Source organism: Hyperoodon ampullatus (genome assembly GCF_949752795.1).
Source record: "Hyperoodon ampullatus genome assembly, chromosome: 17".
Taxonomy (NCBI): domain Eukaryota; kingdom Metazoa; phylum Chordata; class Mammalia; order Artiodactyla; family Ziphiidae; genus Hyperoodon; species Hyperoodon ampullatus.
Window position 1 is genome coordinate 37,138,065 of NC_136930.1, and position 72,089 is coordinate 37,210,153.

Consider the following 72,089-nt stretch of genomic DNA (forward strand, 5'->3'; position numbering starts at 1 on the left):
ATTTCATAGGAGGGCCTGGCCTGCTCATGGAAGTCAGGAAGAGAAGTGACAGATGAGCTGGAAGGAAAGGAAGAATTAACAAGGTAAAGGGAAATTGCTGGGAAGGGGAAGGGAGGAGAGGTGGTGCAGGCAGAGAAGTACACAGGCTCAGTGGCAATCAGAGAACTGAAAGAAGACCAGTGTGGGCAGAGTGCACAGGACAATGAAAGGCTGCAGGAAGAAGTCAGACCCTGCTGGGGGTTACGGTTCATGTTAAAGACTTTGAGCTTTCCAGTGGAAAACCAATGAACTATTTTCAACAGAGAGGTGACATACTACACTTGCATTTCAAAAGATTACTCCAGCTGAGGCCTGGAGAATGGATTAGACTGTGGCAAGAGTATGCACATGAAGACAGGTCAACAGGTTATTTTGACTTCCAGTTTAAGGTGACAGTTTGAACTGTAGTTATTTTCACTCCTTTCAGAAATCCAAATAAAATATCAGAAAGGGAACTTTCAAAGGATTTCTGACAAGAATGAAGATGATAGGGTAGGAGACAACAGCAATAAAACTTTGCAAGCAGGAATGAGATGGATAGGTGATCGTTTCCCTTGTGAATCCAAGAGGATTCTGAATTGACAGTGAAAAAAGCTAAGAAGCAACCTTATATGCACCAAATAAGTCCTCAAAGGCTTAAGAGGCCTCCATATCTTCTGCTGGGGAAGGAAGTGAAAACAGAGTTGATTGAACATCAATTTATAAAGCACTGAAGACATGCACTTAAGGCTCTTTCCTTCCAGTACAAGAAACCTGTCTCTCCCCCACTATAGCAGAAGATTGAAGGTTTATTCTCTGGAGAGAGCACGACTTAGGGACAATGGGTACAGATGAGATCAGAGGCTCCATATAGAAAAGAAGGGCATCATGTGAATGATGAAATTGAATGATGAAACTCACACTCTCTTTCCCCACTAAAACTGGTAACCAAGCTTAAATCCTTCAGGGAGAAGATTATTTCTGGGGAATTCGATCAGCACAACAGGGGAGCAACTACTAAGTAAGTGTGGGGGAAGACTAAAGACATTTTCAGATATCCAAGGTCTCTAAAATGTCCATCTTATGAACTCTCTCAGGAAGCTGCTGAAGTATGTGCTCTGCCCAAAGAAAGAAGTAAACCAGGAAATAAGAGGATATACAATCCACTAAGCCTGAGATCTCTCTTTCCCTCTTCCAGCTTAATAGAGTGCATATTCTCTTCAATCTTGGTTTACTCCCTTAAGGAGAGATCATATAATATAGTGGTTAAGAACACGGATGCCTGAGGCAACAAAAACAAAAATAAACCAGTGGGACTACATCAAACTAAAAAGTCTTCTGCACAGCAAAGGAAACCATCAATAAAATAAAATGGCAACCTACCAAATGGGAGAAAATATTTGCAAATCATATATCTAATAAGAGTAACTATCTGAAATATATAAATCACTCATACAATTCAGTAGCAAACCCCCCCAAAAATCCAATTTTAAAAAGGGCATAAGATCTGAATAGACATTTATCCAAAGAAAACATACAGATGGCCAACAGGCATGTGAAATGGAGCTCAACATCACTAACCACTCAGGAGATCCAAATCAAAACCACAATGGGAAAACACCTCACACCTGTTAGAATGGTTATTATCAAAAAGACAAGAAATAAGTATTGGCCAGCATATAGAGAAAAGAGAACACTTGTAAACTCTTGGTGGAAATGTAAATTGGTGAGCCATTATAGAAAACAGTATGAAGGTTCCTAAAAAATTAAAAATAGAACTATCATATGATCTACCAATTCCACTTCTGGGTTTTGTTTCGTTTTGTTTTGTTTTGTTTTGTTTTGCAGTACGCGGGCTTCTCACTGTTGTGGCCTCTCCCGTTGCGGAGCACAGGCTCCGGAAGCGCAGGCCCGGCAGCCATGGCTCACGGGCCCAGCCGCTCCGCGGCATGTGGGATCTTCCCGGACCGGGGCACGAACCCGTGTCCCCTGCATCGGCAGGCGGTCTCTCAACCACTGCGCCACCAGGGAAGCCCCCACTTCTGGGTTTTATCGGAAGAAAATGAAAATACTAACTCAAAAAGATATATGCACCCCCATGTTCACTGTAGCATTATTTATAATAGCCAAGATATGAAAACAACCTAAGCAACCATCAATGGATTAATGGATAAAGAAGTTGCGAGATACATACATATATATATATGTATATATATATATATACACATATATATACACACACACACACATACACACACACACACAATGGAATATTATTCAGCCACAAAAAAGAATGACATCTTGCCATGTGCAATAACATGGATGGAACTTGAGGCCGTTATAGTAAGTGATAAGTCAGACAGAGAAAGACAAATACCATATGATCATATGATCTCACTTATGTGTGGAATCTTTAAAAAAAAAAAAGCCAAACTCATAGATACAGAGACCAGATTGGTGGTTGCCAGAGGCAGGGGGTGAGCAAAATGGGTGGAGGGTGTTCAAAGGTACAAACTTCCAGTTATAAAATAAATAAGTCATGGGGCTGTAATGTACAGCATTGTGAATATAGTTAATAATACTGTATTGTATATTTGAAAGTTGCTAAGAGAGCAGATCTTAAAAGTTCTCATCACAAGGAAAAGAAGTTTTAACTATGTGTGGTGACAGATGTTAACCAGACTTATTGTGGTGATCATTTTGCAATATATACAAATATTGAATCATTACGTTGTACACCTGAAACTAATGTTACATGTCAGTTGTGCCTCAATAAAAATAAATAAATAAAATAAAATATTTTCCTAAAAAAATAAGAAAAGAAAAAGAACACAGATGCCTGGATCCTAATACAAGTTCTTATTGGCTCTCTCTTTTCCTAAATTTCCTCATCTATAAATGGGGGATAACAGTATCTACTTCAAAGGGCTACTGTGCGGATTAAAACCACTTGGAGGAGAACCTGGCCCATAGTAAATGTGTTAAATATATTGAAAGGAGATTCATAGTTCTGAGGAAGGATTGAGGATTTTTTTAATGATAGCACATGATAACTAAAGAAGCAAAGAAGACACTTACTCAAATAAGAGAAAGATAAAAATTGTGGTACGGTACATGACTCAAATGTGAGCAGCATTTAAGTAGTCATAGTAATGTAAAAGTGATTACTACTCTAACTGAAAATTTAGGGAACAGTTTTCATAACATACACCTTCTGTGTCATAGGTATTAGCGACAGAGTGAATGCTGGTCTTTTGGGGAAGGTCACATGACAAATACTAGGCCTAATGGTGGCTAATAGTTAAAGTTATCTAACTTCCTTAGATGCATTTTCCCACACGTACTGAGAACATTATACGTGTGTGTGTATTTTCCTTACTAGTAATAAATCATCGCTTTTATTATGAAGTTTGTGGTTTTTTTGGGAAAGCCAAAAGTCATTTCAAGATACCACTGATGAATAAGGTGGCTTCAAAATAAGCCAGATTTTATTGGGGGGGGGGGGGAGAACAAAATACAACAACAAAACAAATAGAATACAACAAAAGCAGAAGTGAAATTTAAATATTAAGAAATAACTTTTTCCTTTTATGACCCAGAAACTGGCTTTGAAGGTAATTCCAAAATGTTTCAGGGCTAACAGCTTCCAAGAGTGCCCATTTTGAAAGCCAACAATCATGTATGTGTATATTTGATTTTAAAAAAATAACTTCCTTTTTTATTCACAACTGGACTAAAGATCTCATTTTATAAACATGATGTGTATGCTTAAAACACAGAACATGGAAACACAAAGAAAGGTCTGTCAGGAAAGATCTGCTTTTAGTGCTTGAGCCAATCTTCCAACATTGCATATTTCAAATCAGTGTTTTTCCTACTTTTTTGACCAATGTATTTTGACAAATACATTGTTGGAATGTCTCCTTTAACACGAAAATGACCTAGTCTGTGTAAATTTTGATGTAAATATCATTTAACAGTTTAAGGAAGCAATACTTAATTTGTGTGATAATAATAAGATATTTTCTTTGCTGTGGTTATCTATTTCGCGACCTCCTAAACTGATTTCACGTCCCGCTAATGGGTCGAATAGCAGAGTTTGAAGCAAACGTTTTAAATAGCCGGTCCTACCTGCCAGGCTCCAGGGTTACCTTGCCTCTAACTCATCTTTTCCCAGACCAGCCAGCTTCCCGCGGCTTTGGTAACCTAGCAACCAGGCAGCGCAGGCAGACACTTCCGGGCCGCAGTTGTCCAATCAGCTCTGCAGAGTTGTCGCGGAGGCTGATGGGGCGCCGGAGACTGCGCGGCCGCTAGTGTGTGCATCATGGTGACGGGCGAACGCGGGGTTGTGCTGGCAATGGCGGCTTGGTCCACCTTAAACGCTGCGGGTGTGACTCTGTTCCTCTTGTTGGTCCTTCTTCCCGTCTCACAGGCTCAGACCTTCTTCTTCCCTTTCCGGCAGCCGGAGACGTGCGGCCACAACCAGTACTTCGATATCTCCGCGCTCTCCTGTGTCGCGTGTGGAGCCAATCAGAGGCAGGATGCTCGAGGTGAGACGGTCCGGGATGGGCCCTAGCCAAAGTAACACCTCCGCCTTGATGCTGTCCCCAGACCCCTCGTCACTAAAATATCTTTTCGTCTGCGGAAGAATGTTTCAGAAAGGTTAACTGCCAAAGCCTGAGAGGAGGGTTTCCTTGGAGGATTGAAGCTTGCACACAACGAGTGAGGTTGGGGAAACCCCGAGTCCGCTACCTCATAGGCTGTCGTAATTAATTTCTCGGCTCCAGTCCCCAACTCCTCATCCGGGGGGGTCTTTAGGGAGGCACCTGGAAAGCTGACTACTGAAGGAAGAAAAATAGAGAAGTAATCTGAGGTGCAGAGAAGCAGGTGACAGAACAGGTCAGGGAGAGAATGCAAATTAGCGCTTGTAAACTTTGATCGTTTTTGATCTTTTCAAATCCCAGAATTTAGAGCTGGAAGGGACCTTAACCGTAATCAGGTCCAGTCTTCTCGTTTTACAGATACGGAAATGGAAGCCCAGATGAGGTCGTAATGTCTTCTTTGTCTTCTAAATTGGGGACAGGAAGAACTCCTGTCTCTTTGCCCTCAATCTTGACCTATGTGTTTCCACTATGCAGTCTGTCCGTAATATTATAGATTTCCCTAGGATTTAGCCCTTTCATTGTTGAATATTACTGATTGCCCTTAAAGTCTCTTTAGATTAAACTTAACTTTTTTTTTCTTGAGACGTTCATCATTTGGTCCTAGTTGTCCTCACTGAAACTGCTCAGAATAAGACTTTTCCCATATTATAAAGTTTAGAATGTTTTTAATCTCGGTTTGGGCACCCAGGTATTAACTTTCTGTCATCTTGAAATTTGATGTATCTTTATTTAAGTCACTGTGTAGGACAGGTCAGGATTCTCAGGTGAGGAAATATGAATGAGAAAGCATTTCCCAGACTCTAAAGTGTAAGGTTCATAGTTATGAACCCTGATATCATAACCATTCTACTACATGGATTCCTATGGGTGCTGTATCCACTTAAAGCCTTCTTAGAGAATGCTGTCCTTACCTATCCAGCAAATTGAGTAGTGATTATCTCATAAAGTTTACTGTCTTTCCAAACAGAGGAAAACAGTGATTTATTTGAATCGAGATAACTTTCCTAATAAGGTTTTGTTTTGACAAAGTAAATTTGAATTCATTGAATATATGTGTATGGTTGGATGAAATAGAAATGTAAAATCCCCCATAGCAGTTAATCAGTAGTTTGGTTATTAGTTTAATAGTTATAACTTAATAGTTTATTTATGCTTGCACTTCAAATGGTAGCAAACACAATACCTACTGTGTGCCAGACGGATTCTAAGACCTTTACAGATAATAACTAACTTATATTAACCCCGTGAGGTAGGTACTGTTTGTTGTTCCCATTTTACCAAATTGGAAGCCAAAGCACAGAGCAGTTCAGTACCTTGTTCAGGGTCACATAACTAAGTAGCAGAATCAATATTAGAACCTAGGCAGTACTGGCTCCACTGTGTTGCTTTTTTTTTAATATTTATTCATTTGGTTGCGCTGGGTCTTAGTTGTGGCAGGAGGGCTCCTTAGTTGCGGCTTGTGGGCCCCTTAGTTGTGGCATGCAAACTCTTAGTTGTGGCATGCATGTGGGATCTAGTTTCCTGACCAGGGATCAAACCCCAGCCCCCTGTATTGGGAGCGCAGAGTCTTAACCACTGCTCCACCGGGAAGTCCCTCTGCTGTCTTGCTCTTAACTACTACTTCTCAAAATCTTAAGAGTTATTAAAATTTTCCTATCTTAGAGTTTTATTTATCAAGGTCAAAATTGGCTCTTTTCTTTTTAGGAACTGTATGTGTGTGTCTACCAGGATTTCAGATGATCTCTAATAATGGAGGACCTGATATTATTTGTAAAAAGTGCCCAGAAAACATGGTATGGAGTATTTATTTTAAAAAATAATCTTACTGTAAAAAATAGTAAATTAAATACCTTTGTTTTTTAAACTACAATTTAATGCTGTACTCTAATATTTTACCACAGATTTTAAAATTATTAAACCAACTTTGTTTTTACTAGAGTAAATTTTGGGAGATCAGTGAAATTTTGCAAACTTGGAAAAAAACAAAGATATTGCTTTACTTTTTGAAATCTGAAAAAACACAAAGCTGTGAAAATTTGAGTGTCTTTATTTTTATTTCATAGAGAAACTGAGTTATAAAAGCAAATATCAATAGATGAGTGAATGATACATATTTAGAGCAGTTTTACATGTGTGTATCATTTGGTACAGAGTGAGTTCAGTGTCTTCGAATTAGCGTCAACAGTTTTATATAATGATTCATGTTCATAATGATATCTGAGTGGTAAGTTCATGAAATGCCAGTTTCATCAGTAAATAGGTTAATATCTGTTGCTGTTTTGTTAATCATTTCATTATGTCATAATTTTTGGAAAATTAGTAAACTAATAGTTACTATATATGATGATTCTTAATTAACAGAAATATATCTTTGAATCATTTTGGGTAATTAGGAGTCAGTGTGCCAGTTCTGCCTTTATAGTAATGTTTCTTATCATTATTGTATTAAAAAAATTGAGTCTGGGAATTTAATATTTAATATATAAACCAGTCCTTGTTTATGACTAGTACTTACAGGTTTGATGATCATTTTGAAACTTTATGTTTTTGGAAACATTGACCCTAGCTGAATTACAGTGATAAAAAGCTGCTAATATGAAATGGTGCCAAAGCAGATTTATTTTTCAGTGACATTACTAAGCTATCATAATTTTAAAATAGTCCTACATGTATAAATGTACCAACAAATATAGGAGCATTTCTTGATATATCCAGTCTTTTCAACCAAAACCTAAAATAATCTGTGGCACTGTTTTGTTGTTACCATTGTTTACTATTAATTTTGGTTACATCCATATTTGTAATAAAATTACTGTATTTTTACCCCAGGTTTTTTCCTAACCCATATTATATTATAAGCCCAATTTTTGATGATGTCATATTTTATCAAAAACCTTTACTAGTACAAACTATTAGTGGATATAAGGAAAGATCTCATAATTTAAACAACTTTAAGTATATTTATTTACCATAAAATTCATCCATTTTAAATCATAACTTAATTGTTAAAAGCTATTATATTTGAATTTTTAAAAATTAGAATAACTATTTTAGAATAGGTAAGACTAAACTATTAATTGGCTATCTGTTGATTAAATAGTGTTGAATTTCGTTGCATTTTTCCTTTGTAAATGGAAAAACTGAATGACAATATTAATTATGAGAGTAAGGACTCATTTAAATTGAAAATCATAAGGAAGAAAGAATTGCCTGGAGTTAATAGTAGTCAGTACTTACAGTAATAATAATATAGTAGTCAGTACTTGTAGTAATAACGTATAACTTGATTTTTGAATATAAGCACAAATTGTCTATCCAGGAAATCTTTTTTTTTTTTTTTTTGCGGTACGCGGGCCTCTCACTGTTGTGGCCTCTCCCGTTGCGGAGCACAGGCTCTGGATGCGCAGGCTCAGTGGCCATGGCTCACGGGCCCAGCCGCTCCGCGGCATATGGGATCCTCCCAGACCGGGGCACGAACCCGTATCCCCTGCATCAGCAGGCGGACTCTCAACCACTGCGCCACCAGGGAGGCCCTAGGAAATCTTTATGTGGCTCATATTTATATAATTTATTTGCATATCTCCTGCAAATTGTACACTGTTGTGGCTTTTTGAACTTACATGATAAATTAAGAAGGAGAACGTTAATTAAGAAAGGGAAAATAATTTTTTTTTTTTACTTTAGAAAGGTGTTACTGGAGATGGCTGGAACTGTATTTCTTGCCCTGGTGGTTTAACTGCAGAAGGAAAATGCCACTGTCCCACTGGCCATATTTTAGGTAAGAAGTAGATTCTAGAATGTGTCCTTATAGACTTTTTTTTTCCTGTTTTTAATGTACATTGTATACATTGTAACCACAGGAAATATAAGTGGTATTTTTTATGTAAATATTTCATACCAAAAACATTGTTCTCCAGCATATTTTTTTCAGTTAATGGTATGATCTGTTAGATCTACCACATTCTTTTTAATCCACTCCATGGTATTTCATAGCATTTTGCTATTTAAAATATTTAGATTATTTCTAACAAATAATGTTTTGATGAATATTCTTATGCACATGTTCAAGTGTTTCTGTGGGTTAGGTATCTGAAAATGAAATTGTAGTATTATAAGGTATGTGAATTTACAATTTTAATAGATACCACCAAAAGCCCTCTAAGTTGTGAAACTTATCAGAAGTCTATGAAAATACTTGTTTCCCCAAATCCAGTGTAACAGGAACATGCAGGTAAGAGGTAAGAAATTCTCTGAGGAAAACATATTAATTTATGATGATGATGATGATTTGGAAATTGGTTTCTGTATTTTTTATGTGGGAATGGGGAAGGCTTCACTTCTCGATACTTTATTATGGATGGTGCTTGACATGTCTTTATGCAAACAAGTTGTTTTGAGAATTACTAGAATAATAATTACAACTGGGTTTTACTAAGTGTATAGAAGCTTCTATATTGACTATGAGTTAACATCTTATTGTTTCTAAATTGTTTAGTGGAAAGAGATGTTAATGGAACGTTGTTGTCTCAAGCAACTTGTAAGCTCTGTGAGGAAAGTGAAAACTCTTTTACAATAGCAAATGCTTTAGGAAACAGGTAAGCGGTGTGCTGGGTGCTGACTTCATTAATATCTTATATTTATGTAGAATCTGTGCCTTTCCTATCAGATTCCTTGCTCCTCACAATAACCCAAGGAAGGATAGAAATAAACAGGTAAAGAAGCTGAGGCGCAGAAAATGAGACAGAATAGGGTTTAATTCTTGTTTCAGTGTCTTGTTGGTTGTTTGACCTCACTCGATAAGTCTGTCTCCTTGTCTTCAGAATGGGGACATACCACCCACTTCATAGGCTGTTACCACAGCTCAGAAACATATTTTACATATCTAAAGTTCTTAGCTAAGTACTACAGAGTAAGTGCTCAGTAAAAGGTAGCTATTTTTGTTTGTCATGTAATTTGTACATAATCTATAATATAATGCATAGTATATAATAGTAACTTTTATTTGCAATCTACTTATTATATACTAGGTACTATCTTTATATATTATATTACATAAAAGTATGTTAATAGGGGCTTCCCTGGTGGCGCAGTGGTTGAGAGTCAGCCTGCTGATGCAGGGGACACGGGTTCGTGCCCCGGTCCGGGAGGATCCCACATGCCGCGGAGCGGCTGGGCCCGTGAGCCATGGCCGCTGAGCCTGGGCGTCCGGAGCCTGCGCTCCGCAATGGGAGAGGCCACGGCAGTGAAAGGCCCGCGTACCGCAAAAAAAAAAAAAAAAAAAAAAAAGTATGTTAATAAATGTGATGATAATTATCATAACCCAGGTATCCTGGTTTATAGCTTTATTCTTTTATTTTTCTTTTCTTTTTATTCTTTTATAGCCTTATTCTTACTTCCTTTTCCCCATTTATGCATGCATACCTGCACACCACACACACACCCCTCCCTTTCTTTAACTCAAACACATCATCCCTATTTTTTTAGATGCCTACATGCTGACCTCCCTCTAAATACCATTTTCTCTTCAGTTCCCAAATTTGAGATAGAAAATACTTGAGCAGTTTCTCCTGGGGATACTTAGTGTTGGATCATCTTTTCTCTCAGGCTGACCTAGCTTGTAGCATCCTAATACAGACTACTGGGTTGATCCCCTGTTCCTCCCCTCTTAAACCTCCCTAAGCCTAGTTTGAGTTCTGTGCTGTGCCCCAGCTCCTCCTCCTACCTGTTCTGTTTTGTAAGTAATGAGTACCTATAGAAACCTATCAGTGTCCCCACTAGTCCACTGCCCTCCCTCCCTCCCTCTATATCATTCATTAATGAAAAATATAAAGTATTTTCCTAAAATAAATAAAGACGATGAAAAGACTTTAAGAGTGTTTGTTGTAGGTTTGATGAGGGTATAGATACTCGTTTCTTTTCAGCGTATGTTACCTTTTTGCTTTGTGGCAGAAAAATAAGCAAAGTATATTAGATAATAACTACTTATAAAAATGGATTTGGTTTCATTTATATGAGTTTGTTGGGCTCTTTTGTTATTTGAGTGACTTAACCATCTTTGCTATTCAATACTATTTATTTTATATTACCTGCGGTTTCAAAAGAATATTCGCCTATTATTGGTTAATTTTATTTATTTATACCTTGCCTTGTAATACAAAGAGTAGTATATCAGCATTAATACTTTTAATATGTTTACTTTATTACAAGTAATTGCTTAGTTGAATGAATCTATTCTAATCTAATCAGTTAGGAAGACAAGTTTTCAATTAAATTAGGGCTAGTGTAATTTATTAACATTTAACAAATTATTTTTGTTATATTGACAGGTGTGTCCAATGTGAACCAACATTCATTAATACCAGCAGGTCCTGTGTGTGTTCAGAACCTAACATTTTAGTAAGTCTAATCAAATTGATAATGTATATACTTTTAAATTAAATTACTTATATTCTTCCATAAACGTTTTTTTTTTCTTATTTATTAATGAAGACAGGGGGATTATGTTTCAGCAGCACAGGGAATTTCCCTCCACGTATGATTTCAGCTGCACGTTATGGAGATCTTGTGAGTATGCTTCAGTTTTTTTTTGTTCTATTGTTAAGGATATTTCTGCATTTCTTCCTTTGGTAATTAATTTGGGGCTAAAATGAGAAACATTTATGTGTAAATCACTTTAAAACAGAAATTATCAGTCAATAAGAAACATTAGACCACAACTCAGCATTATAATTTATAAGTACAGTTGCTGTCTTCTCTACCTTAGCTCATTTCTTTTTCAGTGGATCTCAGAATGTTTAAGCTGGAAAGGTCTTTTATAGATCCTATAAAGAATGCAGTATAATATAGTTAAGAGTACCAGAGACTCTAGATTTGAACCCTGGATTTACCAGTCATTAGTTTTATACCTTTGGACTTTCTAAACGTCAGTTTTATTGTCTGTAGGTTGGGTATAATAATACCTACCTCACAGAGCCTGTACATGGTAGTCACTGGAGATTTGAGGATTATTTGTATCCAGCCAAGTTCCTTGTTTATAGATGATGTGATGGCATATAGTTAGAGCTTTTGCAACAGAATCTGGAGATGACAAGATCTGGGATGTAAAATGGGAAGTGGATGAATTGGAACTGAGGAGGTCATCAGTCCAAGAGAATAGGAGTTAGATGACTAACTAATAGGAGTCAGTTAATGAGTAGAGCTTGTGTGGATAGGCTAGGATCTGGTTGCTACAATCATCACTGAATAAATGGGAGTGACTAGGGGGGCTGTAAGGATAGCTGTGATGAGGGTGGAATCTGGAATCCTCAGGAATAAAGCAAAAATTCCTCTCCTCCAGTATAGTCTTGTGAGATTACAGGCAAGTACCAAATATTTGCAGAAAAACAAACACTAAAATAGACATATACATAGGGAGCTTAAGATCATCCAAAAATTGGCTCGTTTGTAATCAGATTCATGTTTTCTCGGGCATTATTCTCCAGTCTCGGATTATAGTGACATATACCATTATCAAATTTGCAGGCCTTTAATTTTCATTTTTTCCTTTTCAAAATAAGTAAAAATAATTTTGCCAAAAATTCCAACAATGTCTCTTTTTCATATTTGGTCTCAGATTACCAGTCATTTAGAGGTCATGTCCCCTTCAGTCTCCTCCAGTCTGGAACAGGTCCTCAGTCTTTCCCTGCGTTTCATGAACTCGACAGTTTTGTCATTTTACTATTTTTTTTTTTTTTTTTGGCCGTGCCACACAGCTTGTGGGATCTTGTTCCCTGACCAGGGATTGAACCCTGGGCCACAGTAGTGAAAACCCAGAATCCTAACCTCTGGGCCACCAGGGAAGTCCCCTAGCTCGACAGTTTTGAAGACTACAGGCCTTACAATACAGAGGGTGACCCTCAACCTGGGTCCATCCAGTCTTTTTTCATAATTAGGGCATGCCTGGCAGGAAACCACAAAAAAGATGTTGTGCTCTTCTCAATCCGTTGCGTCACATCAGGAGACACATGATGTCCATCTGTCCCACCACTGGTGATATCAACCTAATGGTCACCCCCTGCTGTAAACTCACCACATCTGCTATTAAGTTACCATTTTCCCTTTGTATTTGGTAGGTTTGTTGTTTTTTGTTTTGTTTTTTGTTTTTTTTGTTTTTTTTGTTTTGCGGTATGTGGGCCTCTCACTGTTGTGGGCTCTTTAGCAGACATAGCTAGAAAATATATACACACATTATGTATATACATACACACATCTATAACTATTTCTGTATTTATCCTATAGTTTTATATAATTTTATAAGAGAGACATCCAATCCTCTTCAAGTAATATACCAATCAATAAAAACTTTCCAAATATATGAATCAGTGTCTTCCCATTCCCTTTTTCCAAAAACAGCTTACATCTTGGTTTGTTTTCCCAACTTTAATTTTGAAAAATTTTTAAGTTGCAGAAAAGTTGAAAAAAATAATAACTGTGCATATATCTTTTAGTAGTTTAACCAATTATTAATGTTTTGCCACATTTGCTTTCTCTCTCTCTGTGTATGTGAATGTATGCATATGCACACATACAAATCCGTATTTTTTTCTGAGCCACTTGAAAATAAGTTGTAGCTATATAACATTTCACTCCTAAATACTTTATTATGTAGCTCCTAAGAACAAGGGCATTTTTCTGGTATCACACCTAATAAGATTAAAATTAATATAATAGAATTACCTGATATACTGTTCATATCCAAATTTCCCCACTTGTTTCAATAAAGTCTTTTCTTCCTCCCCACTTTTTTTGGCAAGGGGGACCCAGGATCAGTGAAAAACCCTGCATTGACTTAATCTTTTTAGTCTCCTTTAATTTAGAACAGAGAGACCCTTGTTCTGTTTTGCTTTTTGGGTTTTTTGTTTTTGTTTTGGCTTTTTTTTTTTTTTTTTTGCTTTTATGGCATTGACCCTTGGAGAGTCAAGGCCAGCTTTCTTGTAGAGCATTCCACACTCTGGATTTTTCTCATGATTAGACTCAGTGAAATGTGTTTTTGCAAAAATATGATATAGGTGTTGTGTATAGCCCATTGCATCAACAAGGAGCACATAATGTCAGGATGTCCAGTTAGTGGTGGTGCTAAATTGGCTGCCTGGCCATGGTGCTGTCTGCCACCTCTCTCCATTGGAAAGGTACTGTGAGTAATAAGTTAGTCTGAGATTTTACTTTCAGACTATGTACATATCTGTTTTAGCAGCTATTGATGAACCTTACCTAAATCAATTATTAAATTGGTTATTTCAAAATGATTTCACAATTCTGTTGTTCCCTTTATATTTTTAGTTAGCAGTCTTCTATAAAGAGTGCTTTCTTTTCTCTCTGTGCTTTTTTTTTTTTTTTTTTTGCTTTACTGCAAACTCCAGGTATCATGAGTGTGTTATAATCTGTCACTGTTATTCTTCTTTTCAAAGCTCAAATTGTCTCAAATTTGGACTTCCCTTTGGTATAGCCCCTGTGTTATTTTGACATGTCTCTTTCAGTCTTTAGACACTACCTTGGTTTCTCTATACTGTGTTCCAGGCTCAACCAATGTAATTATAATTTTAAATAGTCACGTAATACTCTAGTTTATGCATTGAAATTCATGTAATTGTATGTCTATTGACTATTTAGGTTTTCTGTTATTAATAATATTGCTGTCAACCATTTTATGCACAAAGATGTGTTTTTCCTTTTGGAGAGATTATTGCCTTAAAACAAATTTCCTAAGTGTTTCTAAAAATTCCGTGGATATTGTTTTACAAAGGATCATACAACTTTATCACTGGCATTGTCTGTGGCTTCATTTTATATGCATTTGCCAGTACTGTTGTTATTGCTTTCCATTTTTACTCAGTTTTTTTGTGTGTGTTAGTCAACCTTCTATGCATAGGTTTTTTTCTTACAAAATGAGAATTTTTGCTTATTGAAGAGATGAAAATAATGAATAATGAAGTGACTCATCATTTTATTTTAGATTTCTTTGACAGTTGTGGTGTCACGATTCATATAATTTGGTTTTAGCTCCGTTGTCCATGTTCAGAGAATTTATTCTGAATGGTGCTTCTCGGTGTCTCATTTTTTAGCAAGATATGCAGATGAGCTTTACGGTAGTGGTGCTTAACTAGAGGCTTGTATCTGCAGCTTTCAGAGCACATGTATGCCTTGGTCTCATCCTAGACATTCTGTTTCATTTGGTTTAGAATAAAGCCAAGCATTTTCTGTTGTTAGGAAATTCCACAGTTGATTCTGATACCCATCATTGTTTGAGCATCACCACTTTGGAGATTTTACATATTAGTTACTCTGTATATCCCCAGTCTCCAGTTGCTTAGAAATCATTCACAAATATTTCTTTTTTATTACTTGCCAATTTAATACAGTGTAATAATCCTAAATCAGCAAATATTAACCAATACTAAGTCAGAATCTAGTTTTTCTTTTTTTGCACTTTGATTTTTGTTTTTTGTTTTAGTGAAATGGGCATAATAGTGTTTTTTTGGTTTTTTTTTTTTTTTTATTATAGACATACTTTGTTTTCTTATATCCTTTGCCTAAGTAATGTGATTTTGTAATTCAGTCCTATTTGTAATTACTGACATTGCTTAGAATTAATTCTTATATTCCCATTAGAATCTATTTTTCTGATAATATTGAGAAAGTAATGTTAGTTATTTCTGACTCAGCAATATGCATATTAATGTCTTCTAAACAGTGTAGGGTTAAGGAATTTCTATTTGAACTTAAAACTAAAATTCATCTTTGTGTTTACAGGGCATGTCTTTCACTTCAGAATGGTTTGCAGAGTATTTGCAATCATCAGCAGCTGCTTGTTGGGTATGTTAGAATTTCTAGAAAATAATTTTATTTCATTTCAAAGAATTGTGATACCATTTTTTTCCCCAGTTAATAAAACTTTTCTCTCTAAGTAGATATATCTCCTTGGTCATTTTCTATAAGAAAAATAAACCCTTTCTAAGTGGACTGAAAGAGAATACTAAAGAAAATGTTATTCATTTCACATTTCATTATTCGTAAATTGAATGTGTCCAAACTTATTCAGCAGAAATTGAATGTTAGGGGAAACTGATTCATACTATCATTTAGTAAATGTTTATTGATGACCTACTGTATGCCAGGCCCTGTTCTCAAATCTTTAAGTTATCTATTTCAGGAAAAGGCAGAGAAAAATCCCTCGTGGAATTATATTGTAAGTGAATGTTAGGTGGTGCTAAGTGCTATGAAGACAAGTAAATCAGGATAAAGAGCATAGAGAGTGGAAGGTGGTGCTGTTTTAGGGAGGGTGGTCAGGACAGGCATCTCTGGGAGCGTGATATTTGAGTAAAGATCTGAAGGAAGTAGAAGAGAGCCTTGTAAATATCTAGGGGAAGAGTATTCTAAGCAGAGACTACAGCAAGTGCAGAAGTCCCAAAGCAGGAGTTCTCTGGTGTTCATGCTAAAGAAACAGGAAGGAGACCTGAGAGGCTAGAGCAGAGTGAGCAGGGAAAGTGGAGAGATGAGTTCACAGATGAAGGGAGTGACTATGGTGAGGACTTGGAGTTTACTGGAAGGGATGTAGAGGATTATGTGCAAAGGAAGACAATGGTTGACCTCAGGTTTTGAAAAGGTCACTCTAATATGGAGAGCAGATTTTGTTGGGGCAAAGACAGAAGCGAGGGGACCATTTAGGAGAGTATTAGAGTAATCCAAGTGAGAGAAAGTGGACTCGTGGACCAGGGTGGTGCCATGGAAGTATGAGAAATGTTCAGCTTCTGGATATACTTTGAAGATTGAGCCAGTAGGATTTAATGATGAGCTGGATACGAGAAGGGAGAGAAAGAATATTACTGCAGTGATTTTTATTTGAATAACTAAAAATGGAGTGGTCTTTTCCTGAAAGGGAAAACTGAAAAAGAAGTTTGAGGGCAAACTCAACAAATGATCTTATTTTGCTGTTCATAAACAAATTACTTAAAATGGATTAGATTTATATGCATAAGCTCTAATATAGGAACAAATTATTATTCTTTCAAAAATAATTATTCTGCATAATAGTTTTTTTAAACGTCATGCTGTTAGTTCTTCTTCTAATTGCTTGTCTTTATATTTCCACCTAAAATTTACAGTTAAAATGTACAAATTATTTATCTGCCATATAGAAAGTTCTTTTCTACTTAAATTAGAGGAAAGGTATTAAAAGCAAAAGAATATCCAAAAAAAGAATTTGCAGAATAGGTAAAGTTAAAACCGAGCATAATTTTTATGTCAACTTTTGCTTAGGATGTTAAAGTCCATACATTTCTTTGTCATTGCTCTCTTGTAGGTGTATGCCAATCTAACATCCTGCCAAGCTCTTGGAAATATGTGTGTGATGAATATGAATTCTTATGACTCTACCACTTTTGATGCATGTCGACTGTTTCAGTTTATCTTTGAAAATACTGCTGGACTGGGCACCGTTCATTCTGTTTCATTTTGGTAAGGCTATTCTAATTGACGAACCATCATTTTGACGAAATTCAGTGCAATTACTGTCACAAATACATATTAAGAATTGTTCCCCATTATTAAAACAGTTGTGATTGTTTATAGGAGACAGAATCTTCCATGGCTGTTCTATGGAGACCAGCTAGGATTAGCACCTCAAGTACTCAGTACTACACCTCTTCCTACAAATTTCAGTTTTAAAGGGGAAAACCAGGTACAAGTCACTATATTATTGAAGGCTAACTACATTTTGATTTACAATTTTAAAAGGTAACAAGAATATTACTAGTCATAATTCTTGATAGGCTTTTAAAAATTTAATTACTAAACTAAATCTAAATATTAGCTGCTGAGGAACTAAAAATATAAAGTTTAGCTGCCTTATTTGAGTATATGATACCTCTGGATTATGTCATTATGGCAGCAAGTAGTACTTGTGGGGTTGGGAAGGACAGGTTTCATCACCATATGTAAAGCCATCTCTGTCCTGTATCTCCACATGTTTAAAAAGGGCTTCCAAAGATTGACTGGGATTCTTATGCCTTTCCTTAGCACTTCACAGCTCCAAATTCTTACCTCAACTTTTTGACTTTCTAGAATGAAAGAACAGATTTTTCCCTCCCCTACTCACCCCCCATATACACACACACACATTTAACAGGTTTCAAAAGAAGTTATCTGTCACCAGCACTGTCTCTCAATTCTGAAATAATAGTTTTTGTGCGAAAACCCAGTCCATTTATTTTGGTGTGTTTAATCATAGAGATACTTAGATTAATGTTGCTTCAAAGTAAAGATAGTTGAATTCAATATTTGATCTCTGGAAAAAGAAAAGATCAATCAACAATGAAAAAAATTTTATAGACTATTTTACTGAATATATACTCTGGAAGTCTAAACTCTGAAAGTTTGTATAGACTGTTATATGTAATATATATAGTTTCAGAGTATGTGACATTATTTTATTCTTGTTTTTCTTTAATCAGAATACAAAACTGAAGTTTGTTGCTGCTTCTTATGATGTAAGAGGAAATTTTCTCAAGTGGCAAACTTTAGAAGGAGGTGTTTTACAGGTGAGTATGATTCTAGCTAGAGAATTCCTAACGTGTCTTATTTTTGACTGAGGCAAAGATGAGAAAAAAACTAGATTATTGCTTGGATAGAGCATCAGTTGCTTTGTAGAGTTGATTTTTTTCATGTGTTTTAAATTGGAATTTCTTAAAACTACTTTAAGTTCTGACTTATAACAAAGATGCTCCCTTAACTTTTCATTCCCTTGATACATTGAATGAGTACTATATAAAGTATATGTACATGTTGAGTGTTGAGAACCCTTGACTATAAGCAAAGAAAACATTTGTGAGAGATATTTATCAGTTGTATTCTTTTGCTGTAGCTTTGTCCAGACACAGAGACAAGATTAAATGCTGCTTATTCCTTTGGAACAACCTATCAGCAGAATGTAAGTTGAAACTATTTTAGGCAGTCTGTATTTTAGCTTCATTTTTTCACATCAGCAATAATTGGAATATCTTTGAATTTTTGAAATTGGAAATTTTTTGTAGTAATGAATAATTTCACCGATTGATATAGTTTTTATTAATCTAATCAGCATGAAAAGAGTACGTTGTCATAAATAGAGTCTTAAACATCATAATCAGTTGTTTATTTACTTCTAGGCATATAGGTCATAAAAATAATCTCCACTTTTGAGCATTTTAGAATAAAGCAAAAGTATTACTTCATTTTTAATGAACCGTAAAGTGTTATCACTCCCTCCTCCCTCTACCCTCCAGAAACAAATAAAAATGCTTTCCTTTTCTCTCCTTCCATGCTTTCCTCCCTCCCTCCCTCCCTGACCTTCCTTCCTTTGGTAATGCATTTTAAAACTACAGTATGGTACAAAGGAATATTATGAGCCATTAAACGTTTGAAAGAAATTCACTAGTCTACAAAAATACTTCTTGATAAAATGCATATACATACACCATAGAACAAAACTGTGCTTCCAGTTTTGTTAAAACCACAATGAAAAATACTATCAGGGAAAACAGATTAGAAGAAGATAAACATTTTTAACAGTGGTTATCTCTAAATGGTGGGATTACAGGTGATTTTCTCTTTTTTATATTTTCCAAATTTTCTATCATGAACGTGAATTTACTTTTATTATCAGAAACGACTTCTATGTTATTTTTTTTAAATGCTATTGTGTGTCTACCTTGGGCCAGGAGAATCAACACTTGTTAAATGCCCGCTGCTCTATGCTCAGCATTTTATCATTTTTATCTCATCTGATCCATGAAATATCTATGTGAAATACATATTATTTGTGTTTGTTTTATAAATGAGGAAATGGTGCTCAGTAAGATTAGGTAATTTGCTCAAGGTGTTGCATCAAGTAAATGTTCTGCTAGGCTTGAAAATCATGATTTTTCCATTGAACCTGGTTGCCTCTCAAGGAGTTCATAGCCTAGTAGAGAAAACAGCTATATAGACAGACAAAGAATTGCAAAGAATGTGATGTGTTGTTCTATAGATATGAACAAGGTACCATGTTGGTCCAAAGGAGGGTTCATTAGCAGTTCCTAGGGAAATATGGAAAGGCTTTACAGAGTGAGTGATACTTGAGCTTGTAGAATGAATATGAGTTTGCCAGGAGAGCACAGTGGGGAAGGGAATGTCAAGCAGAAACACCATTTGCAATGTCAGAGAGATGTAGAATAGCATAGCATATTTAGAGACTGTAAGTAGATTAGTGTGACTGGACCATAGACAGAGAGGGAGCAGTGGGAGATAAACCTGGCTCTGTTAAGGGGAGCCAAATCATAAACAGCAGTGTACATCAGGAAAAAGAATTGGAACCTCATCCCATAGGATAGGGGTTTTTAAACCTTTTCATTGTACACTTACTGTTGAGAATGAATGGGTTGTAGGACAAGATCCAGGTGGTTCTTTACTGTTAGTTAATTTTGGCCCTTATAAAAGAATCATACATAGTATTCATGTTTTGAAAGACACATGGAAATGTGTATAAACAAGATAACTGAAAGATATTTCATTTTACAATTAAAAAAACTTTTAAAGATAATAAATATGCTTTCTAATTTTCAATTTGGATACTTTCATTTTTCATTTTCTTTTCCAGTGTGAGATTCCTATCTCTAAGATCTTAACTGACTTCCCCATGCCTACATTTTATGATGTGTACCTTGAATATACTGATGAAAATCAACACCAGTATATTTGGGCTGTGCCTGTGTTAAACTTAAATCTTCAGCACAATAAAATATTTGTGAACCAAGGTAAGGCATCCATACATACCACTCTTTCTCTGAGCTGAAATCAATAAACCAGTCAACCAACATGATAATTTAATAAATCACAGATTATAAGAATGGTCATAGATTCTCTCTGAGTATAAGCTTTTATATAGCATGCCTAAAAGTAAAACAGTAAGGTTGCTGGTATATTTAGAAATTTTTACTAAAGATATCAGGCTTATTATTAAGAAATTATGTTATTGCTAAAAGTGTATCCTGAGAAAAATTAGTAGAACTGTAAAATCAGGGCTAATTTTAATAGAAAAATTAGTAGAACTGAAAAAGTTGTCCTTGAGAGCCATCTTGAAGAACTGAAGATATTTTTTAAATGCCATCTCTTTTTTTATTATTATTATAAAAGACAGTAGCTCTGGCAAGTGGCTTCTGACTCGGCGCATTTTCTTAGTGGATGCACTAAGTGGAAGAGAAAATGACTTAGGAAGTCAGCCAAGATTAATTCGAGTTGCTACCCAAATATCACTGAGGTAAACAAACGTCTAATGCACTAAATGAGGCTTGGAGTATATGGGAAAATGTGGTAGTGAAAGTATTGACCTGTAATTATCAGGTGAAAACAATAAGAACACCTGAACTGGAATAATACATACTGTGTTTTTAGATGTCCCGATAGATTGGGATGCACTAATAGAGGGGAGAATTACGTCAGAAGAGATTAAGGACTTTTGCCAAAATTCATATTGTAGGCCCACTCTAGACCTGCTGAATTAGAATGGGTTGAGAGAGGGAAAGTGAAGATCAGTGGGCTGAAGCAGACATGTTAGAGCCTGCCAGGTGATTGCAATAGGCAGGCCTCCTGCGGCTCCATCTCCTTTAACAGCTACTGTTCTAGGTTGGCCCTCATTAATTATCAATACCTCACTCTTCCTAGGATACTTTAAAAAAATATAAATTTATTTATTTATTTTTGGCTGTGTTGGGTCTTCCTTGCTGTGCACGGGCTTTCTCTAGTTGCAGCGAGTGGGGGCTACTCTTCGTTGTGGTGCGTGGGCTTCTCATGGCGGTGGCTTCTGTTGTTGTGGAGCACGGGCTCTAGGTGTGCGGGCTTCAGTAGCTGTGGCACATGGGCTCAGTAGTTGTGGCTCGCAGACTCTAGAGCACAGGCTCAGTAGTTGTGGCACACGAGCTTAGTTGCTCCGTGGCATGTGGGATCTTCCCGCACCAGGGATCGAACCCGTGTCCCCTGCATTGGCAGGCGGATTCTTAACCACCGTTCCACCAGGGAAGTCCCTTCCTAGGATACTTTAATGATGACCCTGCCTTAGGGTAGTGCCTTGCAGCCCTCATGTGTCTTCTCCAGTGTGAGATTCTATCTCTAAGACCTTAACCAGCCTTCCCACTCCAATATTTTATGATATGCACCTTGAATACACTGATGAAAATCAACACCATCTTCTTTCTGGCACTTCAACATACATTATTTTTTTCACTTTGATTTTTATGATAGTCTTATGAGGTAGGCAGTACAGAAGTTTTGTCATATACCTTGCTGAAATCCAACTGTGCTGTTTTCAGCAGTCCCTCAATCTAATGTAGTATCCCTAGTGAAAACGAAATTGAAACTAGTCACGCCTGATTTGCTCTTGGAGAAACTGTGCTGGCCACTTGGTGCTTGGCATTTTCCTTTCTGAGTTTACAAACTGTACATTACTAATGCATTGAATTCAGCAAAATGTACCCCATTATGTGCCCTAAACAGTATTAGATATGACACAGTATTTTGTTAAGAATTCGTCTTCTTTGAAAATTAGGATATTATCTGCCTTCCTCTAGGCTTCATGTAACACTTCTCTTTTGAGTAGTCCTCAAAAGTGGTGCACAGTACTTCACTGATTTCATTTGTAAACTTCATAGGACCTAGATCAACAAGAGTTTCTAATTTGTCTCAGAGGTTATATTTCAATATAAAGTTTTGACCACTTCAAATAGCCTATGTTGTTACCATTAGTTTATGTTTGACCTCTAGTTTTTAGTAACTGGTAGTTCTGAGATCACCAAGACTATCCATATCCAATTCAGAAGAAACAATAAGTTAAATTTATGTTTAAGGACCTAGATGTATTTATAACTAAAAATGAATTTTCTTTTAAACAGTATCCACCTTGTACCCAACACAAAAAATGGAAATATCTACCCTCCCTTAATTACCATTGCCTACAGTGACATTGATATCAAAGATCCCAACAGCCAGTCTGTGAAGGTGAGTTCCTTCCTAATCATTGCCTCTCTATGTGTTAGTATAATGCTGATAGAGTTTGTGTTATGGTCAAAAGACAATTAGTCCTTTTTAAAGTTTTAAATAAACATAGCACTTTATATAGTCAAGACTTAATTATTTTTTACTAATAGTGGTAAGAGATGAGTTCTTATGGATCCTGGGTATTAAAAAGCAAGAATTATGTTTGTCAGTAGACAGCATCACCAGCAGCTGGGCCTCCCTGTTCAGTATCCTGGGGTATGCTGAGCCATGCAGCATCTGCTCCCATCCTCTGGCCACCTTGCTTCTGTTAAGAGTTTGCCTCCTTGACTAACTAAACCAGGAACTCAAACCTTAAGTGGGCATGTGTGTTCCTCTTCTCACCAGTCTCGCCCACTTGATAGAGACACAATTCAACAGGCAGAAAGAGAATCAGATGATCAGCTTTATAACTAGTAGCGCTAAAGTGAGCTAGAGAATGCAGTTTGGACCTGCAGCCAATTAGTCTTCTGCTGTTTCCCAACTCAGTTAAGTTTAACCACAGAACTAAAATTCTCCCCTGCCTGGCAGGGCCTGTATATGGAAGCGATACCATGTACACACTGAAAGCAGGCTACACCAAAGAGAATGAGCCTGGGAAAGGCCGAGCCGCATGACACAGTTCCTCCTCTCTACCTCGCCAGGCAGATGAAGCGTCCCTGCTTTGATGAGGGGTAAATGAGAGAGGATAGAGATCAAAAGCAGGCTGATCCTTCTGTTCTTCTTCCTCATTCCCTGTCCTCTCCAGAAACAGGAGAATTGGAAGGTGGGCATTCCTTACCTCCAAGACTCACTAATAGCTTTTTTTTTTTTTTTTTTTTTTTTGGCGGTACGTGGGCCTCTTACTGTTGTGGCCTCTCCCGTTGCGGGGCACAGGCTCCGGACGCGCAGGCTCAGTGGCCATGGCTCACGGGCCCAGCCGCTCCGCGGCATGTGGGATCTTCCCAGACCGGGGCACGAACCCGTGTCCCCTGCATTGGCAGGCGGACTCTCAACCACTGCGCCACCAGGGAAGCCCACTAATAGCTTTTAATTTCTATTATTTTACTTTTCTGAATTTCAATATTCTAGTTCTTCAGCCAGTGCTTTTGGCCTCTGTGTTGCGCTTGTACGTGTGCTCAGCTACTATTGGATTCAGGCTTTCATTAAGTGAAAAGTAGGCACATAAATAACTTTTCTCTGAAAGATTTCACATCCTCATTTGTATTACCTGATTTCATGTTAAAATTAGCTTCAATTGCCTATATTTGTGTACAGTATAGTGACAGGAGAAGAAAATCCAGAAACATGCTTAGTAACAACAAAAGACTGCCTGGTTTACGTCTTCCTGGAATGGTCATTCTTGGGTAGTCAAGAATATATTTATCTTAATATAAAACACTTCTGGGTGTTTTCTTTAAGTATTTTTCTTGTCCAAAATATTAAAAAAGTTGAGAGAATCATAAAACCATACTGAGGAAGTCCACCTCAAATTCATTCTAATTGTAGAATGTACAGTTCTTTCATCATTTCTTAATTTCTCATGACAGTTATTGTAAAAGTTCTATGTTCATTTTAAGTATCCAGCTACATCTCTGCTCTCTCATCAAAGGCAAATAACCTATCTTCGTATTTTACTGAGCAGATCAAAACCATCCAATATGAATTCCTTCAGATTTCCTCTTTAATACTTAAGTATCTCTGTTTCATTATCTTTCCTGACTCCTGTTCTTGTTCCTATTTCTAAGAAAAAAGGACCCTTCCCCCTTAAGCGAATTTTCAACCTGTACTTGTTTAGGGTACTTCCTCCAGCATCCTGTTTCACCCACAACCCTTTATTCAGCCAGCTTCTCTCCTGGTCCCTTTCCTTTGCTTATAATACCCTTCAGGTTGCCCCATCTTAAAAACAAACTAACACAACCAAACAGTAAAATCATCCATCAACTCTGCCAGCTGTTCAGCTTGCTATCGTGTGTCTTTCCTTGATTTCCCAGCCATTTACTCTTTCATCATTTGCAGTTTTGCTCTTGCCATTTGCTTCTTTGAAAACCTGTTTCATGAAGTCAGCAATGAATTCCACATACACTGGCTTTATTTCTTTAACTTGACACTTATACAGTTGACCCTTGAACAACATGGGTGTGAACTGCATGGGTCTACTTATACATGGGTGTTTTTTTTTTTTCTTCACTCAATATGTACCACAGCACTACACGAAGTCGGTTGAATCCATGGATGCAGAGGGCCAACTCTAAAGTTCTATCTGGATTTTTGACTGCACGGGGGTTGGCGTCCCTAACCCCTGCATTGTTCAAGGGCCAGTTGTACAACATTTGACACTACTGGTGACCTCCTCCTTCTTGAAACTCCCTGTTCATGACCTTTGTAAGACTTGGGTATCTTCCCTCTCCTACTTCTCACACTCCTGCTTCTCTTAACCCTTTACTGGTTCTTCTTTCTACTGTCTCAATATAATGGTATCCCTAAGATTCTTGTTCAGCCCTTTGATTAATCTGCCATCTTAGGCTGTGATTGTTTAGCCAGTTGCTGAATTCTTGATATATAAGATCAGTCACACTCCTCAGTTACAGAAACCTATCAGAAAATGAAATATGGTTAATGGAACCTAACCTAGCTCCTAATGAAGCCCTCTTTCTTTAACATGTGTTCAAAGGGGATGTTTAAAGTAGCATGAATAATTCCCAAAAGCGTATCCATTTATGTATTGATACAAATAAGGGTCAACTCTAGTAACATTGATAGTTCAAAAGTATGGCATTTATGGTAAAATTCAGCTACAAATGTATTTTTATAGTAAAAGTAGGTTTGTGTTATATAACTTCAGTATGGCTAATTTGCTTTCTTTTAAATATCAGGTTTCTTTCTCGGTCACATATGAAATGGATCAAGGAGAAGCACATGTCCAGACAGATGTGAGTTTATTTAACCTGTTAAAAATACTTACAGTATATTTTTTAATTAAAAAAAAAGTTTTTACATGTACAGGAAAGTTGTCAAAATAAACAGATTTGCAATATATCCCTCACCCAGCCTCCCCTAATGTTAACATCTTACATGATGGTAGTACAGTGATCTTAATCAGAGAATTAATATTGATGTAGTCCTGTTAACTAATTTAAATACTCTGGATTTTACAGATTTTTTTCACTATCCTTCTTCTGTTTCAGGACCCAGTCCAGGGTCACTTTTTTTTTTTTTTTTTTTTAATTTTTTTGCGGTACGCAGGACTCTCACTGTTGTGGCCTCTCCCGTTGCGGAGCACAGGCTCTGGATGCGCAGGCTCAGCGGCCATGGCTCACGGGCCCAGCCGCTCCGCGGCATGTGGGATCTTCCCGGACCGGGGCACGAACCCGTGTCCCCTGCATCGGCAGGTGGACACGCAAGCACTGCGCCACCAGGGAAGCCCCAGGGTCACATCTTACTTCTAGCCATCATGTGTATTTTTAGATCTGTGACAGGTGCTCTGTCATTCTTTGTCTTTCATGACTGACACTGGCATTTTGGACCTCAGTTGGGTTTATCTGATATTTTCCCATGATTAAATGTAGTTTTAGCACAAATGCCACAGAAATGATGTTGTACCCTTCTCAGCACATCATATCAGAAGATACTTGATGTCAGTGTATCTTATTAACAGTGATGTCACCTTCGATCATATGGCTAAGATGGTGTCCACAGAGTTCTCCACTGTATTTTTCCACTTATAGTTAATAGGTATCTTATATCTTGTGAGGAGATACTTGAGATTATGCAAATATCCTGCTCCTCATTATTCTATTGCCCTCTAATTTTAGCACCCATTGTTAATTCTTGCCAGTAAGAAGTGTTACTGTGACATTTGTCTGATGGTGATTGTGTATTTCCATCATTTCTTCTATATTTGTGATTTCAAGTTCTACTGTAAGGGAGGAACTGTCCCTTTGTCCACATTTATTTATTTATTTATTTATTTATTTATTTTGCTTTATAACAAATTTAATCAGCCATACATATACATATGTTCCCACAACCCCTCCCTCTTGCGTCTCCCTCCCACCCTCCCCATCCCACCCCTCCAGGCGGTCACAAAGCACCGAGCTGACCTCCCTGCGCCACGCGGCTGCTTCCCACCAGCTATCTACCTTACGTTTGGTAGTGTCACATTGATTTATTTATTCAATTATTTATTTAAATCAGTATGGACTCATGGATATTTATTTATTCTAGCAATAATAATTCATTAGTATCTATTTTCTTGCTCAAATTGTCCCAGATTTGACCATTGGGAGTTCCTTAAATTTGCCTCCTATGTCCTTTTAGCCACCTTCCACCACCATTTTTTGAGTACTTCCTTACTTTCTTACTTTCAGTATCTTTGAACATGGATGAAATTACATTATGAAATTACATAAATTCTAAAATTTTTTTTTCCTTTAGATTGCTTTGGGTGTGTTGGGTGGACTAGCTGTTTTATTGTCTCTTTTGAAGACAGCAGGTTGGAAGAGACGCATTGGGAGTCCCATGATCGATTTACAGGTATGATCACAGGAATTTTTTAAGTATATTTTTATCTTTTGGCTATTTTATATCCTCCTAATAGACACAGCTAGAGAATGAGTAAAAAGTTGCCTTGAGTTTCTCTGGTGTATATGACTATGAGAGGTGTATGCTCATTTCCCTCCCACGTTGCCGTGGGCCAGTCTGCACCCAACAGCAGAGCTGTTCTTGTTTCCTCACGTCCTCACCAATACTTGCTGTTATTCAAGTCTTTCCATTTTTTGCCAATTTGGTGAGGTAAGTAGTATGTTATTCTTGATTTAATTTTCATTTCTCTGATTACTCTTCATATGCTTTATTAATCATTTGGGTTTCCCCTTCTGTGAACTTCCTGTTTATATGCCTTGCCCATTTTTCTAATTAAGTTTTCAGTTTTTCTTGTTTATTTAAACAAGTTTTTATGTTTTATTTATTTAGAGTTTTATGTATTTTCTAAATATAAATCCACTTTTGGTTTGTGATGTTGAAATTTATTCTCCAAGAGTGATTCATGTGTTATTTTATCTATGTGTTACTTTGTTTAACAGAAACTCTTGATTTTAATATTGTCACATCTGAATAGGTTTTCATATGATGGCATGTGCTTTTAGGATCTTGTTTAGGAAAGCCTCCCCTATCTCAAGATCAAAAAGGTATTCACCCATATTTTATTCTATTAACTTTATAGTTTCTCTTCTCAATTAATCTTTTTTATGTTTGTTTTTATTTTTATCTATCATTTTTTGAATATTTACTATGTGCCAGGCACTTTTCTAAGCATTACATGTATAGTTCATTTAGTCCTCACAATAGCTCTATGAAGTTAGGTATTATTATCATTCCCATTTTATACATGCTGAAATTGTGGCAGAAGTTAAGTTTAAGTTTCCTATTCATTTAATTTTTATAGCAACAAAGTAATAGCTGGTATTTCCATTTAGCTGATTAAGAACATGAGAAAGGCACGTAGTAAACTTGTTTGTGCTGGGATGTCTTCCTGACTCCAGAGCCAATGTGCCAAGGAATCGGAGGAGGGGGGCTTGATTTACTGTCTGGGATAGTCAAGAAAGGCTTCCAAGAGAAGTGAATTTTAAGCTGGGTTATCTGCGCATTCCACAAATAGTCACTGACAGCCTACTATCTGAGTGCCAGGTGCTCTACTAGGCACTGGGGGGGGGTTGTGATAATGAGCAAAGAGGACATTGTCTCTGCCCTCAGAGTTCACGAGTTTGCCAGAGAGAAGAAGGGAAGAATATTTGTAGAATCAATGCCCATTTCATTCCCCAAAACATTTGAGATGAAAGTGTGGAGTAGTTAATTATTGAGTAAGTGGTTGGAACTGGCAGATGAGGCTAAAAATTTAATTTTTGTCTAGGTTGTGGAGGACCTTGTGAGTCAGAAATTTATATTTTAATAAGGAGTCACTGTACATTTTTAAGAAGGAGAGTAACACAATCCAATTTACATTTTAGAAAGCCAACTCTGATGGTAGTATAGAGGATACATTGGAGAGAAGGATTCCAGACTCGAAGAAAATTAGGAAGCGGTTCTAAATTTCTTAGATGGTGAAAGATGAGAAGGGTTAAATAAAACAGAGGCTATTGGGAATGGATCAAAAGGTTAGGACCCAAAAGGTGTCTAGAAAGTGGCTGCAGTTGGTCTTTCTAACTGATCCACGTATACATGAAACAAGGCTTCAAGCTTGAGAAACTGGGTAAATAACATGTTATTAAAAGTAATAGTATAAATAGATTGTGTCTATAATGGCTGTAATTCTCTTTTTAAATTGCAGACAGTTATGAAATTCTTGGTTTACTATGCTGGTGATCTGGCCAATGTTTTCTTTATCATCACTGTGGGAACAGGTCTTTACTGGCTTATTTTCTTCAAAGTAAGTGATTTTCTGAATTTAACCTAAGTGCCAGTACCTGAATAACTTGTAAGCTTTCTTCATAAAGGAACTGTCTTCAGTGGAGGATATTTCTGATCAAGAGTATTGGGGCAAGTGCTAAACTCACCATTCCCTGAGTGTGCTGTGTTTATTGAGTGCATCACCACCTTCCTCTTTTACGCTTTCTTTGGGTTATAACTTGTGTTTAGTAAAAACTTTGTATGGTCATATTTAGCAGTGTAATTTTTATCATAGGCACAGAAGTCTGTCTCTGTTTTGCTACCAATGCCGGCTCAGGAAGAAGGTTTTGTTACTTATGTGGGATGTGCTTTTGCTCTGAAGGTAAGTTTCAAAGCACGGGTTACTGAATTTAAAAGACCTGCTAATAAGCATTATAAGTCTTTAAAATTAAACTGCTTTCAAAATCTTTGGTGTAAAACTTAGTTTAATTTTGGAAGAAAGCATGAATTAATTCTGTTTTACTAGGAAGTCTACTTTTATTTATAATAGATATCTTATTCTGAAGATCTGCCTTAAATATTTTTTAATTATTTAATTTAACCTGTTAATTGAGAGTAAAAGGTACCATGCTGGATAAAGTGCTGAGCTCTTAGCATTTGTTCTCTGCCTCCATATTGCTTTCCTCCTCCTCCCATGGCAACCCCCCTCCCTACTTCATTGTTCTGTCGATGGATGTGAAGCTCTTTACATGCTTCTGTGGTAGATCTCATCCAATTGTGTTGTGATTATTAAGTGTCTGATGTTCCCACTGATCTGTGAGCTCCACGAAGAGAGGAATCATCCCATACTTAGATTTTTTTCCCTTGTTTGATCAATAATGTACCTGCTAGGAAGAAGCCTTAGTTTAAACATATTCTGTAAATGAAAATACCAGAAATAGGGGAAAAAAACAACAGTGAGAGCATGCTAAAACTTTAATTAGGACAAGCAAATTATAGTTGGAAATACCTTTACTTATAAAGAAGTTAGATGATCTAGAAAACAAAGTATGCTTTTGGAAACCTTGGGAAAGAGAAACAATTAATGCAAGATCCCTGTATGAGGAGGAGGTAGTGTGTCTCCTTTCATATCCCTATTGCAAAGAAAGACAGAAAAAGGGAAGTCGAATTAATATGTATATAAAAATTCTGTGAATTTGGTGATTCCGTTATTTCGTGAGCTTCTGTTGATCCCCTAATGGTATTACGACTTTGTAACTTGAGAAAATTATATATTCATGTGATTACAGTATGTTTGTTTCTTTTTTTTTTTGAAGTATAAGTTGGTTTCAACATTGTGCCAGTCTCTGCTGTGCAGCAAAGTGACTCAGTTATATACATAGAGACAGTCTTTTTTTATATTCTTTTCCATTATGGTTTATCACAGGATATTGAGTATAGTTCCCTGTGCTATACATTAGGATCTTGTTTATCCACTCTGTATATAATAGTTTGCATCTACTAACCCCAGACTGCCAGTCCATCCCTCTCTGCCCCCCTCCCCTTGGCAACCACAAGTCTGTTCTCTATGTCTGTGAGTCTGTTTCTGTTTTCGTAGATAAGTTCATTTGGGTCATAGTTTAGATTCCACATGTAAGTGATATCATATGGTATTTGTCTTTCTCTTTCTGATTTACTTCACTTAGTATGATAATCTCTAGTTGCATCCATGTTGCTGCAAATGGCATTATTTCGTTCTTTTTTATGGCTGAGTAGTATTCCATTGTATATATGTACCACATCTTCTTTATCCATTCATCTGTCGATGGACATTCGTAAAGAATCACTGTTGGTTTCATAAGCAGGCTTAATGCAGATACTTTAAGGTGCTTTGTTTGTCATTCTCAGGCTCTGCAATTTTTGCATAAGCTCATCTCCCAGATTACCATAGACATATTCTTTATTGATTGGGAGCGACCTAAAGGAAAGGTTCTTAAAGCTGTTGAAGGTAATGAAAGTAACCATTTGTACCAAGATTCTTTTGCCACCATTGTAGACCAAATAAGGTGAAACGTTTTTACTCATTGTATCTCCCCAACCAGGTGAGGGTGGTGTTCGGAGTGCTACCGTTCCCGTAAGCATATGGAGAACATATTTTGTGGCAAATGAATGGAATGAAATTCAGACTGTGAGAAAAATTAACCCACTCTTTCAAGTACTTACTGTCCTCTTCCTTTTGGAGGTATAAACTGTTTGATGTAATTGTATACAATTTATGGGTACCTCATAAATGTTAATATAATTCCAGCTAAGTTTTCATGTCAGTGGAAGAGTTTTCTAAAGGTTAAAATATTGTAATCAAGCCATTAAAAAATACACATAACCTGAAATTTACCATCTTAATCATTTTAAGTATACAGTCCAGTACTGTTAAGTACATTCCCATTGTTGTGCAGTAGTCTCTAGAATTCTGTTCATCTTGCAAAACTAAAACTCTGTACCCATTAAACAACAGCTCCGTCTTCTCCCCTCTCCCCAGTGCCTGGAAACCACCATTCTACTTTCTGTCTCTTTGAATTTGTCTACTGTAGGTAAGGAGTGATTTTTAAACCACTGGTTTGTAGCAGAACCCCATAGGAAGCTTTTTCAGAATACCTGCGCCTTACCTCACCCCTTGAGATTATGTTCAATTCCGTAGCTCTGAGGCGAGCTCAGGTATCTGTATTTTAAGAACCCCCCCCCCCCCATTATTCATATTCTCCCTCTTGTATTAGAACCACTATCAGAAGGTTGAAATTTTCTAACAAATTATCATTGAACACCTACTGTGGACTGTGTTCTGTCTTAAGAGCTGGGGCTGTAGCTTAACAAGACACACTGAATGGGTACATGCTTATGATCCCTTTACAGTTATTTCATGGGTCTGGGTAGAATTATTAAAGAAGTATTCAGTACTGAATATGAGACTGAAATATGGAAACTGTATGAGTAGCATGTTTTCTCTAGAATTAGCTTCTTAAGTAAGGTTACATATGAATTATTAACTTGTATGTCTGTCTGCCTTCCTTTTCCTTCTTTCCCACTTTTCTCCTTCCTTTCCTTTTTAAACCTAGAGGAATGTGTGTGTCCCTAGGATATATGAACACTGTCTCAAAAATTCATTTATAGTAGTGTTTTTTAAAGCTTTAAAAGGTGTTATGTGAGAAAACAGTATTATAATGAAGTAAGTTTGGAAAACACTGGATTCAATAAAGTCATGTAGATTCCTTTACCATAAAACTTTCCAGAGCTTTTATTCTATGAGGGTGGAAGGCATGGAGGTGAGTATAATATACTAACTAAACTTATTTGATCATGGTTTCCTTTTATCAAAGATGGTATCTTCCTCAAAAGACATTTTGGAAAATACTGTTTTAAAGTATAAAAGGTATTTTACATAGTTCCTGGCATATGTTAAAACTCATGAAATACTGGTTGTTCATTGGTAGTTTACTGAAGAAAGCTTTATTCTCTTGACAGAAATTTTTGAGCTTTTTCTGTGTATATGATAATAAGGTTATATTTGGCCTTTAGTCATATTGAAGAGATTACCAAATGAACTAGCTAAATATTTTGTATTAAATACTTTGTAATTAAAATACTGGATAATTATTTTTATCTAGATTTTCTACCATTTGTACAAACTTGAATACTTTAGTTTTTCAAGGTAAGGAATAGAGAAGAGGGTCTCATTTTCAGACTAGAGGAGTTTTCTTTATGTTTGTTTAAATTATTTTTTCTTATTATTTCAGGTTGTGGGATTCAAGAACTTAGCATTAATGGACTCATCTTCTAGTCTTTCCAGAAGCCCACCTAGCTACATAGCTCCTTATAGCCGCATTTTGAGATATGCGGTGTCTACCGCTCTTTGGCTAGTCATTGGAATTATACAGGTAACAGGAGATTGTTCTTTTAAGCAACATTGCCTCTCTACATTTTTAACTCTGTTTACATGCTAATCCTCAAATATTGACCACAATATGATTTCTATAGTATAAAGAAGGTGACAAGACCAACAATAATAATAACTAATAGCTAATTTTTACATAGTATGATAATCTAGGCACTGTGTTAATTAACTGCATTACACAAATTAACTTAATCTTTATAGTAGCCCTCAGAGATAGATTATTTTAGTATCCTCATTTTATAGCTGAGGATGCTGAGGCACAGAAAGGTTAAATATTTACCTAAAGTCATGCAATTAGAAATTGGCAGAACTGGAATTTGAACCCAGGCAATCTGACTTCAGAGTTAATTTCTTATCAGTAGTGGGGCTCTGGGGCTTCCCTGGTGGCGCATTGGTTGAGAGTCCGCCTGCCGATGCAGGAGACACGGGTTCGTGCCCCGGTCTGGGAAGATCCCACATGCCGCGGAGCGGCTGGGCCCGTGAGCCATGGCCGCTGAGCCTGCGCGTCCAGAGCCTGTGCTCCGCAATGGGAGAGGCCACAGCAGTGAGAGGCCCGCGTACCGCAAAAAAAAAAAAAAAAAAAAAAAAATAGTGGGGCTCTGAAGGGTCTTTCAGAGTCTGCAGCTTTCTAGTCACAGGATTTAGCTTATATATAATAATAGGAATTGCTAAGGTATCCTTAATCTTATCTTTTCTTTTGAAATATAACTTATAGTTTACATTTATTTATATATCATTAAACCTCTCAAAAACCAGTACCCCTTCTGAAATCTTCTTTGAAATATTTATTGAAATAGCTGAAACTAAAAATAAATCTTCTCAGGTCCCAGGGCTTTAGCAGAGGATCTTTTCTATGCTTACTTCCCTTATCTTCTTAAAGCTTTAAAAAAAGAATGCAAGGAAGAAAAGAAAGAAGCAGCAGCTACAGCGCTTAACTCTGATCTCTGCATTTCTTTCTCTTGCTTAACAGACACTCCCATGAGTGGAAAAAGTCTTTCTGTTTGATTAAGATCTTTTTAACTTTTAAGTAAGCAAATGAAGGTGGGACCTCTAGAAAGAATAGGTTGAACTTCCTATAAACTGGAGAGCAAATATTTGCCTTAAAGGCTTATTTTAAAAGATCTTTGGGATTGAAATCCCAAAATTCCTACAGAATTGGACCCAGGTGTCATTCCATAACTTAAGAATAGACTCTTTAAATTTGCATTTATTTTAAGTTGGTGAGACTTGTTCAAACTTGAAGCTATAAGATAGAGCTAGTGAGGGATAGTTTGACAATCGGAAAAGAAAGAGAAACAGAAATTAGGATTTGAAATAAAATTCGATTAAAAGAATATGGGGTTTGATTTTTTTCCCTTCCAGTTTTATTGAGATATAACTGACATACGACACTGTATAAGTTTAAGGTGTACAGCATAATGATTTAACTTACACACATCATGAAATGGTCACAGTAAGTTTAGTGAACATCCATCATCTCATATAGATACAAAATTAAAGAAATAAAAAGAAAAATATTTTTCCCTTGTGATGAGAACTCTTAGGATTTATTCTCTTAACTTCTATGTATAACCTAAAACAGTGTTAATTATATTTATCATGTTGCACATTGCATCCTTAGTACTTATTTATCTTATAGCTGGAAGTTTGTGCCTTTTGACTGTCCTTATCCAGTTCCCCCCACTTCCCCCTCCAGCCCCCACCTCTGGTAACCAGAAATCTCATCTCTTCTTCTAAGAGTTTGTTCATTTGTCTGTTTGTTTTTGATGTATAATTAACCTACAACACTATGTTAGTTCCTGGAACACAGCATAGTGATTTGATATTTCTATACATTTCAAAATGATCACCGTGATAAGTCTAGTTACTGTCTGTCAACCATATTATGGGGTTTGATGTTTATCATCAGTGTAATAGTAAGAAAATATTTATTTTTACATATACCAATATAAGTTTTTGTGAATAGATCAGATTTATCTGGGTATAGAGAATTTAAAGGAATACCATCTGAAGCTTTTCATATTGGTTGAGTATAACAATACAGAAACCCCAAATAGCAGTGGCTGAAATAAAAGTGACTTTTCTGTCTCCCGTGAGAAAGAAGAGCAGAGGTCGACAATGCAGGGCCAGCAGGGTGGCTGCTGTCAGGCCCAGATGCCTGTTGTTCTCTGCCCCTCAGGACTTCACCTCTAAGGTCACCTCGCGGTCCATAATGGCTGATGGAGTTGCAGGAGTGAGCCGGGGAGAAGACCTCACCCTTTCCTCTTTATTTGTTCACTATGAGTTTTAACTGAAAACATTAAAACAGCTTAACTACTCATAATGAATTATGAAACTGTAATAGTTAAATTGTATTATCATTTATGAGGCATTTATTCTTCCTTATTTTGTAGACCTGCAAGAAAGTTTGCATACTTGTGTTGTTTTCTGTTCTGCATGTCAGAGGAAGATTATTAAGAGAAAGTCTAAAAGTTTTATAAATCAAAACCCAACTGAGAAGTAAAATATACAGAGGACAAAATTTATATATAGCTGAGCACAGGTGGTTTTTAGCTCACGTTTTAGGTATGAAAACAATTCAGCTCATTTCACATGAAACACAAGCAGGTAAAGTAGTAAAGCTGAATCATGAAAACCCCTATCAGTTATTTTTAGCATGCCTCTTAATTTTTCTTTCCCCTGGTTTCTTGTCTTGTGTGCCAGAGTCTCAAACAGAACAAGTCTCGAACCACTTGAGGGGGTGTCAGTGATAAATGGTCCATGAAGGAAAATGTCAGCAAACATGAAAAATCAAATCCTGCCATAACTATGTAGTCCACCCAGACTGTTCAGCCACATACCCGTAGATAAATCCAAGTATTGCAGAAAAGAAGAATTCCCTGAAACCCCTGTTCAACTAGCTTCTGGCCCTTGTAACCCATTTGTGTGGGCAGCGAGCTCAGATGCTCCAGCATGACTGGATGAGGAGGCGGGCAGTGGGGCAAGGGCAGCCCCAACTCAAGGACCATAGGGGCCGGGGTCTGGTCCTGTGTGCAGATTGGTGGGCCTGCCGATCGGGGGAGTGCAATGGACACTCACCCTCTCCTCTTTGAGAGCCCTTTCAGAAGTGTCTTTGACATCTCCTTGGTCAGAACTTGGTCACATGGCCACACTTCACTGCACTGTCAGCTGGGCAGCAGTGTGCCCACTCAAAGAAGGGGTCTGTCACTAAGGGGAAGGGAAAGGATTGTTCGGGCAGCAACCAGCTGTCTTGGGCACTACCGTCTAACCTCGTTCTCTGTTTCTCACTTTGCTGTTATTTGATAGGAAAGTATTTCTCTCCATGGTCACATTCTCAAACTATCAGCGTTTATTCCTAAAATATCCATAAAAGTTCCTTTAGCCTATTACAGTTCCATAAATTTGTCTATACAAACTCTTCTTGATTCTCATAATATTAGGCTTTATTGTTCACTCCTTATATTTCCCCAAACCCAGCTTCTTCAATTTTTAAGTGGCATCTTTTAGTTTTTAAACTTTGAATGTTACTATTTTTATGTCATTTAAAGGAGTTTTAAAATGGGTACATAGAGTATTTAGGAAAGTCTTTTCAGTGTTCACCTGCTATATTCATTTACATATCTGAGTACATTTTATGTGCGAGGCACTGTGCTGAGCTCAAAGATACGCAGTAACAAGAACAAGTCACCGTTGTGACAAGTGCTGTGAAGGGCATCAGCAGGGAGATGAGATAGTGAGTAGAGGGGGAGGTAAGGGCAGTGGAGGTTAGGAATTCGACAGCAGGCGACAGCTTTGAATTGGGTGGTTAGGAAATGTTATCCTTCTCTGAAGTGTATCTAAGAAGGCCTACAATATAAACTTTTCTCTTGTGATTTATAAAACTTCCCTTTGTAGTACTGTTATTAAATCTATCTAAGAAAACACTTGAAACCATTCCATTTGAATGTTTAACACATTATCTGTAGTTGAAACAGAATACTTGACATATGTTTTTTATGTGCTACTCTATCAGAGAAGATTAATTTGAAAAACGGCAATTTTTCTAGTGGCTTTTTGAATTTAGAACCATACCTAAATCTGCCCATTAATGCATCGGTTTATCCTAAAGCTTTTAAAGCCCCTTACTTCCTCCCCCTGTGTTTGTCCTATCTTATTTTAATGACACAGAAAAGTTTTTTAAATTCAAAATAAGCTCCCTCAGTGAATCTTAACACAATCGCAAAGCACTCTTCCTTTGACAGAAGAATCAGAAATGATAAGTAGGATTTTATCCCACAGGAATTGTTATTGGCCACTATGTTCTTGGTTGGCACTTCTTTTTTCTTATGACACTATACTGTGGCTATAAAAGAAAATTAAATCCTGAAATCTAATAAACATGAACTTGGCTTAATGTTTCAGATTGTGTTCTTTGCTGTCTTTTATGAGAGATTTGTAGAAGATAAAATTGGACAGTTTGTTGATTTGTGCTGTATGAGCAATGTAAGTACTTTCTGACTTTATCTTGCAACTGTTATTTCTCCCTTTTTAAAGGTCATGAGTACACTAAGAGAGGCTTTATAAGTGATGTGCTATGATTGTATTTTTAGTCTGATTTCCACTGGTGGTTAATTCCAGAGATGGTTATAACAAGCTACAAGTTAATATTTACTGTCTTAATTTTTCCTTCTTTATTTGCAGTTTCTTAATTATGAATTGCTTATGCCACCAAACAGTTGAGTCAGCCTGAAGTCCCTGAAAAGTTTTCATATATCAACCCTGTTTCTTCCTTTCTTGGGAGTGTCTCCAGTCTCTTTTGCATCTACTTTTTAAAATAACCTCATTATCCTTTATTATCTTATTATTCTCTTTATATGTTTTCCAAGAATTCAACCCTCATTATTTTGAGAGAAAGGAAGCAATTTTAAGAAGAACTTAATTTTTATTGTTTTGCAGATGAGTTGCTAACTGCTTCTTCCTCTCTTTTGATAGATATCAGTGTTTCTGTTATCCCACAGATGTTTTGGTTATTACATTCATGGTAGATCAGTACATGGGCATGCTGATACTAATATGGAAGAGATGAATATGAATCTTAAAAGAGAAGCGGTATGAATGTATTTTATATCTTTTTGTTTTTTAAGTTGAGAGATGGGTTCTCTTAATCTGGGATTTGTAGTAATCTTTTTAAAAAATCCTCATTGATTACTTTTGAAAGTTGCTGGGATACCAACTCATTACCCTGAACACTGAAAGGGAATGAATCAAATTCCATCCTATAGTTTTTTTATGGACTGTATTTCAAAGTAACCAAATAATTCATGAGGGAAAGATCTTCCTGTTGGAAGAAAGTAAAAGGAATTCTAAGTTAGAAAATCACCATTTTGCAATGACTAATGGATTAATGCCTATAGGTTACAATCATCAATGGATGCTAAAAATTAAGTGAAGGATGACAGGGAACTTTATAATGAGGAATCAGGTTGATATAATTTGAACACACTGGCTCAACCTTACTACAAGTAAAAATTAGGAAAATTGACATTATGCACTTCCTGTTATGATGCAGTAGGGAAGTACATAATGTCACCAATGAAATATTCTTGCCTAAGAAAATTGAACCTGAATGTAATCAAGCCTCTAGATCTAACCACCAGTTTACAGGAAATAGAGGGGATAGAGACAAAATAATAGCACAGGAAGCAATTAGCCAGATGCAAAATGTTAGGATGTCTCACAGGACAAACGACCCAGTGTCTCCAACAAATCAAAGGCATGAAGAGAAAGGGAGAAGTGGTGGTGGTCCTGGTGGAAGAAGACTGTTAGATATAAGAGAAATTTAAGAAAAAAAAAAAAAAACAAATAGAATGTGTAGACTTTGATTGGATCCTGATTCAAAAAACCAGCATAAAAAAATCTTTGGGAAAAATCTTGGAGATTTAATAGACTAAATATTAAATTATATTAAGGAAAGATTAATTTTATTAGGTATGAAAATGGCATTTTTTTTCAAGGTCTTATTGGTACATACAGATACATTTGGTACATACAGATACAGATACATACAGAAGTATTTGCAGATGAAATAACATGGTATCTGGGGTTTGCTTTAAAAGAAAAAAGTTGGGAGGATAGATGAAAATTGGTAAAACGTTAGTAATTGTTGAAGTTGGGTGATGGATGGTTTACTGTTCTCTCTACTATGTATATTAGAAAACTTCCATAAGGAAATTTAAAAAGAAAAATATATACTTAAGAGGAAAAACCAAGAGGATTTATTGATTAAGGTACTATACCTGTGACTTGCAAGAACTTAATAGATGATAACAACATCTCAGAGAACAATTTGTTTAATACATTGAACTGAATCAGTTGGTTAACTATTAGAAATTATACCTGGACTGAAAGGTTAAATTTAAAAATGAAACTATGAAAACCTAGAAAAGACTATTTCAGATTGGGAGATGACAATCTAAGCATAAAATACAGAAAGCATCAAAAAAGTAACATTTTTTGATTTTACTTTATTAATGTAGAACATTTGTGTAGACAATAATTATATTAATAAAAGACATGGGGTAAAATTCTCATAGTAAATATGACAAACATATTGATAACTATTGAAAGTCATATAAATCTGTAAGCAAACTAAGTTAAAACCTCAATGGAGGGACTTCCCTGGTGGTCCAGTGGTTAAGACTCCACGCTTCCACTGCAGGGGACACAGGTTCAATCCCTGGTTGGGGAACTGAGATCCTGCATGCTGCAGAGCACGACCAAAAAACAAAAACAAAACAAAAAACTCCCATGGAAAAATGACAAAAAGATTTTTTTAAATATGTAAATAAACAGAAGAGACTAATAAACCTCTAAAAAATATTCAACTCATAAATCATAAAAGAAATGAATGTAAAAGTAACATTTTTACTTTCTTCCAATTACCGAACTTTTTTTAAAAAAGCTAATAGTTAGTAGCATCAAGGACAGGGTGAGGGCTTCCCTGGTGGCGCAGTGGTTAAGAGTCCGCCTGCCGATGCAGGGGACGCGGGTTCGTGCCCCGGTCCAGGAAGATCCCACATGCCGCGGAGCTGCTGGGCCCGTGAGCCATGGCCGCTGAGCCTGCGCGTCTGGAGCCTGTGTTCCGCAACGGGAGAGGCCACAACAGTGAGAGGCCTGCGTACCACAAAAAAAAAAAAAAAAAAAAAAGGACAGGGTGAAATGGGCACTGGTCTCAGAATACATTTTTACACACCTGCTGGAAAGCATTTGGCAAGAGCTTTTTAAGAATTCATTATCTTTGGGACTTCCCTGGTGGTCCAGTGGTACAGAATCTGCCTTACAGTGCAGGGGACGTGGGTTCAATCCCTGGTCGGGGAACTAGGATCCCACATGCCGCGGGACAGCTGGGCCCACGTGCCACAACTACTGAGCTCGCGTGCCTCAACTAGAGCCCACATACTGCAAACTACAGAGCTCATGTGCTCTGGAACCCACACACCACAGCGACAGAGAGGAAAAACATGCATGCCACAACTAGAGAGAAGCCCACACGCCACAACTGGAGAGAAGCCCACCCACCACAAGGAAGAGCCGGCATGCCGCAACTAAGACCTGATGCAGCCAAAAATAAAAAAATAAAGAGTTCATTATCTTTGACTTACTGATTCTATTAATCTAACTCAAGAAAATAATTAGCAATGTGAATAACTACTTAGTTTCAGGATCTTCATCACAGGGCTTATTTATAAGGGCAAAAAATATGTAAAAATGGGAGAATATTAAGTAAATTGGTTTGCCTATACAGTGAAACCCTAGGTAAACATTAAAAAATCATGTTTTATAGAACATTTAATAACATGGGGAGTTGCTGAGGATATAATGTTAAGTGAAAAAGAAATCAGTACGATCCCAATTTTATGCCATCTATATGTATATGCCTAGACAACCACTGGAAATGAAATACCTTAAAATACCTGTATCTCTTGGTGTTCAGATTATAGGTGATTTTTTAAATTTTTTTGTATTTCTCCATATTTTATAAATTATCTGTAGCAGCATGTGCTTTTTTAATCAGGAAAAAAAATTTTTTTTTTAAAAATAGAGAAATTCACTACACATAGACTACCTTTAAGTCAGTAGAAAGCCAAGTGTTACATTATGTTTCCAGCTTAGGTTTAGATAAAGGAGGAGAATGTTAAGCTCCAGAGTAGGCAAATGAAATCGAGAATGGAGGCAAGAATACTTATGCTGAACCCTAAAGCATCTATGAGAATTGGCTAGGTCAGGGGTAGGGCAAACTGTTACAGGCATGTGGTTCTCAGGATTCAAGTTGTGTCAAAGAGACTTGAAATAGATATCTGGTCTATAACATTAACCATTGGGTCATATATCACTACCGTTTTTATTGGAATTAATTAAGGAAAGACCATTTATAAAAGTAGTTAATTCTAAGACTAGACTTTGTCATTTATTAAAGAGCAATAAATTAATTATAAAAAAGCTAAGAATATCAATATACAGTGAACTTAGTATGAGATTTTTTTTTAAGTAGGGCAGAGTAAAGGAGATGATATAGCACCTGCAAGGAAGTATGACGAAATAGAAATTAGTAAAACCTAGAGGGGAGGGGGAACCTTGATTACTGTTAGAATCTCATTGTCTCAAATATAATAGTTCAGTACAATTTCAGTTGGCTTCCAAATCTTGTTAAATATTGTATTTTCTTTTTAAGATAGGCAAAATTTTCATAATCTTGATCTTAATGTAAATTTTTTAACTTTTCAGGAAAATTTGTGTAGCCAAAGAGGTTTGATACCCAATACAGATGGTCAAACTTTTCAAATTGCTATTTCTAGCCAAATGAGACAACAGTATGACAGAATTCATGAGACACTAACAAGGGTTTGTATGAAGTACAATTCACATATATTTTGTCAGTATTTCATGTTATTTAGATACCAAGGATGTAAGGCATGTTGCATTTATCCTTGTCTCTTTTTCACATTAGAAAAATGGCCCTGCTAGACTATTGAGTTCATCAGGAAGTACTTTTGAGCAGAGTATAAAAGCATATCATACTATGAATAAATTTCTTGGCTCTTTCATCGATCATGTATGTATCATTTATTTTTAAGCTAGAATCAAAATGCAATTTTAAAAAAGTTAACAAGGGGTGTCAATTATTTCTTCAGTCAACCAAGTCAATGGACTTATGCCTTGTGGGGTTTTTTGTTTGTTTGTTTGTTTGTTTGTTTTCGCTGTAAAAACTAATACTGTGGCTTAGGGATGGAGTTAAGTTATGTAAAAGGAAAAGATTTTTACCTGTCTATTAGCATGATTATTACCTTAAAATATGTCTGTACTGGAATTTTGTTACTTAACAAATATTATCAATTATTTATTGTAGAAATATGCTATGATTGTATTCCTAAAAAGCTTGTTGTAAATTGATTTTCAGTATATCTAGTCCTAAGTACTACTAATAGCATTTAAAATTTAAAACATTCCTAAAGAGTACTTTGTTATAAAGTCCAGCGTAGTAAATTGTCTTTGAAGAACAGATTTTCTTTGTGTTCTATTCATTTTTCTTTTTCTCTCCTTCTGATTTTACAAAAATTGGGAAGCATTCATTTCACTGCTATTTTTGAAATGACTCTCATTTTTTATATTAGGTTCATAAGGAAATGGACTACTTTATAAAAGATAAATTGCTTCTTGAAAGAATTCTTGGAATGGAATTCATGGAACCAATGGAAAAAAGCATCTTTTACAATGGTATCCTTCAAATGCCTTTGCTGAACTTGATTATTATTTTCCAAGTTTGAAAAAACATTCTTGTAGTTCCTGTTTTTTGATTTTATACTTTTATATAGGAAACATAATGAACTTAGTTAACTTCAAGGAATTATAGTAGTTTTCTGTGTCCCATTTTATTATGTCATGTATCAATAGCAAGAAACAAATATATAAAAGATAATTATTCTACAAGAAAGTTAAAAAAAGCTGAATTTCAAAATCAAACAAGACTTCCCTGGTGGTCCAGTGGTTAAGGCTCCACACTTCCCAATGCAGGGGGCACGGGTTCAATCCCTGGTTCAAGGAACTAAGATCCCACATGCCACACGGCACGGCCAAAACAAAACAAAACAAAATCAGTGGTAGACATGGAAGAGATAGTAAAACAAATACATAAAGTTCAGATTTTATTGGACTGTTCATTCAGTGGCACACTTATGAAACACTTAAAGAAGAATAATGTTCATGATTTATCTTTAACATTTAATTTTTCATTTTATCCAACTTCTTAAAAATTGTACACATCTGTGTGACAGGAATAGTGATTAAACATGGTTTTTTATCATTAAAAAGGAAGTATATATGTCACTGTCAATGTGACTGATAACCTCTTGTGTGGCTTGGGAAGAATGGAAATGGTATAACCAGTGTCCTGGCCTAGATATCACTTACCCTTGTGTTATTGAGTGTCACATATTGTGTCAGTCCTGGGATACACAGACTAATGGTCCCTCCCTTGGGCATCTTGTTTAGTAGACTGTGGAAAGTAGGCATGTGATGGGTGAGTGGAGTGATGCTGGGATAGAAGTCTGTGCAGATACAGGCTGCACTGGGTGCAGAAAGGAAGGTAGAAAATCTAACTAGATACAGGGTGAAGCCAGAGAGGCAACATGGTGAAGTTTGAACTGGGTCTTAAAAAATAAGGTGGTGTTGTCATACAGGAGGGTCCAGGTAAGAGAGGTGAAGACGTTTGTACAGAAGGGGGAAAGGGCATTATACACTTAGTAACTTTATGATTGAAGCCTCGAATGAAGTGGGTCAGTGAGAGAGAGTGCATGAACAATAAAGAGGGAAGAGACTGAATCCCAAAGGCCTTGTCTGACACCCTAAGGAGTTTTGCTTTATCCTATAGAGCACTTGTTTCCAAAAACATTTAAAAAAAAAATTTTGTCCTACAAGGTGCGTGCAGGTTGATCCATGGAGGTGTGAGAAGAAAATATTAAAAAGTCTATTTGTATATTTGCAATTCCATCATTCTTAATTTATATTTTGGAAAAATTATATGTAGTAGTAATTAATAAACTACGCCTATTATGGGATGCATGCTCAGCATTTTATTCTGATAAGGATACATGATCAATACAATTTGGAAACCACTGCTAATGGATGTCATCAGAAAGCCTTCAGCATATCTGATTTATAAATTGGAAGAATTATTCTGGCAGTAGTGAATAGGTTGAGTTAAACAGATGTAAGACTATAACAATATAACTTAGTCATTAAGAATATAGCTTTCATAATAAAGAATATAGCTTAGTCATTATAACTTAGTCATTAAGAATATAGCTTTCACAATAAAGTTTTCTGGTCTTGGGTTCAAAATCTGACTAGTTTTGTGCACTTGAGAAAGTTGTTTACCCCTTCTGAACTTTAATGCCCTCTCTATAAAATTAAGTATAACCTTCTAAAGGTTGTTGCATTTACGCATGTGTAATCATTGTGTAAAGAACCTGGTATGGGTAGGCACTCAGAAAAATGATGTTACCTTTTCTAATAATAATAGTACAATCATCATCAACAACTTCTTCATCTCTACTGGGAAATTAGGAGAATATGAGCTAAGGCAGTAGTGATGAGGATAAAGAAGAAGAAAAGATTGCCAGAGACGTTAAGGAAGAGAACGTAGGAGAGAAAGAGTAGTCATAAATCATCCGGATTTCCAGCTTGTGTGACTAGGTGGTTGGTGGTGGTGCCACCCTTCTCTGAGACAGGGAGTGCAGATGGAGGACCAGGTTTTGAAGGAAAGGGGATGCATTTGGTTTTGAATATGTTGTGTCTTGAGGTACCTTTGGGACATCTAGGAAGAGATGTCCAGTAAGCCATTAAATGTAAGGAACTGGGGGACCAGATCTTAGGAGAAAGTAAAGGCACACAGTAAGCTGGGGAGTCTCAACAAATGAGGTCATTGCTGGAGCAATGGCAGTGAAAGGTCACCCACGAAGAGTGTATATTGCTGGCTTGTTTATTTTTTTTAAATATGTATACAACTATATGTACAGAAGTGCATATCTTGTAAGGATATAGCTTAATGGCCAGTGAATTTTCACAAACTGAATATATTCCTATAACTAACTCCCTGATCAAAAAAGAATGTTAGCAGCAAGCCAGATGTCCTCTTGTATAAAACAAGAGGTCCTAACTGGGTATCCATGGGCAGCTGAATCACTGAAGTGATTCTCTGTACCTCCCTGAAATTGTGTGCAAGATTCGTATATGTGTACTTCCCCCACTTCCTCTCGTGAAAGGGTCTGTAGCTTTCATCAGAATCTTAAAAGGGTGTTCACATCCCGAAAAGGATGAACCCCTACTTGGGGAGTGAGAAGAGAAGAAGTCCCAGAGAAGAACCTTAGGGGACTACTTGAGACATAAATTATAGCACACTATTCTAGTCCTTGCTGGTTTTGTTTTGCTTTTTTTTTATTTATTTATTTTAATTGAAGTATAGTTGATATACAATGCTGTGTTAATTCTCTGCTGTACAGAAAAGTGTGTTTTGCTTTTTAAACTTTATCTTAGAGAATCTTTCTAAGATTCTTTAACCTTTAGTTATAGAAACAAATAGAGAAGGGATATTCATTACCTGATCATTGAAAGATATTGACTGTATACTTAAACTACTAGCGATTACAACCCTTGGTGCAAATGATAAAACTGCTTTTTATGAGCAGAGTTCTTTGATTAACCTTTTAGATTAGCAAATTTTAATACCCTTTGTTTATTTTTTGTAAACCATAAAGTATTTTTTTCTTTTTTTAAATTCAGGTATAATTGACATACAATAGCCACGAAGTATTATAGTAACTAGTTGTTTTTAAATATCCAAGTTTTATCACCAGAAATTTATCACAGGTTTATTCTATTTTTAAATTTCTAATTTATGTCTTATAAATTGCTTTTTTTTTGATAGATGAAAGTTATTCTTTCAGCAGTGTTCTGTATTATGGAAATGAAGCCACTCTTCTTATTTATGATCTGATGTTCTTCTGTGTTGTGGATTTGGCTTGCCAAAATTTTATTTTAGCATCCTTCCTTACGTACCTACAGCAAGAGGTAAATTTAAGAATTTTTTCTGGGTTTCATTTAAACGACATATGTTAGAAGTAGATATTTATTTTTATAGCAGAGAGTAACAATGTATACTCTCACTAGGAATTTATAAAGATTTAGAATATGATTAGCCCTGCCAAAAAAAGGAAAAACATTTCAACGAGGTTCATTCTACACTTTCCTTCCGGGTCAATGAAGTACTGAGGTCTCGGGGAAGGCATAAGTTGCTTGAGCAAACGTGAAAGGAACCTAATAGGAAGACATTTAAATTACCCATCTCTCCTACATGCCAGCAGTGAGCAGTAATTAGAGTCCCATTCACCCTCTGCACCAGATGTTACTATAACAAAAAGGCAAGCTCTGAGATGTAGCTCGAGGCTCAGCCACTTTAACTTGTAACTCTCACACATCCCCTATCTGCTTGGATTAGAAAACAATTGCGTGGATGGGTGTGGAGCCTGAAATTGAGACTTCAAGAAAAACCAAATTTGTTCTAGAAATGTTAGTATTCATATCACCCAAATATTCCCCACTATGTCAAAGTATATGAGTTAATAAGATATAATGTATTAGTTTTTGATAGAGATCTAGAATTATGAACAAATTCTGTTCCTAACAGTTCTTTTGATGTTTCCATAGCTTTTAGAGCTAGAGGAAACTTGTCTTGCCAAATATTTAAAAGTATATTCCTGTGAACATAAGGGGATTTGTATTATTAATTTATAAAAATATATTCTGAATTGGGATGCACACTGCTTCAGTATTATGAAAGATGATAATAGGCTTGAAATAATTTTGTGTATCGCCATGGAATTCAGATGTCTGATACATGAAAATAAATAGTTGAGAGAATTAGCTAGTTTAATTTAGATATTTTAATTGATGTGCACAATTAATTTCCTTTATATATATATATTTCCTTCTCTTTTTCAGATTTTTAGATTTATTCGTAACACAGTAGGACAGAAGAATTTGGCATCCAAAACACTGGTGGATCAAAGATTTCTGATTTAATTTATTGAATAGATAAAGACAATTATAATCATGGCAAAAACAGTCATGATTATCAGGTTAGTTTGCCATATTTTTTAAAACTTGTAATACACATTATTCTATTTTTATTTGTTTTTTAATCTACAGAAAGATTTATTTTTATAACTTGTAGATACATAACTTGCTTTGTGAACATGTAGTGTGATACAATGGAAGATATTATTTTCCTATTATGCATGGCATTTAATTCACCAGCTCATAGACTAGATAGCTCTGACAATGGGACCAAAAAAATCTAAATATTGCTTTCAGCATAACATTTTTTTAATGATATTCAAAACAGTCCCCATCATTTGTCTCTGTAGATTATTTTATGAACTAGATTTGTCTATATTTTCTCACATTGAAAAAGAATTTTGATTCCAAGTTCAAGCCTAGTTTTCAATTCAGTATTTTGTTTTACATATTTTATGGTTAAATAAATGTTGAATATATTTTCACGTTTACTTAGAAATTTGAAATTGTATATGGGCTGAATCAATTTGCCTCATTTTAATTGTTCACCCTGTTTGGCAGTGGACTGATTCACTATTGGATTAATAGGCACCTCGTGAAATGGTACGTAGTCATTCCTTTGTATACCTGTATTATTAGGTCAACATACTCTTTCCATGAAGTATGTTTATATTTCTAATATCATTTACATTATTGAGCTGTAATATGTGACATTTTCCTCAATATAGTTTTTTATACATTTATACATAACATTTTAAGAGCACTCCCAAAGCTTTGCTCTTCAATTATGTTTAAAGATTGTAAATAACAAACTGTAAGTTATGTTAACAAGGTGATTTATTGAAAATAAACTTAGGCTTCATAAGTTAGTAGGCTAGTATTTTTTTTAAATAAGAAAAAAAATATGAGGAGCCAAAATATAATTAATGTAAATCCTGAGCCATGTAGCTAATAGTTTTCCATGATATTATTTTTCTTCAATATGCTCTTTAATAATCCTTTTCATTGTGTATCATGAACTTGAAAGTCACCTTATTTCAAGTATAATGGTCATTAACCTCCAAAGCAACATTTCTTACTCCCTTCTATGTTAATGCTGTGTAAATACTTAAATGTAATGCTATGTAAATATTGTTTATATTACTGAATTGAAAATGTAGAATAAAACATTTGGTGTTTCTCTTTCCTGTTTTATTAACATGTATTTTATGAAATAGCATTTAGGAATACAACAGTATTGGGGCGGGTGTCCCCAGCCATTGCTAAAGCTGAATCCTTTACATTCTCTGAATCTTGAGGATGACTGAGAAGAGGGGAGGCTAATAAGTTGAGGATTTGAAACTCTGGTTTCTTAAGGGTCACAGTACAGAAATGCCTTTCTAAAAGCCTCAGAGATAAGTAAATGTACCAGCATGGATTTTTAAAGCCACCTACTCAGAAGCTTATGAAAGAAATACGACTCTCATTCTACATAAAAGAAGTTAATATTCATGTGAATGTATCTAAGTGGAAATTTCAAAAAATATGATCGGTTGGCTCACCTGCTGATAAATTAAGACAGAGAAAAGACATTTAAAATCATTTTAAAGTAGTTTTGTACAATATTATTTTTATTTTGGTTAGATACATAAAAGGATGTACAGGTTTTCATACACTATTGACTCTTGTGTTCATATTGCCACGATTTAAACTTTGTGATCATGTGCTTAATTTTCTACTAGACCCATAATCTTTTGTCTATTTCTGTAAAACCAACCCACTGTACTTTGTATATTATATCCTTAATTTTACTGATTACATAGAAACATTTCATAAATCTCTTGGTCATTTCGTAATGACCCTAGGTTCACCTAGAGGTTCTTTACAAGCTGCTTTGTGCTTTCTATCCTCCTTAGAAATGCATGGGCCCTTGAAATAATTCTGCAGATCAGTTTCTCTATTATGAGATGTTTATACTTGCTTACTTCTCTCATACTGCTGCCCTAGCAAACTGCCTTTTGAGAAGGCTCTTCTGTTTACCTAGATTGAGAAGCATTCAAAATGACCATTAACACAGTGCTTGCAAGCATGAAACATGTACCTTTTTGTTGTTGGTAAACATTGACAAAAAAAGCTGAGAGGAAATAAATGTAAGTTGAAGAGCAGTGTGGCTTAATGGAAAAATACTCCAAATTTAGTAACAGAAGCCATGGATTTGAATTAGAATTTTGCCCTTTGTCACTTACTAGCTTTGTGACTTTACACCAAGCTCTTTGGCATTTTTGAGCTTCGTTCCACATCTTTATAATAGAAATAATATCCTTTGCTTACCACTTGTTGTAAGGATTAATTCATTAAAATAGGCTTATAATAGTAAACTATGAACACTGGAATTTTAAAATATTTTAGTTTGAAATATGTGCCTTCAAATGTATATTCTATCTTGCTAATAAATTAATTCTATGATATTAAAACTGAGATTACTGATTTCAGTAACTAAGCAATGAAAATCCTGGACCTTCTGCCTCAGTCACCCCAGCCTCAACAAGGAAGAGGCCTTGGTAGATGTCAGACCTTTAGTGAAAGGAGGCAAGAAGGAGCTGTTACCCCATGTTGTAGGTGTGGTTTGTGGTACAGATTAGAAAAGAGTAGAGAGTGGAATGTTGTCTCTGGAAGGGAGGGTTTATTCCGTTTGCTTATTCATTTATACATTCATGCAAGCAACATTTCTACCCATTCCCACTCCCGAGCCCCTCAGAAGGGTAAGACAATTAGTAGAGGAAACAGGTATATTAACCAATAATTACAACAATCTGAAAAGCGCTGCAGCCACTAGGGTGTGATGTGGGGAAAGCTCGTAACTGCGCATCTGTGGTCATCAGGGCTTTGACCTGACAGAGTGGTATTTGATCTAAGATTTAAAGATAAATAAGATTTAAAGATAAACAAGACAAGTGCAATCAAAGCAAGGAACAGTATATACTCTGAGGTGAAGCACATGGCCATTGGCTACTACAGATTGTTTGAATACGGAATACATATTTTGTTTATATTTTTAAAAAAAATATTCTGTACATTATGATGTTTTAACATCTTAAAATTTTTTTCTGACTGGGGAGAGACTGCCCTGCTGGGACTAGCCAATTCTTAGAGGTAGCAAAGGACCCAGGCAGAAGCAGGCCTCTGATATGCAAACTCACCAATCCAGAGCCATACCTGCACTATCTGGCCCTTAACACCCCTGGAAGCAATAGTCCTCTGCCTTAGTCATCCCAGGACCAGGTACCAGGCAACCAGGGACCACTGCTATAGCTTAGAGCCTGCTGTAATTATGCAAAGTAACCAGTTCTAAGTTGTTACCCTGCCCTGCCTTGCCTTTCCTGCAGAAATGCAGAAACGAATAAAGGCCATGGCCTAGGCTCTCCCCTCGCTCCTGTCCCTTTGCCTCCTGACCAACACTGGTGCTTCCCCATGTGGCTCTGCATAGCGTGGGTGCCTCCGGTTTCTGACCTGTGAGTATAATAAACTTTGTTTTCCTGAGCCTCTACTGTGTCACCTCTTGTGGCCGAACCTGACTGACTCTCCCATAAAGGAACACACGACAGTACATTTGGGGGTTTTGGAGGGAGATGGTTGGAAAGGAAAACAGGAGCCATATCATTAAAGGCTTTTACATCAAGCCACAGTGTATGCAGAGTTTAACCAAGCTAAGTTTCCCAGCCTGCCTACAAATGAATACTCAGTACCCCGAAGAGGAAGTGGATGGACAGAGGGGTAAGAGGGGACCTTCCACAGGCAGACTGCTGTGGTAGAATTGGTGGTCCGTGGGCTAGGAGACTGCCTGGCTGCATGTCATGGTCCACAAGAAAATACATTCCCTATAAGAGAGGCAGTAAGGCAGTAAAGGATAGTGGCTGAGGACACAAACTCTGGAGCCGCACTGCCTGTATTCAAGTCCTGGCTCCACCACTTGGTAGCTGGGTGATTTGGGGTATCTTGCTCATCTGTAAAAGGGGATAATAGTACCTATATCGTACAGTTATTGGGAAGGTTAAATGAGTTAATGGGTGTACGGTGCTTAGAAGAGTGCCTGGCACATAGTAAATGCTATGTAGATGTTAGCTATGTAATAGTAGTAGTAGTAGTAGTGGTAGTAAGTCCCATGAATATTTCATTATGAAAGAAAGACCCAGATTAGTCCCCTGGGAGCCTGTATTAAGACACTGTCACATTGCCGGGAGTGCTAGAACAGTAGACAAACTGCCCAATCAAAGCAATCTGTAGGATTTAAAAAGTAACTTTCCTTCTATTAATTACAAAAGAAATACATGGCTGTGGCCCAAGGATAAATGACCAGTGGGATGGAGACTAGAAACAGAGCCACAGGTATACAGTCACTGGATTTATGACAAGGGTGACATGCAGTGCAGTGAGGAAAGGGTGGTTTCTCAATGTTCAATTGAATATCACAAGGGAAAAAAATGAATCTTTACCCCAATGTTACACACAAAAATCAATTTCAGGCAGATGGTAGATCTAAATGTGAAAGTTTAAATGATAAAGCTTCTAGAAGATAACATTGGAAAATATGTTCATAACATTGGTGTAGGCCAAGATGTCTTAAGACCCAGAAAAGACCGACCATTGGTAAGTTGGACTTCACTATTTACATTAAATTTACAATTATGCATATTTACAGTAAATGTAAATTTTCAATTTACATTGAAATTAGGAACTGTTTATCAAAAAATAGCATTATAAGAATGAAAAGACAAACTTCAATATGAGGAAAAAAATTTATAAATATATATCTGACAAAGCATTCTATCCAGAATAAAGAACTCATCAAATCAATAAGGAAAAGACAGACAATCTAATGGAAAAATGGGCAAAAAACTGAAGTGGCATCTCCCAAAACCGAGTTCGCAAATGACCAACGAGCACATGTGAAAAGTGCTCAACCTTAGTCATCGTGAGAAGGCAAAATAAAATCATGAGATAACTACTACCAAACCATCAAAATGGCTAATATCTTAAAACTCAAAATACCAACTGTTGGTAAGGAAGTGGAACAAATGACTAATGCTATGTTATATAAAGTGAGAGGATTTGTCTTATTAGACTGGACTATTTTCCAGGTATCTCAAAGATGTTAAGACTCGACGTCTCTGCCCTGTTTGACTGAAGCAATGGTGACAGCGGATGGCAGTAGAGCGCATGCTGAACTCTGTCCAGCTTTCCAGGGTGTTGAGCTCCCTGGGCTGCAGAGCCTGGGGACAGGGTTCCCTAGCGGCGCACTTCAGGGCCTTGACCTTGTCACCGCTCCTCACTTCTACTGTCCCTCCCCGTATATGTAATGCTGAGGTTTTTTCAAGCCAGGTTTGGGAATTGAATGCTAAAAGTAGAAATATAAGAGAGGGAATCACAAAACAGGTCATGTCTCGAGGAAAAAAAAGCTCATTAAAAATCTAATGATTGGGCTTCCCTGGTGGCGCAGTGGTTGGGAGTCCGCCTGCCGATGCAGGGGGCGCGAGTTCGTGCCCCAGTCCGGGAGGATCCCATGTGCTGCGGAGCGGCTGGGCCCGTGAGCCATGGCCGCTGAGCCTGCGCGTCCAGAGCCTGTGCTCCGCGGCGGGAGAGGCCGCAACGATGAGAGGCCCGCATACCGCAAAAAAAAAAAAATCTAATGATTATGGAATCTTCCTTCATTTTAATAAAATACACATTTACATTAAAATCTTAAAAAAAAAACATTATCCAGAGTATGTAAGGCCTCTTTTATAAGTATAATCTCACCAAATGGGACTCTGTATGATATTTTCCTTATATGCTATGATATGCGATATATCATAATGTAAAATGTGACATACTATATTGTAAATACTATATTGTATGTTAATACTATATTGTATGTTAATACTATATGTTATATGTTTTAATGTGGTAACTTTAAACCTTCAGCAAAAGGCAATATAGTTTCCAAAACCATGCAGCCCACGTTCTTTTCTTAGATTCTCTTAGAGTTTGTTTTACATGAGTGAGGCCTCTATATTAAGCAAGATTACAAGAGAGGTTTTCAGCACGTATAAGTGTGATGACACGTGTATGTTTCCCCCTTATTTTTTGTTTACGCAATATTTGTACTTTTTAATACTATGATGCTATTAGTTTTCTAGTTTATATCTCATATTTATTCTTTTACTTGATGGAATCAGAAAAAAATAATCACACACAGTCTTGACCTGACAGAGAGCCATGGTCAAGCCTGTCACTGGGCCTGGTCTCAACCAGTCTGATCATCTTTAACTTGTACCTGTTTCTTTTCCTTGGGGAGAGAATGATGGAATTTATATATAGTGACCTGCTGCTTACTAAAACTACATCCTATAACTATGAGCTTACAAACAGCCTTCTCATATACATCTTCCAGTTACAAATCCATGTTTAAATGACATAGCAAATATAAACAAGATTTTTCACCAAAGATTTGCATTCCCCCCCGCCCCACAATCAATCACTTTGGATACTTGGGCACAACCGTGTGACAGAAAAGGAAGCTCCTGGGTAGCAGGTGGCACCACTTAGACTCATCATTAAGGGAAAGGTCGGGTCTGTTTTGATTACTCTCTTATCCCAATTGTCTGGCATTGCACCTCGAAAATAATAGCAGGGACTTCCCTGGTGGCACAAGAATCCGCCTGCCAATGCAGGGGACACGGGTTCAAGCCCTGGTCCGGGAAGAACCCACATGCCCGCAGAGCAACTAAGCCCGTGTGCCACAACTACTGAGCCTGCGCTCTAGAGCCCACGAGCCACAACTACTGAGCCCGCGTGCCAGAACTACTGAAGCCCGCGTGCCCAGAGCCCATGCTCCACAACAAGAGAAGCCACCGCAATGATAAGCCTGTGCCCTACAATGAAGAGTAACCCCCGCTCGCCACAACTAGAGAAAACCTGCTTGCAGCAACTAAGACCAAACACAGCCAAAAATAAATTTTTAAAAAAAAGCAAATGTGTGAAGGAATGAAAATGAATGAATGAATGAAGGGGTATTCTGGTCAGAGTTATTGTCTATTATCACGAAGACTGGGGGAGATCTCGTGATGCCATTACTGCTTGCTCCTATGGAGCAAAATCAATTTTCAAATATTTATCCAGTGCTTATACATGCCAGGTACTGGGCTAGGTCCTAAGGATACGAGGCCTTTTCCAGCTTCTAGGATGCCACCTGGATTCCTTGGCTCTTGGCTCCTTCCTCTTTCTTCAAGGCCAGCAGCATAGCATCTTCAAATCCCTCTCAGCCTCTGAATCTCCTGCCTCCCTCTTTTACTTATAAGGACTCCTGTGATTATTGGGCCCACCAGATAATCACCGTCTTAAGGTCATTAACTTAATCATATCTTCAGAGTCCTTTTTACCATGTAAGGTAATGTATTCACAGATTCTTGGGATTAGGACAGGACTATCTTTGGAGGGGGGCATTATTCTGCTTACCACAAGCAATTAAAAGAAAATGTACAGTGTAAAAGAACATAAAACCTACAGTACCTAAAATAGTTTGGGTAGCCTTGTAAGGCCTATTGTGGGAGGGTAGTGGAGATATAAAGGATGAGCAGAAGTCAGCCAGGATGATGGGGTGGGAATGAGGGTGAAGATTTCCAGAGAGAAGGAACATGTGCAAAGGCCCTGAGGTAGAAGCAACTCCATTTACAGGAGCTCGGGGTGGGCCATTTGACAGAACTTACCAACAGTAAAGAGAGGATTTGCTTAGAGTCAAGCATACAGTTTCAAAGCAAGAAAAAACTTAAGTTCTGGATTCTATCTACTTCCCCATTGCAACAACCAGAGCAAGATTTAGTTTTGTTTGTTTTAGCTAGCTAAATGTGGTTCCATCCACTGGACAGTTCTCATTTTCTGGAGCCTTTCTCAAAGCCATCATTACACATAGTTTCAAAGGATTGTTACCTAAAAGAGAGAGAGACCAAGCTCAGAACACAAAGCCAAAGCCAAGGCCCCAGTCCTACTTGGGGAAGGTCTGCTCCTTGCTGGGGGCCGCCTATTATTCTGATCATGTTTTCATGTTAGCAGTTTTCTTTTTGCAGCCACTCTTGTTGTGAGGAGCTGAAGGACAGAACTAACACAGCAGGAAAAAACAGCTGTTAGTAGACCAGGGCATTTAAAAAATAGTTTTAAAATAAATCGTAGAGCTCTTTTTCCCCTTATGTCACTGTTGAATTTTTCTCAAGCCAGCTTTCATTGGGAATAATTGTAGCCACTGTCTGCATGGCATTTTGATTCCCAATATTTTGATAAATATTTGTAGTTAGTGTTTCCATGGCACTTTGATTCCCAATATGTTAATAAATGTCTGGGTGTCATTCCATGTATCCTTTTCAGCTGCTTTGTATTATGAGCACAGCAATGCCAGCTGCCAGGTAGACTTATTAAATTGACATTTTCAGTACTTCTGTAACTTGCGAGAGCAATGTAGCTCTAACCCCCAGAGGGTAGAGGGTTATGAGATCTTATGACCAGAGTATCTATCCTAGATACTAACCAAACCAGAACTTCAAACCCATTTCTCTTATTATGCCCTCTCTCTTTGGTTATTATAAAGCTGCAGGAAGAGCCCTCATTTCATCCCTTTTTTGGTTTTTTGTGTGCCTACCATAAAGAGGCAGAATAGAATTGTAGCGAAGAGAAAAAGCTTTGAATTCTGAGAGACGTGGATCTGAACTCCCCACTTCTCTGTTTCCTTTGTATGTGATCATGAGCCTCTTTGAGTCTGTTCTTCATCTGTCAAAAGAGAAGATAACTGTCTCAAGAGGGTCATTGTAAGGATCAAAGGAGATAATACACATAAAGTTGTTAGCACAGAGCCTGGAACAGGTAAGTGCACAATGAATGTACATCACTGTGACTGAATTACTGTTTTGACAACCTCAAAACAAATTGATGTGCCACATTCACTTATTTGAATGCCTCTGTGTATACCTGCGGTGAGTATAGATATGACAGTCCAGAAGACAAGACGTGGCCAAACAACGGTGCTCCAGAAAAAGAGAAATACCTTTGATTGACCAACAACCTCAAGATGGAACAACAGTGGGAGGAGTATTAACTTCCTTAATGCAAGTTAAGGCCACTTTAATTGAGTATCCAAAAGAAAGGAGGGAATGGCCCTACTATGTGTCACTCATCCATGGTGTCTGGTTCCAAATGTACCTGATTCTTAGGGGCCTTGACAAATTGGATTTTATTTGGAGGGTGGTGATTAGGATGATGAAGGATCTAGAGATGCCCCAGGAAGAATAACAGAAGGAACTGGAAAAAGATTAACCAGGACCACGGTGGCTTTCTTCAAATATTTGTCCCATGGAAGATGGAGTTAATGTCCATATAGCTCCCAACCACTGACTTAGAATCAATGAATGGAAGCTATGAAACAGTGGATTTCAGCTCAAGAGAGGGAAGAACTTTCAGATAATTTAGAGCCACCTAAATAATAGTGGCTCCTCGTCATTCAGGTCTTCCTACACATGCCTTAGAAAGGCACATGTAGGGATGCAGAGAGGGGTTACCTTCCTTGGGGAAAGTATGGACCATGTGGATTCCATGGTCCTTTCCAGTCTGCCACTTGGGTGTGCACACAAAGCCTTCCCAGGAGGGGGTGGGATAAATTGGGGGATTGGGATTGACATATACACACTACTATATATAAAACAGATAACTAATAAGAACCTACTATATAGCACAGGGAAATCTGCTCAATACTCTGTAACAACATATATGGGAATAGAATCTAAAAAAGAGTGGATATATGTATATGTATATCTGATTCACTGTTCTGTACAGCAGAAACTAACACAACATTGCAAATCAACTATACTGCAATAAAAATTAATTCTAAACCTTCCCAGACAAAATCACCACATCAAAAGAGGGTGTCTATTTGGCCCCTTGGATGGTGAGCCTTGAGACCTAAAATACTAAAGAACACTTATTCTTGCACACAGAATAAGCTCAAGGGTCAGAGACTAACTGGACCACGCCAGGCTGTTATTTATATAGTCCTACCATTTTGGGAAATAGAATTTATCCCATGATGTATGTGTCTAAGTCCGCAAAGTAACAAGCCTTGTTATTAGGGTTGTCTTGAGGGGCTCTGTAAATAAGAAGTGGTTTAGGAGAGTCTGAAATGGATGGAGATCAAATGAAAGCTCTGAAACTCATTTCTTCTTCCTCACAAAAGAAAGGAGTTCAAAAGTTCGATGAATATTTATTAGGCAGATCTTGGAAAGTATACGAGACTGAAGTCAAAATGTTTGGGTTTAGTTATGTCTCTATTGGTGACTAGACCTTGGCTAAACCAGTTTTGCTGCCTGGGCTTCTGTTCCATCATTTGTAGTCCCAGTAATCTCTAGGGCCTCTTCTATCTCGAAGTACAAGATCCACAGCTGACAACTTTCTCCATGTAAAATGCCAGATGAAGGTAATTAGTGTTCGTACTGAGCCCACTTGTCCTTGGACAAGTCATTTAACCTAAAATTTAGTTTTATATATTTTAAAATGGTAAATAATAATCTTGAGAGGGCAGGTGGGCAGGTTTATAAGCAGCACATCAGTTTAAACTCAGACAATGTATGTGAAAGATGTTAATGGCCCTGACATTTGAACGCAGCCTGTAAGATGGAATATGCCACCACAAAGCCCTGAATTCCTATCCCAAATAAATCAACCTGTGGAAGAACATTGCTAGCTGTCTATGGAATATCCATTCTCCCCTCCTTCTTCACTATGGAACACTGGTTTCATTTGGGATGGAATATGCTCAACTTCCATGGTGTAGGTGGCCATGTTTCATGGTGGCCTATGAGAGACTAGCAGAAGTTCATTAGTACTTCTGAGAAGCTATTGATTTTCTGATAAAGAGGGATAAACTGAACTAACATACTTTTGCCCTTTCCCTCTTCCTGCCTGGAGTGTGGTCATTATGCCTGGAGGTGCCAAAGACATCTTGAGCTCAAGCATGAGGCTGCAGAGCAGGAGAGTACAGAAGACTGGGTCTTTGATGACTGCCTCGAGCAGTTAGGTCAGCCCAGGGCTGCTGGCACTTCTTGTTACTGGGAACTATAAACCCCTATTTGTAGACAGGTGTCCATTACATGCAATATAATGCAATCCTGACTTTTAAAACACCCCTAAACAACTACTTCCCAGTCAGCCCACACTAATTAAACCATAGTAGGAATTTCACTTGATACAATGTCCTACCTCCTAAGAGTGCAAATAACCACTTGCAGCCCACTCAACTCAATGACACAGTGGAGAATCCTCCTCTCATAGCTTCCTCTCTGCTTCTTTCTTCTAAATATGCTATTCAGGGTTTTCTGACAAGACATCATCTTCACCCTCAACAAGAACAGCAAGCAAGTAGTGAGTATCAACTATGTTCCTTAAGAAACTTTTGATTAATTGACTGACTGCCAGCAGCATTGCTTAATTCTGGGACATTTAATAGAAAAAAGAAGGTATTAGCTCAAACTTTCTTGAATAACCCCCTTTAAGGCTTATACTTACTGTTCCAGAAAACTACGTTTAAGTGCTAAGAAGGCAAACACAATATTATTGTTTAATTTTTATTATCACTAACATATTTCATGTTAAATTGGTTACACTAGTTCTTTTTACAGCTATTCACTTTATAGCATACTGGAGTCTTCTATAAAATTCTGTGTATATTACATTTATGTCTGTTTTAAAGAACTCAAGAATAATATTACAGTTTTAAGTGGTTATGTAAATTTATATGCATCTTTGCTTTCACGATATGTGTTGGTTGTATTTATGGTTTATGCAATGCTGAGTTCTCAGTCGGGATGCTACTCTGCTATAATAATTTTCCTTGGGAGAAAATAGATTCTATTTTGTAACATTCCACTTTATGACACAGTTTCCAAGAATGCCTGCACTCTGCTTAAGAACAGACAATAAGATAGGTATATTTTTCTTCTTCCTATAAGGATTGGGCTCCTATGTTCCTGTTGGACAGGACAAGCTCTTCCACTCAAGCCTTCCCTCAAACCCGTGACATTTCCTTCATCTGTCCTTTTCATCTGTATCTTTTCACTAACCATCTCAGTCCACTTCCTGAGTGTGCACGCCTGCTGAAGACCTCGGCTTCTGTTCTCTAAGCTTCTTCCTCCATCTCCCCTGAGCAGGCTGATCCTGTCTGTCACCCGCACAGGGGCTCTTCTCCCTGTGACTGCATGGGCGCTAGCTACTTGGCTTCTCAGTCCCACTGAGGGTTTCCATGAGAAATGCAATCACACCAAATATTCTGTGTTGGGTTTCTTCTAACTTTCTGAGGATTCCGGAGATCCCAGTCGTGGCACAGCACTGGACACCTCCTCTCTCCCTTTGCCTCTGTCCTTCCCTCTCTTCCTCTCCCCACACTCCTCCCAAATTCACCCAGGAGCTCCTTGCAGAGTAACAAGACATACCCCACCACCGTAGACTCAGCTCTTAGCTCGGGCAAGAATGGCATTTTCCTAAGGGAGGCAAGCTCTCCCTGAGAGGGATGCTTGCACCAGTGGCTAATAGAATTTTCCTCCCATCTTGTTCCACTTATAATCATCCTACCCAAAAGGCATTTACTCACATATGTTCATGAATAACCAAAGAAAGTTCTGGCTCACAGAATGGTTTCATGATCTTGTACTTTAAACTTTGTTTTTACAAGGGCAGCAAGAGTACAGAGGGTTTGGACCATTCTTTAGCTTGCGGTGGTCATGGAAGCTAACAGATGTGGAAATGGAATGTCCCCTGCCATCCCAATAAACAATGAATGTTGCCAGCCGGCAAGTCATCAGCCACTGCAGCTGCCCTCCTGATGGTGCGCCCTGAGGGGAATTCAGGGGGAAGAAAACCAGAAAACATTCTGTGCTCTGAATACTGGCCCTAAATACTTAAGAAGCCCATAATTTCAATGAGCCCAGACTCCTGCATTTTCCCGTACATAGAAAAGCACTAAAACCATTAACTTGAGATGTCTGTTTTTTTGTGAATAGCAGTAATCTTTTGATGTTCGACTACACTTTTTTTTTTTTTCCAGTAAAAACTCCTGTGTATACTGGCTCCTCCCAGAAGAGTTCCTCAGAGCTTTCTGAGAGGCTGTCTCCAGGGCTACAGTCCTCAGTAAAGTCCCCAAATAAAACTTAACTCGCTAATTTTAGGTTGTGCGTTTTTCTTCAGTTGACACAGAATGAATTAGGATAAAAAAGATCCTCGAGGGCTTCCCTGGTGGCACAATGGTTAAGAATCCTCCTGCCAGTGCAGGAGACATGGGTTCGAGCCCTGGTCCGGGAAGATCCCACATGCCGCGGAGCAACTAAGCCCGTGTGCCAAAACTACTGAGCCTGCGTGCCACAGCTACTGAAACCCGTGTGCCTAGGGTCTGTGCTCCGCAACAAGAGAAGCCACCGCAATGAGAAGCCCGCGCACCACAGTGAAGAGTAGCCCCCACTCGCCCCAACTAGAGAAAAGCCCGAGCGCAGCAACAAAGACCCAACACAGTCAAAAATAAATAAGTTTATTAAAAAAAAAAAACCAAAAACACCAAAAAAAAAAAGAAAAAAAAGACCCTCGAGACCCAAGTCACATCTTGTATATTTACTTCTGTTACAGTCACGTGCTAAGTGTTCCTAGTTTTACACACACTGAATCGGGGAGTATACACAGCATCTGATACTAAAATTCAATCATTTAAATGAAGAGACCTTAATGACAGGTAAGGGGAGATGGCCTGTGGGGTGGGTCAGGCACTTCTGTGCGCTTGTGTGCGTGCACAAGTGCAGGTGCTCAGGGGTGTGGCATGGCTCACAGCAGAGGAGCAGCGCGAGTGGGAGCTGTCTTGGCTTATGTTCTTCAAGTCACTCTCACTCTGAATGGCTGTGATGAAGTCTTGTTCCTCATCTCACCTCCTGCAGCTACAGGTCTTGCTCCTGTCACCTCACCCCTATGGGGACCCCACCCCCTTCCGTCTTTCCCTGAAGTACTATTAACACTAGACATCTGTATATTTTATTTTGATTTCCGAATTTTTTATTTGTCAGCCAAAACATTTTTGTTTAATTTCTTTTTTAACATCTTTATTGGAGTATAATTGCTTTACAATGGTGTGTTGGTTTCTGCTTTATAACAAAGTGAATCAGCTATACATATACATTTATCCCCATATCTCCTCCCTCTTGTGTCTCCCTCCCACCCACCCCTCTAGGTGGTCACAAAGCACCGAGCTGATCTCCTTGTGCTATGTGGCTGCTTCCCACTAGCTATCTATTTTACCTTCGGTAGTGTATATAGGTCCATGTCACTCTCTCACTTTATCCCAGCTTACCCTTCCCCCTCTCCGTATCTTCAAGTCTAGTAGTTCTGTGTCTTTATTCCCGTCTTGCCCCTAGGTTCTTCATGACCATTTTTATTTATTTATTTTTAGATTCCATATATATGTGTTAGCCTATGGTATTTCTTTCTGACTTACTTCACTCTGTATGACAGACTCTAGGTCCATCCACCTCACTACAAATAACTCAATTTCGTTTCTTTTTATGGCTGAGTAATATTCCATTGTATATATGTGCCACATCTTCTTTATCCATTCATCTGTTGATGGACACTTAGGTTGCTTCCATGTCCTGGCTATTGTAAATAGAGCTGCAATGAACATTGTGGTACATGACTCTTTTTGAATTATGGTTTTCTCAGGGTATATGCCTGGTAGTGGGATTGCTGGGTCGTATGGTAGTTCTGTTTTTTAAGGAACCTCCATACTGTTCTCCATAGAGACTGTATCAATTTACATTCCCACCAACAGAGCAAGAGGGTTCCCTTTTCTCCACACCCTCTCCAGCATTTATTGTTTGTAGATTTTTTGATGATGGCCATTCAGACCAGTGTGAGATGATATCTCATTGTAGTTTTGATTTGCATTTCTCTAATGATTAATGATGTTGAGCATTCTTTCATGTGTTTGTTGGCAGTCTGTATATCTTCTTTGGAGAAATGCCTATTTAAGTCTTCTGCCCATTTTTGGATTGGGTTGTTTGTTTTTTTGATATTGAGCTGCATGAGCTGCTTATAAATTTTGGAGATTAATCCTTTGTCAGTTGCTTCATTTGCAAGTATTTTCTCCCATTCTGAGGGTTGTCTTTTTGTCTTGTTTATGGTTTCCTTTGCTGTGCAAAAGCTTTTAAGTTTCATTAGGTCCCATTTGTTTATTTTTGTTTTTATTTCCGTTTCTCTAGGAGGTGGGTCAAAAAGGCTCTTGCTGTGATTTATGTCATAGAGTGTTCTGCCTATGTTTTCCTCTAAGAGTTTTATAGTGTCTGGCCTTACATTTAGGTCTTTAATCCATTTTGAGTTTATGTCAGCCTTTTTTTAAGTCAATCAGTTTACATAACAACTAAATTTACTCACAAGTTCCTTTTTTGCCCTGTGAAATATTTTATAAATACAAAATACTTTGAAACTATATTTTCAAAAATTAAATGCTAAAAATAAATTTACTCATAAATTTTCTTAGGCTTATATTTCACTCTAGAAACCCAAACTGCCAACAGAGTTGGACTAACAACTACACACAGGCAGATTTATATTACTTATATAAATTATCTGTAAAAATTCATCAGGATAGAAAAATTGTTTTAATTTCCTTATTTCAAATGTCAAAGGCTACCTTACTTTATTACTTTATATACTAATTGTTGGGTGTGTAATTGGCAGTTTGTGGGGTCTCATCTACATGTCTGGGTTTCCCAAATCAGTTAATTTACCTATTGATCTATCTATCTATCTATCTATCCATCCAGTATGAGACTATTTCTGTATCCAGAAAGAACATAATTTACACTAATAAAAAATTGCAAGACATACATTTTCAGAAATTTTATGCATAATATTGTAGATGTTCCATAACTATTCTTGTCTTAGAAGATCAAAAAAGAATTTTACCCTTTCACAAGCGGTGTTGACATCACTGTCTTTCATCAGATATCTTTTTTCAAATCCTTAATAATTTCATCAGAATAAATGACTAGAAGTGAATTATTGGAACAGAAGGTATAACTATTCAGACCTATTTTTTAAATCACTACCATTATGATTAGAACAATGTTACTAATTTAAATTCCACTAAAAGAGTATGAAACTCCCTATTATTCTGCAGTATTTCTTTCTTTTTTTAAATTTATTCATTTTATGTATTTTTATTTTTGGCTCTGTTGGGTCTTCCTTGCTGCGCATGGGCTTTCTCTAGTTGTGGCAAGTGGGGGCTACTCTTCATTGTGGTGCGCAGGCTTCTCATTGTGGTGGCTTCTCTTGCTGTGGAGCACAGGCTCTAGGTGCATGGGCTTCAGTAGTTGTGGCTCAAGGGCTCTAGAGCACAGGCTCAGTAGTTGTGGCACATGGGCTTAGTTGCTCTGCAGCATGTGGAATCTTCCAAGACCAGGGCTTGAAACCATGTACCCTGCATTGGCAGGCGGATTCTTAACCACTGCACCACCAGGGAAGCCTCCATTCTGCAGTATTTCTAATATTCAAAATCTAAATCTTGATGTCTACATGCTATTTGTCTCTCAATTGAATTAATTCCATTGGCAGGTTGTACTTTCCAGAAAAGTCTCATGGATGATCCATTTCTTGATTTCTTCCATGTTTGATAATATTTGTTCTCTTTATACTCAAGAAAATTCTGACTACTTTCAAAATTCTTGGTACATTAAGTTTTGTTCAGGACCCAGAGACATTACTTTATTGTTTGTAATTGAGTGTTACATTAATCTCGTTTACCATATTTTTTTTTTTTTTTTTTTTTTTTTTTTTTTAGATGTTGGGGGTAGGAGTTTATTAATTAATTAATTTATTTTTGCTGTGTTGGGTCTTCGTTTCTGTGCGAGGGCTTCCCCTAGTTGTGGCAGGTGGGGACCACTCTTCATCGCGGTGCACGGGCCTCTCACTATCGCGGCCTCTCCTGTTGCGAAGCACAAGCTCCAGACGCGCAGGCTCAGCAGTTGTGGCTCACGAGCCTAGTCGCTCCGCGGCATGTGGGATCCTCCCAGACCAGGGCTTGAACCCGTGTCCCCTGCATCGGCAGGCAGACTCTCAACCACTGCGCCACTAGGGAAGCCCATCTCGTTTACCATATTTTTAACATTTGCATTATCTTGGCTGAATTTCATCATTGAATAATTTTGGGGTTTGTTTTTTTATTTTTTCAAGTAGGAGTTGTGTATGTCATATACCCTGAGTTCCTTCATGTCTGAAGATGTTTGTCTCTTAAACTTCGAATTCAAGACAGGTTACTTAGGTCTAACATCCTTGAGTCAAATTTTATTTCCAAATTTTGGAGACTCTTCCATTATGTCTGGACAGTAAATAATGCTGTAGAGAAGTCTGAGGGCAGTTTAACTTTCTTCTTTTGTAGGTGACTTTTTTTTCTGCCTGGATGCTTAAAGAATTTTATCTTTAAAGTCCAATTACTTACCTTAGAGTTAAACATACTGATATTAATTTTCTTCAAATAGAATGTGTACTTTAGCTCTGGAGATTCAAATCTTCATTTTGAGGAATTTTTTTCTTTAATTATATCTGTTAATACGTTTTTGCATCAATTTGATCCCTGTTAGATAACTGTATGTTTTAACGGTTTGCCAAAGATCTGGGATAACAGAGGAGGGGCTACAGCATAGCATGGATCAGAAGACAACTTCAAGTTGAATGTTAGGCCTTGTTGTTCTCAGAGTCCTTCAGCCAACTCTCCCCTGTGGGGAATTTACATTGTTGTCTTAACTTTCAGGCGCTGGCCTGCTGTGTGCTGCTGAGACCTGCCTTCTTCTCCACCCTGATCTTTTTCCTATTATCTTCTTCTTGGAGTCCCCAGGGTTCCTAAACCTTTTCCTTCTGCCAGTGGTGACTATCAGACTATGTGGAAGAGGCTTGGGGAGGAAAATTTGATTGGAGGTGAGGAGTAAAGTCCCTCTCTCCAAGTGTCCTTTGTTTAGAAGCACCTTGTTTTTAAAAACTTAGATTATATGTTACTTGGCATGGGTTGGGGGGGTCTACTGGAGGTTATAGAATAACAGCTGAAGCCACTTCTGTTGATAGTCACCACTCATTTTACCACTGCAAATCCACAATCTCTCTAGTTTACCTACAGAACAGTTAGGTTCTCTGTCAAAATACCTCTTTCCAGAATATGGCAGACAGAGCCCACCTTTTATAACCCAAAAGCTCTTTCCAGGTACTTCTCAAACAAAAAAATCAGCCTTGTCTTTTCCACCTTCCAGAATGAGAAAGCAGCTTCAAACATTTCTTTTTAAAAAAACAATTGTTCCTTTTCCGTAAAACTTGTAGAATAAAGATTATTAGTATCCAAAGAGTGCTCAGTTGTAGAATGTTTTTAGGATGTTGTCAAGTTTTACCATGGGGAAAAAGAAGTCCCCAAATCATAGACTTCAGTGGGCCTTAGCAATAGTTGCTTACCTCCCTCAAGTATGGATCAGAAAACTGAAGCCCTAAGGAGTTCTGTGGTAGATCCAAGGCCCCTCAGTGGAGAGCTGGAATTAAAACCTCCTCAGGACACCCACTGCTGGTCTGATAATAGTTTACACAGAGACAGGATATAATTTATATTGTTTCCCTTGCTTGTTGAGTACAACCAGTATGGCTCAGAATTCTTCCAACATGACGTATGATTTTAAATTATATGCAAATGACACTATTAGACATGCAAAGATATGTGCATATAGAGTCGTTGTACAGGTGAAATTTATCTGCCAATAGGGAAATTTATGTCTTATTGTCAAAAGATAAACAGAGCTTACTTTAGTGCTGCTCAGATTACAATTCAAATCGTTACAGAAAAATGAGAGTAAAATCTTATGGACCCTCAGTGTTGAGTCTGAGTTTTTCCCACTGCCTACATCTCTTTCACATCATTAGGATGCTTGGAGATTTATGACCCTTAAGACACTGCTCTCTATCTCCAACTTATACTTCTAATGCATTTAAATTTTCTCTTTTGATCATAAAAATGATACAAATTCCTTGTAGAAGCTCTGGGCAACAGAGAAAAGCGTAAAGATAGGAAAACAAAAACTACCTGAAATTCTATCACTAGAGATAAATAAGCATAGATTACTTTTTAACCATAACGTATTTCCCTAGACATTTTTCTTTGCATTTTAAATAATAGATGCCAAACTTATACCTTTTTCCATAATGGTATTATATGCTACACATTGTTTTGTAGCCTACTTTTTTTAAAAACTACGTAGAATAAACATATTCCCATGTGATTAAATATTTTTCAGAAATTAATTTTAACAACATCATTATTTTAAAATGTTTTTCTCCTGAAGAGGAACATACTAGGGCTAACCCCATTTATTGATCCCTTGAATTGCTCATGATGATCTTTGAGAGGTAACTCAAGGTCAAGTCCAAACACTGCTTAACATGGTTTCATGGTCTTCCCTTGTTTGCTTCTCCAGTTTCTTCTCTTCTCATTGCTCTGTCCACACTCAAACTCTAAGCACCAGAGAACCCAGACTCGGTTCTCTGAATGACTTATTCTGTCATTCAGCCAGCGTGTCTGTCTGTTCTGCCACCTCCCCGCCTCCTTAAGGCCTTCCAACCTACAATGGCCTCTTTCTGGAAAGCTCCCCCGTATTTCAGCTAACTCCCACCTCATCTTCCAGCTGTCAGCTTGGCCTTCCCTCCTCAGGAAGCTTTCCCTGACCCCCAGGATAAGGTCGGGCACCCCTTCCCTTCAGGCCCACAGCGACCTCACTTTCTCTTCCATAGCACTGATTGTGGCATCCACTTAACCTGTTTTCCTGCCTGTCTCCTCAGAAAGACTGAGACTTCTATCAGGATAGGGACCATATCAACCTGTCAGGTACACAAAATCTTAACCCCAGCACTGATAACAGTATGCGACACATATTATTTATTTATTTATTAGCTTATTTTTTAAAAGGTATGTATATCTTCACGAGAATGAAAGGTCCACAAGTAGGAGATCTGTCTGTCCTGTTTGCTTCTGTATCTATAACCCCAGGGTCTAGAACTCTGTTAACACCTTAAAGAGTGCCATTTCATATTTTTTCCATGTTTCTGACTGTATATATACAACATATGACTTGTGTGTTGTTTTTACGGCAATGAAATGGCTGCACACTTTTTTGGTAACCTGCTTTTTTCACTCAACTACGTATTGTAAATAGCATTTCATGTTAGAAAATCATGAAGGGCAACAGAGTATGCAACCCCAAAATATGCTGCTTTGTATATATTTTTTTAATTTTCAGCTATAGTTACTGGAAAAGCAGCAAATGCAGGGAGAGGCCTTCTCTGAACTCCCTTTATCTGCCTAAAGACAGATTCTCCAAAAGGAGCTCAACGGTGATAAGTCCCCTCCCTGGGAGTTTCATCAACCAGGGAAGACTGACTTTTACCACAGGAGAGGGGACCAGACAAGCTTTGCCACCAATCATCATACCTCCCACCTGCTCTTCTAAGTGCCCAGCCATCGCTCCTAAAAATCATTCACTCCCTGCTGAGAGGGCTACATTCCCTTCCCCTTTCTCTATTAAAATGGTACTGAAGTCTGAATTCTAAGAGCCACCTCAAGGAGTCACTCATTTTTCCCTGGGTCTCTACCATGTATACATGACATATACGTTAATAAAATTCTTGTTTTTCTCTTGTTAATGTCTTTATTACAGGGGTCTCAGCTAAGAACTTAGAAGAGTAAAAGGAAAATTATTTTTCCTCCTCTACAGTAGTCGTCTATAAAAATTTTCTCAGTCCATCTTCCACTGTTGGACCTTTTGGTTACTTTCTACTGTAATCCGGTAACTATGTCCTAACCACCTAGAAGAGCAAGCGGAGTCTATGAGCAGAAAATGTCTGTATGGTGCATATACACATTATTACCAGAAGGTGGCGCAAGAGAGCGCTTTCCTTTTCCACCCAGTCATTCTTGTTCTCGGAGCTCGTCCCCTCATAGGGCGTGCAGGAGTGGCTCTGCCCTGGCTTCCTCTTTTGTCCTCCCTTCTAGCTTTTTACCTCTGTTCCTCTCCTCGGCTCCCTTACCTCATCCAGGCTCTTCTTCATCAAACCTCTGGTTCAGATTCTGAGATGCTCAGTTCCCTCTGGTCTGTCAGATAATGAAGCCAGGGAGGGGATAAAGGAAAATGGCCCTGCCCAGCCTAACCACCGTGGGATTCACCCACGAGACTTGAGATCCAGAAAGAGTGTGTGTGAGTTCCTGACCTACTGTGTGCCCAGCCTACAGTACTTACAGAACAATCGCCCCAAAGATCTGTCCAACTTGTTGGGGAAATGGCATTTCAGCCAATACACAAACATTTGTTTCATTTCTTTTCCAATCTCAAGGTTGAGAACTACCATTCAGCTAAAGCTTTGAGCCCAGAGGTAAACCGATGGACATATGGTCACCTTATTTTTGACAAAAGAGGCAAGAACATACAATGGAGAAAAGGCAGCCTCTTCAATAAGTGGTGCTGGGAAAACTGGACAGCTACATGTAAAAGAATGAAATTAGAATACACCCTAACACCATACCACAAAAATGAACTTAAAATGGATTAAAGACCTAAATGTAAGGCCAGACACTATAAAACTCTTAGAGGAAAACATAGGCAGAACACTCTACAACATAAATCACAGCAAGATCCTTTTTGACCCACCTCCTAGAGAAATGGAAATAAAAACAAAAATAAACAAATGGGACCTAATGAAACTTAAAAGCTTTTGCACAGCAAAGGAAACCGTAAACAAGAAGAAAAGACGACCCTCAGAATGGGAGAAGATATTTGCAAATGAAGCAACTGACAAAGGATTAATCTCCAAAATTTATAAGCAGCTCATGCAGCTCAATATCACAAAAACAACCCCATCCAAAAATGGGTGGAAGACCTAAATAGACATTTCTCCAAAGAAGACATACAGATGGCCAAAAAAATACATGAAAAGATGCTCAACATCAGTAATCATTAGAGAAATGCAAATCAAAACTACAATGAGGTATCACCTCACACTGGTCAGAATAGCCATCATCAAAATATCTACAAACAGTAAATGCTGGAGAGGGTGTGGAGAAAAGGGAACCCTCTTGCACTGTTGGTGGGAATGTAAATTGATACAGCCACTATGGAGAACAGTATGGAGGTTCCTTAAAAAACTAAAAATAGAATTATCATATATGACCCAGCAATCCCACTACTGGGCATATACCCTGAATAAACCATAATGCAAAAAGATACACGTACTACAATGTTCATTGCAGCACTATTTACAGTAGCCAGGACATGGAAGCAACCTAAACGTCCATCAGCAGATGAATAGGTAAAGAAGATATGGCACATATATACAGTGGAATATTACTCAGCCATAAAGAGGAATGAGATTGTTATTTGTAGTGAAGTAGATGGACCTAGAATCTGTCATACAGAGTGAAGTAAGTCAGAAAGAGAAAAACAAATACCGTATGCTAACACGTATATATGGAATTTTAAAAAGCGGTACTGATGAACCTAGTGGCAGGGAAGGAATAAAGATGCAGATGTAGAGAACGGACTTCAGGGCACAGGGGGATGGGGAAGTTGGGATGAAGGGAGAGAGTAGCATTGGCATATATACACTACCAAATATAAAATGGATGGCTAGTGGGAAGCTGCTGCATAGCACAAGATCAGCTCGAAGCTTTGTGAGGACCTAGAGGGGTGGGATAGGAAGAGTGGGAGGGAGGCTCAAGAGGGAAGGGGTATGGGGATATATGTATACATATAGCTGATTCACTTTGTTGTACAGCAGAAACTAATACAACATTGTAAATCATTTATACTCCAATAAAGATGTGAAAAAAAAATAAAGCTTTGCATCTATCCTCGATCATTTCTTTAGGAGAAACTTCTAGAAGAATAATGTTTGGTTCAGAGTTCATATGTGGTTTTTTTTTTGTTTTGTTTTGTTTTTTTTGCGGTACGCGGGCCTCTCACTGTTGTGGCCTCTCCCGTTGCGGACTGAGCACAGGATCCGGACGCGCAGGCTCAGCGGCCATGGCTCACGGGCCCAGCCGCTCCGCGGCATGTGGGATCTTCCCAGACTGGAGCACAAACCCGTGTCCCCTGCATCGGCAGGCGGACTCTCAACCACTGCGCCACCAGGGAAGCCCTATATGCATTTTAAGTCTGGTGATACATATTGTGAAATTGTCCTCCATAATGGTTGTACATTCCTACCCGTGGTGTCTGATAATGTTCCTGGCATTGGGGATAATCGTTCTTTTTGGTAGACAATTTGTGCTATTTTAACAGGGAAGAGCCAAATCTGACTACAAGTTGGATCTGTTTTTTTTTTACTTTAACCCCTGCGTCCCATTGCTTTTGTTTACTAAAAGGATACTGCCTATACATAATGGCCTGCCTCAGGGAACCCTGTCCCTCTGCTTGAATGTTAAACCAAAATGCCTTTGTTCAGGTAAACATCCGGACCCTGTCCACCTGTGGATGGCTGTAAGAAAGAAGAAATTAACATTAACACATCCCCTCCCTGAGGCTGTCCATTCCAGGGGATATTTGTAAAACTTATGACCTTTTTACGTTACTTCCTCATCTCCTCCCCCTGTTTGTTCTATAAAAGAAACTGGCATCCAGACGCCAAAAAGATGGTTTGCGGAGATACTGGTCTGCCATCTTCTTGGTCTGCTGCCTTTCCGAATTAAAGTCGTGTTCCTTGCCTCAACAACTCATCTCCGATTCATTGGCCTGTCGTAGAGTGAGCCTGGACTTGTAACAATATCTCACTGCATTAATTTGTGTTTCCCTAAAGTATTTGTTTTTAAGTAATAAGTAGGCAAAAAGTAGTATCTCACTGTTGCACTATTTTGCATTTCTCTAAAGTGTATGTTTTAAAATTTTAATAATTTCAAAGAGTATACTTATTTTTAGTAAACCAGTAGAATTTTAGGATCTTTGTTGATTAACTCTGAGACTGTTTGAGACAGGGAGACACCAGGGTTTTTAACTATACACTACAGATAGCTGGAGTTGAGAAGAAACAGTGATCATTTAGGCAACTTTTTTGTTTTACAGATTTAAAAAAAAATAACTCCCAGTGGTTTAAAAAAGTGTATCCAATGAAAGCTATAATAACTGAATCAAACACAAAATGGGAATATTTTTCAGCTACAAAACTTGGAAAACTGCCGTGTATTTCAACTTAAGAAACATTTTGTGGCATGCATTTTTCATAAAGTTGCTCAACAAGGTGCCACCAAAAAGAAAAAGTACACAAAGATAGGACTTCTTTCAAGGAATTTATGTACAGTTGCGAGGAATTACTATCAACACAGTGCTTGGCAAAAAGCAGTCAATCTTGAAAATACATAAAATGAAGCTTATTATTACATAATGGACAAAAATAAGGAAAAAAACACTTTACAGGTGGAATGCTTTTCTTAATTTCACTGGGGATAAAACCCTCACGTATGACCACAGTTATGTGTACTTCCCTCTGATCTGAATGTTGTGGTGTTTGAGAGGTTTCAGAAGACTGAGTTCGCTGTCAGATGCCTCTAGGTGGTCTTAAGAACTTATATATCAGGAGTTCCCAAGACTCACAGCCACTCGTCTGGGAAAGAATAGTCTATTTGTTACGGACCAGTGTCCTTGACCTCCTTAATAAACAGAAATTGATAAGAGGCCAGACAAGAAATTCAGGCAAAGCTTTACTGGGGCCTCTGCTACAGCAGCGGGGAGCAAAAACAAGCAACAAGTTCCCTAGTTTGCTCACTCCCTAGGGGACGGGTGCGGTGGGGGTGGGGGGCGCGAGCGAGCTTGTTACTTATCTGGGGTGAGGCT

The 72,089-nt window shown here is 37.5% G+C and overlaps 1 protein-coding gene and 1 pseudogene across 2 annotated transcripts; one reads left to right on the top strand and one right to left on the bottom strand.

Moving 5' to 3' along the window:
• Positions 1–4,342: 4,342 nt before the first annotated feature.
• TMEM67 (transmembrane protein 67) lies at positions 4,343–47,169 on the top strand (the record flags this gene model as incomplete). Its single annotated transcript, XM_079722258.1, has 28 exons — positions 4,343–4,568; positions 6,387–6,475; positions 8,367–8,460; positions 9,178–9,277; positions 11,009–11,078; positions 11,172–11,246; positions 15,471–15,533; positions 17,020–17,174; positions 17,289–17,397; positions 18,170–18,256; positions 18,580–18,645; positions 20,332–20,488; positions 20,868–20,991; positions 22,619–22,724; positions 25,616–25,672; positions 27,177–27,275; positions 29,068–29,166; positions 29,422–29,508; positions 31,014–31,113; positions 31,208–31,347; positions 32,897–33,037; positions 37,456–37,536; positions 38,026–38,142; positions 41,818–41,934; positions 42,041–42,145; positions 42,705–42,807; positions 46,016–46,158; positions 47,089–47,169. 28 exons carry the CDS (start codon positions 4,343–4,345, stop codon positions 47,167–47,169), a joined length of 2,991 nt encoding a protein of 996 aa, XP_079578384.1.
• Positions 35,696–36,008, bottom strand: LOC307065729 (signal peptidase complex subunit 1-like; annotated as a pseudogene). The gene has a single exon. The product of its transcript is annotated as a signal peptidase complex subunit 1-like (transcript).
• Positions 47,170–72,089: the final 24,920 nt, after the last annotated feature.